Source organism: Culex pipiens, chromosome 1 (genome assembly GCF_016801865.2).
Source record: "Culex pipiens pallens isolate TS chromosome 1, TS_CPP_V2, whole genome shotgun sequence".
Lineage (NCBI taxonomy): Eukaryota > Metazoa > Arthropoda > Insecta > Diptera > Culicidae > Culex > Culex pipiens.
The window spans coordinates 114,001,556-114,073,452 of record NC_068937.1 but is presented as its reverse complement, the minus strand read 5'-3'; the positions used below and the strand labels follow the sequence as shown (position 1 = coordinate 114,073,452).

General features: G+C 38.7%; 5 protein-coding genes and 1 pseudogene across 5 annotated transcripts; 2 read left to right on the top strand and 4 right to left on the bottom strand.

Moving 5' to 3' along the window:
* The first annotated feature begins 5,376 nt into the window (after window positions 1-5,376).
* Window positions 5,377-6,896, top strand: LOC120424338 (mucin-5AC-like). Its single transcript, XM_039588430.2, has one exon. It carries the CDS (start codon window positions 5,402-5,404, stop codon window positions 6,725-6,727), a length of 1,326 nt encoding a protein of 441 aa, XP_039444364.1. The 5' UTR covers window positions 5,377-5,401; the 3' UTR covers window positions 6,728-6,896.
* A 29,269-nt stretch (window positions 6,897-36,165) lies between these two features.
* Window positions 36,166-37,501, bottom strand: LOC120424336 (obscurin-like protein 1). The gene is made up of 2 exons (XM_039588428.2): window positions 37,077-37,501; window positions 36,166-36,998 (listed from the first exon to the last, which is right to left on the bottom strand). Exons 1-2 carry the CDS (start codon window positions 37,435-37,437, stop codon window positions 36,661-36,663), a joined length of 699 nt encoding a protein of 232 aa, XP_039444362.1. The 5' UTR covers window positions 37,438-37,501; the 3' UTR covers window positions 36,166-36,660.
* A 3,206-nt stretch (window positions 37,502-40,707) lies between these two features.
* Window positions 40,708-41,583, top strand: LOC128092388 (uncharacterized). The gene has a single exon (XM_052706122.1). It carries the CDS (start codon window positions 40,774-40,776, stop codon window positions 41,173-41,175), a length of 402 nt encoding a protein of 133 aa, XP_052562082.1. The 5' UTR covers window positions 40,708-40,773; the 3' UTR covers window positions 41,176-41,583.
* A 234-nt stretch (window positions 41,584-41,817) lies between these two features.
* LOC120424337 (elongation factor 1-alpha-like) lies at window positions 41,818-43,790 on the bottom strand (annotated as a pseudogene).
* A 2,022-nt stretch (window positions 43,791-45,812) lies between these two features.
* Window positions 45,813-47,963, bottom strand: LOC120424339 (probable cytochrome P450 9f2). The gene is made up of 3 exons (XM_039588431.2): window positions 47,628-47,963; window positions 46,082-47,247; window positions 45,813-46,020 (listed from the first exon to the last, which is right to left on the bottom strand). The coding sequence occupies exons 1-3, from the start codon at window positions 47,846-47,848 to the stop codon at window positions 45,857-45,859; spliced, it is 1,551 nt and encodes a 516-aa protein (XP_039444365.1). The 5' UTR covers window positions 47,849-47,963; the 3' UTR covers window positions 45,813-45,856.
* A 328-nt stretch (window positions 47,964-48,291) lies between these two features.
* On the bottom strand, window positions 48,292-51,412 carry LOC120424333 (uncharacterized). The gene is made up of 3 exons (XM_039588424.2): window positions 50,774-51,412; window positions 50,537-50,717; window positions 48,292-50,481 (listed from the first exon to the last, which is right to left on the bottom strand). Exons 1-3 carry the CDS (start codon window positions 51,252-51,254, stop codon window positions 48,312-48,314), a joined length of 2,832 nt encoding a protein of 943 aa, XP_039444358.1. The 5' UTR covers window positions 51,255-51,412; the 3' UTR covers window positions 48,292-48,311.
* Between the last annotated feature and the right edge of the window lie 20,485 nt (window positions 51,413-71,897).

The window sequence follows — 71,897 nt, the reverse complement described above, 5'->3', positions numbered from 1 at the left end:
GGGGTTAAAACAACTGTCCATTCCATTCCCTCCATTTTCTCTTCTCTTAAGACACGTCCACTTTTGAAGCCGATTTTGTTGCATAGTTTTTAAATATATTTTTTTCTTTTTTTAAGGCACTTCAGCTGAAAAAAACAAATGTTATTAATAAGTCGACGAAAAACGAGATTCCTGCTTGTTTTTATGGTACAAACCCACAAAACCACAGAATTTGCGCTTGATCAGAAAAGATTAATTTCGAGTTCTGTGTATGTTTGAGGTAAAATGACTAAAGTTAATCAAATGTTGTACAACGTTTCAATCATGTACAGTATTCTCAGCGTTTTGTCTTATTTCTAGTTGTTAATACCGCAGGCTCTACTCAATCACCAGAGATCTCACCACATATCCTATGGTACACACAGCTGCAAGTGAGGCTTTAGTTCCCAGTAAGACCTATATCCATTGGAAATTTGCTCTCATTAACACTGGAACCACCACCATCATTTCATGAAAGTAATGGTATTAGCCATGCAAAAGCACACCCACAACATCATCTTAGGATCCACAAGCTGGCCACGAACACGTGGCAAGGACAATTTCCACGCATCGGCTTGTCTTCAGAAATGGAAATGAACACAGTTGCAAAACTGGGAAGAAATGCTTCTGCTTCTGCACAAATTTTCTTTAAACATATTCAACTTTTGTTACAGTGTTTTAAAGATCATGTCATTTTACTCATTTCATTTAAAACAGCACAGCTTCCTGTTAATATATGCACAAATAGGTACAAACCATCGCACTGGTTATGGAGAATACATCATCCCTCATAGGGGCCATCCATAAACCACGTGGACATTTTTGTTCGACCCCCTACCCACGCTCCATTTGAGGGAGGATAAGGGAGGTTTGAAATTTCCAAAGTTTTCCGCATGGTTTGTGGATGGCCCCTTAGCAAAGCTGTCAATTTGTAGAATTAGAGTAGATGAACGTATCTTCTCCGACAGCACTTTAATTCCAATCATGGCGAATACCTTTTCCATCATTACAACCCACCACCCTCCAGTCTACCATAGGCAAGCATCTGTAATTTAATGAATATATCAAACGTGGGGTTGAACAAAACACCGCCTCTGAAGTGGGGGAAGTGGGAGGGTTGGTGCTTGGAATGCGTAAGATTTTCCCACGTGTCGCCACGCGCTCAATAACAATTTCTACGAAAGCGTACACACACAAACTTTCCCGAACCCAAGCTAAAATTGCCCGGTTGTTGAAACAGCTATGGGAAGTTCCATCATTGATTGGCTGGAAGCACGTTCGGCGTCGGATTGTTGTTCCAAGTGAAACACATCTGCATTCATCAGACTTGATTTGTTTTTGTATGTTAAAGTTAACAAAATTTGACGTTGTTGTGGATTGTACTTAAAAGATTCAAGCTAAATTTAAACGGATTTTGCCTTCCTCTCTGAGGAAAGGCTATAGAATCACTCGGAAATGAACTTTTTAATTTGATCTCCTAGACCCACCTTCATCGATTCAGAATCAAATTCTGAACAAATGTGCTGGTGTGGATCAAAAATATGCACTTGATTTTCTCGGCTTAGGCTGAATGAATTATGTCCGGATTTGGTCCATTCGGTTCACTTTTAGGTCCTACAGATTGGTATTGAAAATTGAACAGTTTCAACTAGTCGTTTAAAAGTTATGATAAAAAAAGCTAATTAGACGTCTTCAAAAAAGAGTGATTTCAACATAACCTCAAATGGCCGGGTCTGGTCGCCACGAAAAAGCCGTGTAGAGGGATGCCATTCTCTTCATAGGCGGAGTCTGTATGTTCTAGACAAAAAGTCTGTAGGTAGTTTTTTTTTTAATTATAACTTATTTTTATTAGGACCTCTTAGGTGCTGTTCACGTAAGGGCCATCCATAAACCATGTGGACACATTAAGGAGTGGGGTGGAAGGAGGAAGGGGTGGGGTGTATGAATTACTCCATAAATGAGAAGGCACCAAACACTTAAAGGTGGATCACGTTACGTTTTTTAAATGAATTTACTTTTGGGAAAAATGGCATTATCAAATTATCAGAATAAACGAATGAACTGCAAAACAAAGTTTTTAGTTTCATTTTAAAAGAAAGCATAAAAATAATATATTTTCAAATCAACTCTAGTCCAATCTAATCTAACCTTAATCAACCGTTACCTTGCGAATTTCCTACAATATTTTGATAATCTTTAATAATAACAGAATTCTTAGAATAGTTAAAAGTATAACTAATAGAGCAAAAATGAATCTATGACATTTCCCCGAAACCCATATTACCGAAGGGACATTTCCCCGAATGCCACTTCCCCGAAAAGACACTTCCCCTAATAGTCATTTCCCCGAATTCCATTTACCCGAATTTCCCATTTCCCCTAATCGTCCACATCCCCGAATGCCATTTTCCCGAATGGGCCACAATCCCGAATGCCACTTACCCGATTAGTCATATCCCTGAATAGTCATTTCCCTGAATGCCATTTTCGCTTGACCGCGTTCGGGGAAATGGCATTTTAAAATAAAAAAAATGATGGCAATTTTTATCACATCAAACAACATATTTAAAGGTTCGTGTTGGCCTTGAATGATCAACTTTCTTTTTGGCCTCATTCAGAACAGACGTAGCATTTTAGGGGGGATTCAATACAAATTCAAATACAATGAATATTGTTACAGACCTTTTTTTATACATATATTCTCAAAACAAATACTTTTTTCTTATAGACATGATAATAATAATGCAATAGAAGTTTTGTTATTTTTTATGATTCAAAAAACATACCCTGCGATTTTCGTAGTACAGAACCCCGTACACACTGATCATTTTATTCACATTGCTGGTTTGGGATTTGGCGAAAAGTATAATCAACAAAAACTTTAAATAAAATTTGAACCAGCCTTATGTACCTATTTGTCCGATTTTTGGGTTCTTTGACAAAATTCGAAAAAAACAAATTTCCTTGCAAATTTCTCAAAAACAACATCTAATTATGCGGTTGAATACAAATGTTAATTGAACAAAAAAAATCTAGTACAGTCCAGACTTGATTATCCGAAGGCTTCGGAAAAATTTCACTTCGGATAATCGAAACTTCGGATAATCGAATCACGAAAAAAAATTGTTATGCCTATTTTTTATTGTCGAGCGTATGTCCCCTAAACTACGTTAAAGTGATTTAGAACTTTTAAATCCAAGGCCAATATGGCGGTGTTGGTATAATGAAAAAAAAAAGCATTTTATTATTTAATAGGCAATCAACTATTCAAATTTGACTAAAATGGGGTTGCAGAACTCAAATTTGATGTTTAAAACAAGAAAAAGAAGAAAAAAAACGAAAACAAAATTTTGTTTTTGATTCGATTATTCGAAGTCCCATACAAACCTTCGGATAATCGAACTTCGGATAATCGAAACTTCGGATAATCGAGTCTGGACTGTAATTGGGTCCTAAAATTAAGCTTAAATTTGTTGTGGTTTGGTTGAGCGTTTTAGCAGAATGCATTACTATGAATGCAAAGAGACGAGTTGTTCCTTTTAATTCCGCTATAATTTGTGATATTATTGTTCCAACGATAAGGCTTATATTTCTAAGTACAATGACCCTTTGAACGACCGCAAAGGATTTAAAATGGATTTTTAATTCAATTTTTAAAAAATCACTTCACGGCCCTTCTTGGCATAAAAGCTTCTACTTGACAGCTCGTTCCAAGGGGACCATAGTTGATCCATCGAAAAAATGTTGTCTTGTCAATAACTTTTTATTTGCATAAAAATGAAAAAAAAAGTTATCAGAAATGGTTTTTAATTTTGTTTTTTACCGTTGTTCATAAAAATTGACAAAGAGCTTTACTACCCAATTTACAACGTTTAATCAACAGCATACCCAAAAAGCTGATTGTTCGGTAAAATTGAGAAAGAAAATAACTATTAGTCATGGAAAAGCCTTTAGCGAAAATGATGATTAGGGGATATGAAAATTTAAATTTAAATAAACGGCAATTGGCGTAAGTGTCACTTCGGGGAAATGGCATTCGGGAAAATGGCCGATTAGGGGAAATGATCTTCGGGGATATAGCCGATTAGGGGAAATGGTATTCGGGGAAATGGCATTCGGGGATGTAGCTGATTAGGGGAAGTGGTATTCGGGGATGTGGCCATTTAGGGGAAATGATTTTCGGGGAAATGGCATTCGGGGAAATGTCATTCGGGGAAATGAGCTAGACCCAGCAAAAATGAATGTGAAACAAAAACCAAAACTGAATCGATTTAACTAAACTGGCTCATCCAGTTCAATAGAAGTACCGGTTGTACATTTCTAGCACAACATGAATCTCACATCTTATTTAACATCTTAAGGTGGTTCAAATAAGCTTTCTGTTGCAAAATTGAACCGATTCAACTTAATCGGTTCATTCAACCGACGTGAGCTGTCACTAGAGCAAAAGGGATACACCGTTTATTTACTTACTTAACCTGATAAAAAGTTGTAAACTAACAGGCTCTTGTCACAAATAAACAATCAATTACTTACAAGGTTTCGCAACATTGAAATGTGACTACGAAATTTTCTGAATAGTCATTCTGCTTCCAAAGTGAACCAATTCAATGGAGCACCCGATTCGAGTGGTAGAAATGACAGTTCTCCCATAAGGAATACATTGTAGAAAAAAGCAAAAACTGCTCGAATGGAAATGCTCCATTAAACCAGTCAACATAAACCCTGTCATACGTCATTTCTGGAGTTTTTTTTTTGAAAAGGTCCAATAAACCATATTTTCAGTTTTTGCTTTTTGGTGTTTTGAAATACCCCTGGCTACAGACGGTTTCAAAAACACCCAAAAAGAAAAAAATGAAGTTTGGTTTATTGAACCTTTTCAAAAAAAACTCCAGATTTGCAACTTCTTCAAAATTGACAAGAAGTTATTCTGCATCGAAATTCAGCTGATTCAGCAAAGCCGATTCAACCGATCAGATACCCCGACTCCGAGTTCTGGGGCTCGAGCGACTCCGACTTTAACTCCAGCTTCATGGAGCCAATGAGCTTTTTGTTTTTTTTTTTTTTTTTTTTTTTTTTTTTTAATGCGATTTATTTAGGGGAGGCCCTCCGTGCAGTGTATCAAATTCTACAACACTACCAGTCAGCACCACCAACCAGCTAGTGGCATGTTTACGTCCACTTGAAGTCAGCCAAACTCACGCAGTTTTATCAATTGCATGTCAACTGCCGCTCCATTTCCTTCGCAGAATCAATCGATCCATCTCACTTCGCTGACATTGGACATGATACCTGGCGATGTACAAAGTAGTCTTGCTGACCATTCATGGGGGGTAACCTTCAGTACTATCTAGAACTTTGAGTCGCGTGGACAGTAAATGAAATGTTGGGGTGGTTTTTGCTTTTGGGGGTCGTTTTTGGGTCGCGTGTTGCGGCCTTGGACGCGATTTGCGAACGGATTGATTTTAACGACTTTAGCCAGAGTCGGATTACGGAATGCACTGGGACGAACAGGGAGATCTTTCGGTTGGCTTCGTACGCTTCGTCGGCACTGTTCAAGCCGTACCGGGACAACGTTCAGTATTACCTGGCAAACGATGTGGTGGGGATCAGCTGCGGTGAAACCTTGGAGAGTTTCTACATGCACGAGTTTACCGAGATTCGGCTGATCTACCAGCTGGTGTACCGGACGCCGTCTACGTTGACCCTGCGGATACTTGATATGGATCAGCCGGACGCGGCCGGATTACCGGTGGTAGCTCAGCGTTGGAGCTCTCGAGAGATGACCAATACGTGGAGTTTGTTCACCGGACGCGTTGAGAAGGAAATTCGCCGGGCAAAGCTACAGATTGAAGTGGAAGCTACGGTGGGAGCGAGCATTGCTATTGAATACGTTACGGTGTTCAACTCACTGGTTCAGGAACAGTTTTGCAAGGAACTGGATGAGTTTTACTCGTCTCCCGCGCCAATCGTTACGACGACGACGACGACGGTTAGACCAAGTACGACAACAACACGCAGGACTACGACAACTACGGTTCGTCCAACAACCACGACTTCTTCGAGTACTACGTCTACAACAACTACCACAACGGTTCGTCCAACTATCAGCACAACGACAACTTCGACAACTCCACAACCTACGACCGCTACGCCGAGCTTCCGCCCTACAAGAACGCGAACGACGGTTACATCTACGGAAGCCTCTACAACTTCAACTACCCCAGAGCCACCGACTGAACCTTCGGAGACCTTCCCCGACCCAACCAACTCCGTCCCGCTGATCCAACGCCGCTCGTCAGCCCTGTGGATCGCCCTAACCGGAGTCTTTCTCACCTTATCCCTACTGACCCTGGCGTCTGGCCTGTTCATCTATTGCAACAGCCGCTCGATCGAAGCCCAGTTTGGAACAACTCCAGCATCCATACCCAAGAACACCAACCACCACGCCAACAACCACCTTCCGGTACCGTTGGAGAACCGCACCATCCACCGGAAGCTCCAACAGCAGCTTAAGAATCGACTCCAGCAGCAAGCGAAAGCGGACGGGATGGAGCACTCGTCCTCCCGTCGGGACAGCTCACCTTTCCGGGAAGTTCGCAAGTACCCGCGGCCGTCGATCGATGTGAATCTGAACCAACGCGGGGACCATGACTTCCGGGACGACATCAGTGAGATCAAGTTTAAGAATCGTGTGAATAAGTTTTGAGAAAAAGCTGACGGAGGTCAGTTATCAGTTACTCATATTTGATAAGACTTTTTAGTTGTTAAGGGGTCTGTTGGTTTTGTTGTTTTGTGTTTGGGAAGCCTCTCTCGTGTCCACGTTGACGCCGTGTTGAGACGCCGAGATAACGGTTGGAATATGAAATGTGAAGTTGCGCAGCAAAGTGATAGTACGAAGTGCGTTATTTTTGTACAAACATAGATGACAGCCTGATAGCTTGGTTTCCAGAAACTTCACTCTTTAAAAAAACACAGAGTTCACCCTGCTCATTTTATTTAGTTGTTTAAATTAATTCCTCAAAACAACTATAAAAGAAATTTTGCTCATTATTTGAGCTTTTTCGCTGCCAAAACTACTACAAACTGCACTTATATGCGAAAGTGCCTTTTCATTGCACATTCCTTTCCAATCAAGCTCACCGCCAATACCTTCCACCACCAGTCACCACCCATTTTCAGCTGTCAATTTAGCAGTTTTCGATTTGTTTGAGTTTTTTCTTCTGGTATCGCAGCATTTCCAACCCAACCCCGTTACAATTCACAACCGTTTTTGATTGCATTGCTCACAGATTGGTACAACAGTAGATAGAAAAGGTTTTTGAGAGAAAAAAAAAACGAAATCTGACCGTGAACGAAACGAAACAAGTAAAAACCTCTTTCAAAAAAAAAAAACTCTCCACTTTTGCTGCAGTCAGCCAACCAAATAGTCGTCAGTCACAGCTAGCAGTCACCGAATTCTGTGGCACAAGTTTCAATTAGTTGCACATTTTCCAGCACTACCTTTTGTGATGGGACCCTTGTCCTGTCTGCGCTGCCGTCAGGTTCTGACGGGAAGTTTTAGATTGATTGTGGAAACTGTCCGCTAGCATCGGGGTTAACAGTTGGATTTTTTTTCATATTTATATATTTATTCATTTGATTTTTTTTTCGTGCCAATTTTTGTCACTAATCTTATTGCAATAAAGAAGAATGTTTTCACTTTTTTTGTATAAATTTGTTAACTTACATACATAAACAATATTCAAAATTAATGTTACAGAAAATTTATCTGAGGTAGCACGAATATATTGGGGTGTTAAAAAAAATCAAATCTTGACATTCATTTGCAGAAGCTATGAGAAAAGTGTAACCAATCCCGAATTTTGCAGTACATTTTTAATGTGCTTCAGAAGACCATTCATGTTCCAAGAAAATAAGAATTTTAAAATTTTTACAAAAAAGCTTTGCAGCGATGGAGAATTTTACTTTTTTTTTAATTGCAAACAACAGGGCAGTCAAATGTTACTATCATGACTTGTAATTTTAATTTTTATATATTTTTTTATTTTGTTGCTTCCCCTTCCCCCCGCTTCCCTCGACATTGGCCTGAGTCGAGGGAAATAAACTTCAAAAAATTATTGCAACGGTCTAATTGAAAAAAACAAATCACTCGTGCAATTTTGTCATCTCTGACATTTTTTAATATTAAATTCAAGACATACGTTTTAAAAAGGCCAATAAGTAAAAATAGTTACAATAGTTCGAGCCAAACATTTCATTAGAGCACAAACCAAAACGTAAACATTGGGGATTATTCCACTATTCCATTCATTAGTACACTCCCTGCATGCCCTCCAAGAATCAGATTGATAGCAAACAATGTTCTATTGAAAAAATCAAAAACATAAAAGGGCACATAACAATGTTCACTCCAAACCAGAAAAAAGTTCAATTCGTGCTTTCCATTTCATTAGGGCACAAAAGTGTATCCCTCTCACACCTTATGCAAACTGTCATTCGAGTGAAAGGGATACACTATTGTTTACAAAAGTTTTGTGCCCTTTTGAAATGTTAGGCTCCAATTGTGCCCTTTTCTTTTTCGTTAGTTTTTCGTGGATAAGGAACTTTCTATGCTATAAAGTTAATATTCTATACATTCATAACAATAATTCACTTGAAAACTAAGTTTGGTTTACGTTTCACCAAGGATTTCTGCAGAAAAAAAACTTCATAGAAATACAATATTTAATACGGCCCCGTGGCTGCTGTTCAGTACACTTTTGAAGAATTTTTATGTTTCACATACCTTATCTACACCATTCGGTCACAATACTTCACCAATTATCAAAATTTCCGCTGAATTCCTCATTATTTCTAACTAAACAAAAGGGCCCATAAACATCATCAAAAACAACAATCAGGTGACAGCCTTTTCAGTTCTTTTCGAAATTGCATTTAGAAAGGGCCCATTATGAACAACAGTTGGGTTAAAAGGGCCCAATAACGAGATTTTTTTTTAAATTATGAATTTTATTGCGAAAATCAACATAAATTAAGAAGCATTAAAGCAGAGTTGAGGATAATGATGTGTCTTATCGTATCATTAGTAAAAATACCACCAGTCAAGCTTTCTTTTTAAATAGGAATTGAAACAAGTTGTCCACTTTTTGCCAAAGATTTTCTCGAATCGCGGTTTTTGGTTTTGTGCTCTGAAATGTTTGGCTCGAGTTCTGAATTTTAAAATATTTTTCGAGGACATCACAAAATTTTACGATTGACTGATTTTTTGACATTGAAGATTGGACCATCAATTTCTGTGATATCGGTATTTGAACATTTTGTGCTGTTTTGTTTACACTTAGAAAACATCAATTTTATTGTTTAAGATAAAAGTGGCTTTACCATAAATCGAAATTTTATCATATTTTTTTAGGTTTTATTTAAATTGTATTTAATCCGTTTTTGCAATAACTTTAAGCAAAATGTGCACCCAAGGGTTAACCTCGGATCCGCTAAAAGCTGCAAAAAGGACACTACTTCCATAGTCAGCTTTTACCACGCTTTCAATGGGTTTAGCCCGAGGGGGGACCAACGTGGGATCACAGCATCCGGGTCCAGGTTCCACATCCAGCTACTGAATAAGATTGATGAGATGGTTGGCTGGTCTGTCTGCCTGACTGTCTGTACATAGCATCGCCATCTTCTTCTAGCCTTGACCTTTTGGCATAGTTGCAGGGGCAGAAAAAAAATACTATCATCTAGGATGTTTTAAAACTAGGGCTTCTAAAGATTATGTGACCCCAACTCGATCTCCAGCTCTCGAAAAAGAGTCGACTCCGACTACAACTTTCACATAAAGTTACTGAAATTAGTTGACTCTAACTACCCACTCCTTTTAAAAAAAGCTCAAATTAGGATGCATTTCCTGCTTTTCCATGGTTTACGTTTGCATCCCTTCCTGATTGTTACCCTTCGTGGGAAGCGGGCTATGAAAACAATTTGGAACTCTGGGTGATCTACACACACACACACACCCGTGGTGACACAATCACAAAACTGTCATAGCGACCGTTCTCCTCTAGCAGTGAGTTGGGACAATTTTTAAAGGGTTTCCCTGGAGCAGTCACCATTTTGAAACACAATTGTGATTGTGATTTTTTTTGTGAGCTCCTCCTGACGTAAGGGATTTTCCGGTGCAACGGCTCCGAATCTGCTGACCTGGTCCCTGTTGAATGATGGCGATGTAAGGTCAACCCGAGTCTGACTGGCTGACGGGGATTAAATGTTTTGTTTTTTTGTAAGACTGATTTTTTTTTGTGGACTTCTGAACGATGAGGATTGTGCAATATGGGGCTATTCTTGGGAAAAATGGTTGCAAAGATGGATTCTTGAATTCAGTGATGTAAAAATTACCAAACAGATTGGGCAACATGTACACTTTCCAGTTTATAAGTTGAGATCAATGAATCAATTCAAAAGTCCTGTTAAGATATCACTGTCATTTAAAAAAATTATCACAATTAGATTACTTCAGTGGACTCTCTGGCTGTCGATCTTCTTGATATCAATATTGCTCCAGCTGTCAATAAATTTTTCAGTCCCTTCAAATAGATTGCTTTGATTTTCCGTTCTATAATTTGATTACTCCCGCTCTCGACGGTCCCTTCAATATCGACAACGGGAGAGTCCACTGTAGTTGAATAGAAGCTTATGTAACAAGTTGCAAAATGTGGATTTTAAAGCTTTTTCGTACAATTATCCAACAAGACTTGTTTTTGATGATGAGGTTACATCATTGTAAATAATTGCCTTCTATCGGTTGGGAAGTAAAACGTTGATCCATTTGCGTAAAAGAAGTTTGTGTAAAAGAAGTTAGGGTGACAAGAAAAATTGAAAATTTCAGAAAATCGCAAGAGTTACCCTTCTGGATCGATTCTTTAGGCAAAAACAAGTAACTGTGCCAATTTTGAGCCAAATCGGTTAAGGCTAAGGGGTCGCTTTTCATCGTTGAAGGTTATATGGGGAAAAACATCGTTTCATGATTTTTGCAGCAGGTGGCGCAGGTCTCGCCCAAAATTGTCCAAGTGTGAGATTCTTGTAGGAAATTTAATTACCTACAACTTTGTAGAAGGAAAAAGATGAAAAGAAATCGGCTTATATACTTGAAAGTATACAAGGGGTATATAGGAAGTATATAAGAAAATATTTTTTTCTATAAAAATCATCAAAAATCAGAATCAACTCGGATCGTTTTGCACTCTTCGACAAAATGTAGGGAATTAAATTTCCTACAAGAATCTCATACTTGGACAATTTTGGGCGCCACCTAGCAGAAAATTACTGAAACGATGTTTTTCCCCATACATTTTCGTGATTTTCCCCATATAAACTTCAACGATGAAAAGCGACCCCTTAGCCTTTACCGATTTGGCTCAAAATTGGCACAGATACTTATTTTTGCATTAGGAATCGAGTCAGAGGGTATTTCTGATGTCGATTTTTTTTTATTGTCACCCTACTCACCACACACAACCATCGGACGCCTAGAAATGAGCAGAAACTTGCAACAGAGACCACAAAAAAAGACCCAGGGCTCGTTAAAGTGGATTGCTTCGCTTTATTATTGTAAATCGGCTTAAATGTTAAGGGTTGGTTTGAGTAACACTTAAATTTTTTTAAATTTGTTTGCTGGATTTATTTTTTTTTTATTATTGAGTAACACCTAAACTTTTTTTGAATTTTTTTCTGGATATTGAAATTAAAATTTTCATCTATTAAGAAACGTTTTTATTTCATCAAGAACACAAAGATTTAACATTTATAGTTTTTCTTTTGAATTTAACAAAAATATTTAAATTCTCATAAGTAAGCTTTCAATCATCACGATGAATCGTGATTTTAAGAGGAATAGGTTTTGTTCATCTTTTGTTTTACATGTATTGTTATCTGACGAAAATTGTGACAGCTTTTCCTTGATTTGTTTTGCGCAATTTTTTGATTTTTTGATTGGTGTGGGTAAGATACTTCTAGAGACGGATTAAAACCTCGATTTCTCTTAAATTATACAATATTTTTGCATGCTTCCAAAAGCTTTTTGTAGATCCAAACAAAACCAAAAAATCACTTTTAAAAAATTGCAAAAATGTTGCGTTGTTCCAAAGAAATCGACAAATAACAAAAACGTAACGCATCGCGTTAAAGAGGTTTCTTAACTAAGGCACAATATCGAAAAAGGGCCCATTTTCTTGTGTCTAACGGCAAATCATGTAACAGGCCAGGTTTTTGATGGAACGGAATCGACCTAACACCTTATAATGTGGCCCTCTTAAACCTTGCGGTTTCGTCAACGGATCCACAGGCGTGTATCGTTCTTTTTGCGACAAGACTCCGCCTCCCGGGTCTCCTAAGTGTGAAGGTATGGCACGGCTAGAGGGCACCGAATACCTATATTTACATTTAGATTCGAACCACCTCTGGATTGTAAGTCCAGTGCGCGGTCCGATTGATCCACACAGGCAGACAAGGTTTGGCAGGCAGGTTTTGATGGATCTAGACTAAATCGACTCCGCTAAGTCCGAATATCGCGTCACGAAGCCGGATTCCTCAAGGGAAGCGAGATATTCAAGATGGCGACCAATATGGCAGCTATATAGAAAAGTCAACAATATCACAGTATGAAAATTGTCGACGTGTCAATTTTAACTAATTTCGGGCCGCTGAACCCGAATATGACCATGAAAATTGGTCACGGCGATCCAAGAACATGTAATCCAAGATGGCCAAAACTTGAAGATTCTCTCTACGCCATATTGGACGCCATCATGGATAACACGCTCCTGGGTCGCCGCGACCGATTTTCATGGTCATATTCGTGTTCAGCGGCCCGAAATTAGTTAAAATCGACACATCGACAACCTTCATACTGTGATATTGTTGACTTCTCTATATAGTCGCCATATTGGGCGCCATCTTAAATATCTCGCTTCCCTTAAGGAATCCGGCTTCGTGACGCGATATTCGGACTTAGCAGGGTCGATTTAGTCTAGATCCGTCAAAACCTGGCCTGTTACATGCTTTGCCGTTAGACATGCTATTTTTGGGTATTTAGCCTTGACTATCTCTGAGTGCTCTAAAACTGCTGAACATATTCAGACTGTTATTTCTTTTTGCTCCAGTTGGCGGTACTCGTGGTCCACTACATTTCAAAGTTTGTTGCACTATTTAATTTGAGATACTGTTATGATTCATTGTATGAGCAATTCTCTACCAAAACCGGAAATGTATTTTATTTGTATTTTTTTATTTGACTCAAACTTTGTGGAGGCCTTCCCTATGACCAAATATGCTATTTTGTGTCATTGGTTCACCCATACAAGTCTCCATACAATTTTGGCAGCTGTCCATACAAAAATGGTATGTAAATATTCAAACAGCTGTAACTTTTGAGTGAATTTTCTGATCAATTTGGTGTCTTCGGCAAAGTTGTAGGTATTGTTGAGGACTTTTGAGAAAAAATAGGTACACGGAAAAAAAAATTTGCCGATTTTTTTATCAATTTTTCTTTTCACTAAAACTCAATTTCCCAAAATATGTATTTTTTGATTTTCGAGATTTTATGATATGTTTTAGAGGACAAAAATCCGCAACTTTTGAGCCATAGAGAAACATGGTCAAAAAAACTGCCACCGAGTTATGATTTTTTGAAAAAATAGTGATTTTTGGAAAAAATCGAAGTTTTATGCAAAAACAAGTTTGACATTACTTTTTAATGCAAAATTGAATTTGCAATCGAAAAGTATTTCACAGATTTTTTGATAAAGGGCTCCGTTTTCAAGATATAGCCACCCAAAGTTTGATTTTAGCGAAATATTTGCAGTTTTTCAATTTTTAAAAATAGTGACCATGAGTGACCATTTCTAAACATTTTTTTTTTTTGAAAAGTTCAGAAAATTTGCAATAAAATTTTCAAAGAGACATTGAAGATTGGACTTCTGGTTGCTGAAATATAGCGGCTTAAAAAAAAAGAAACGCGAAAATTGAAGTTTTCTAAGTCTCACCCAATCAGCCCACCATTTTCTAATGACGATATCTCAGCAATTAATGGTCCGATTTTCAATGTTAATATATGAAACATTCGTGAAATTTTCCGATCTCTTCGAAAAAAATACTTTGAAAATTTTTAAATCTAGGCTAGCATTTTAAATGGGCGTAATATTCAATATTTAGCCCTTTTAAAATGTTAGTCTTGATTTAAAAATTTTCATAATATTTTTTTCGAAAAGATCGGAAAATTTCACGAATGTTTCATATATTAACATTGAAAATCGGACCATTAATTGCTGAGATATCGTCATTAGAAAAAGGTGGGTTGTTTTGGTAAGATTTAGAAAACTTCAATTTTCGTGTCTTTTTCTTAAAGCGGCCCTATCTCAGCAACCCGAGGTCCAATCCTCAATGTCTCTTAGAAAATTTTATAGCAAATTTTCTGAACCTTTCAAAAAAATATTTTTAGAAATGGTCACTCATGGTCACTATTTTTAAAAATTGAAAAACTGCAAATATTTCGCTAAAATCAAACTTTCGGTGGCTATATCTTGAAAACGGAGCCCTTTATCAAAAAATCTGTAAAGTACTATTCGATTGCAAATTCAATTTTGCATTAAAAAGTAATGTCAAACTTGTTTTTGCATGAAACTTCATTTTTTCCAAAAATCACTATTTTTTCAAAAAATCATAACTCGGCGGCAGATTTTTTGACCATGTTTCTCTATGGCTCAAAAGTTGCGGATTTTTGTCCCCTAAAACATATCAAAAAATCTCGAAAATCAAAAAATACATATTTTGGGAAATTGAGTTTTAGTAAAAAAAAAGTTGATAAAAAATTCTGCAAATTTTTTTTCCGCGTACCTATTTTTTTCTCAAAAGTCCTCAACAATACCTACAACTTTGCGCAAGTCACCAAATTGATCAGAAAATTCACTCTAAAGTTACAGCTGTTTGAATATTTACATACCATTTTTTTATGGACAGCAGCCAAAATTGTATGGAGACTTGTATGGGTGAACCAATGACGCAAAATAGCTTATTTGGTCATAGGGAAGGCCCCCACAAAGTTTGAGTCAAATAAAAAAAAATACAAAAAATAAAAATGGTCGAAATCGGCCGATTTCGTAGAGAGTTGCTCGTATGATATTAGTGATATTAGAAAACTTATTTTTTATTAAAATTCATAAAGGCAAAGAAAGGTTGTATTCTTTTAAGGGTTCGAGAAGCAAGACCAATTTTTTTTCAGTCAACAATCACGCCATTCTGCTTATAAAACAAGCATAAAGCATATTTGTTTGCTAAAAACAACCTATCAAACCCCCCAAATTCCACTCACCAGGGCACCATTATCAACCCTGTTTACTGGTTCAAATCTTGTAGTTCCTATCCATGACTACCCTTTCCCTCCTGCAGCAGCATCTCCCACTGCTCTTCACCAAAACACGACTCATAAAAACAGACCAAAAGCGTCAAACAACCACTACCACAACATCAACAACAACAAAAACAGTGGCAGGCAGCAGCAGCGTGTTCTTATCACCAAATTATCCCCCGATGACCCATTTCGAAACAACGAACAGTGTTGCCAGACTTGACCTCCTCCTTCGATGTTCCAACTACGGCTGACGATGGTCGTAAATGCAAAAAAAAAGGGAAAAATCAGCCGACCAAAACAAAAATAAAACTAAAAGCTCGGCCAACAGGTACGGAACGAACCGTTGGGGGATTCTGGCCATCGCCAAACATAATAATATTCAGATTCTGAGCCAAAAAGGAGGGGTGAAACGTTCCGGACGAGGACATCAAGAAGGAAACCCATTACTTCCGGTCGGTTAGAGCCGACTTTGAAGCATCTCTCTGTGCCACACAGTAGAACTAAACCCCTTCCACCCTCCGCAGTCATGTCCCTAACCGTACAAAAGTGCACCTTCCCCCGCAATCGGGTTTCCTTTTGTTCCGAGCAACGGAACAAACCAAGAGTCTAAAAATAGGTGCAAACATTGTGGCCTCCTCCCCCACCGTGTTTGGTTTTCCACGAAGAGATTGGGAGCTCTGTTTTACTTTTTCGCGCGAAAAATGGTCGGTGTTGGTGACGGAAAGGGCTCTCGGTAACACAAAAAAAACGCACCTGTGCAGGGCTTACAAATGCGTTCAATCGCGAAGGAGAGGTCCTTCCGCGGGGAAAGCTCTACCGGTACTGGTCGAGGAAGGCTTTCGGTTTTCGGGAAAAGCTGGTCTGGGCTTTGTAATTTTATTTCTCTTTTTCTCTTTGAACCACTGAATGGAGATGAATCTGATGAGAGAGATCGTGCTCTCAAAGATCTGATAGAAATGGTAACTCAGAGAAAGGTTCATTTCTTTATATTGTTCTTGAAGGGAATGCAACAGATAGCCATTTTTTTTTATTATTTTCGCACGTCAGTTTTTGAGATTTCCAGGAAAAAGTATATTTTTTAACTTCTATTTTTTTAAGTCAGATTTTCGTTTTCATATACAAATGCCATCTCGTTTATGGCAGCATGATTTTTCCGCACACTCTCGTCAAAAATGACCGATGCATTTTCCACAATCAAAAATTGTAAATTTCACGAAACGTGAAAAGAAGCAGAGCAGTTCTCTCAGATTTTGGTTATTAGATTTTTTTTTTTGTATTTTTTAATCCGCCTGAAACTTTTTTTGGTGCCTTCGGTGTGCCCAAAGAAGGCATTTTGCATCATTAGTTTGTCCATATAATTTTCCATACAAATTTGGCAGCTGTCCATACAAAAATAATACATAAAAATTCAAAAATCTGTATCCTTTGAAGGAATTTTTTGATCGATTTGGCGTCTCCGGCAAAGTTGTAGGTATGGATAAGGACTACACTGAAAAAATGATACACGGTTAAAAAAAATTTGGTGATTTTTTAATTATTCTTTTTTCATTCAAACTTGATTTGCAAAAAATACTATTTTTAATTTTTTTTTATATGTTTTAGAGGACATCAATGCCAACTTTTCAGAAATTTCCAGGTTGTGCAAAAAAACATTGACCGAGTTATGAATTTTTGAATCAGCACTGATTTTTTCAAAAAATCGAAAAATTGGTCGCAAAAATTTTTCAACTTTATTTTTTGATGTAAAATCAAATTTGCAACCAAAAAGTACTTCATTGAAATTTTGATAAAATGCACCGTTTTCAAGTTAACCCCATCTTCAGGAGACTTTTTTGAAAATAGCCGAAGTTTTTCATTTTTTTAATTAGTGCCCATGTTTGCCCCCTTTAAAAAAAAAAAAGTTTGAAAAGCTGAGAAAATTCTCTATATTTTGCACTTTTGAAATTTGTTAATACGACCCTTAGTTGCTGAGATATTGCCATGCAAAGGTTTAAAAACAGTAAAATTGATGTTTTCTAAGTCCCAACCAAACAACACACCATTTTCTAATGTCGATATCTCAGCAACTTATGGTCCGATTTTCAATGTTAAAATTTGAAATATTCGTGAAATTTTCCGATCTTTTCGAAAAAAATATTTTCAAAATTTTTAAACCAAGACAAGAATTTCAAAAGGGCCAAACATTCAATATAACGCCCTTTTAAAATGTTTAAAAAATCGGACCATTAGTTGCTGAGATATCGACATTAGAAAATGGTGTGTTGTTTGGGTGGGACTTAGAAAACATCAATTTTCCTGTTTTTAATCCTTTGCATGGCAATATCTCAGGAACTAAGGGTCGTATCAACAAAGTTCAAAAATGCAAAATATAGAGAATTTTCTCAGCTATTCAAAAATATGTTTTTCAAAAGTGGGCAAACATGTGCACTATTTCAAAAAAAAAATAAAAACTGCGACTATTTTCAAAAAAGTCACTTATAAATGGATTTAACTTGAAAACGGTGCACTTTATCAAAATTTCAATTAAGTTCTTTTTGATTACAATTTTAATTTTACATCGGAAAACAAAGTTGAAAATTTTTTGCGACCAATTTTTCGATTTTTTGAAAAAATCAGTATCATAACTCGGTCAACGCTTTTTTGCACAACCTGGAAATTTCTGAAAAGTTGGCTTTTGATGTTCCCTTAATTAATTAAAAAAATTAAAAATGTTTTTTTTTTGCAAATCAAGTTTTAGTAACAAAAGTTAAATAAGAAATCACCAATTTTTTTTACCGTGTATAATTTTTTTCAGTGTAGTCTTTATCTATACCTACAACTTTGCCAAAGACATCAAATCGATCAAAAACATACCTTCAAAAGATACAGATTTTTGAATTTTCATACATCATTTTTGTATGGCCAGCTGCCAAATTTGTATGGAAAATTATATGGACAAACTAATGATGCAAAATGGCTTCTTTGGGCATACCGAAGGCACCAGAAAAGTTTTAGTCAGATTGAAAAATACAAAAATTAAATTTTAAGAAAAAAAGACAGATTTCGTAGATAATTGCTCAGCAGTTTTGCATCATTAGTTTAGTGGACTCGTTGGAAAGGGTTTTCGATTACCTAACCAACAATGGGTCAGATGATGAAACCAAACATCGTTTATATACATTTAAGTGAGATCTGGCTTCAAAAAAGTACGTAAATATCACTTAAGTGGTCATAACTCGAGACAGGGTTGCCAGATCTTCAATGTTGTGGACTCGTTGGAAAAATCTTTTGATTATCTAACCAACGATTGGTTGGATGATGGAACTGGACAACATTTACATGCATATAAATGAGATCCAGATATATGTGAAAACACATTTTTATACATGAACTAGTTATTGAAACTTCAAACATTCAAAAGCGATGTATGGGACCCTAAACCAAGTCGAATGCAACCAGTTTAATCTAAATCGGTCCAGCCAGTGCTGAGAAAACTTGGTAAGAATTTTGGGCAATTACATACATACACACACAGAAATTTGTTCAGTTTTCGTTTCTGAGTCGATAAGTATACATGAAGGTGTGTCTCTAAGCTCTCAATATAAAGTTCATTTTTAGAGCAGGATTATAGCCTCACCTCAGTGAGGAAGGCAAAACTATGAACTATAAATTACATGCCCGGATTTAAAGATTTCAATCAAAAGTGTTTGGAAAATGTACACTAGTACAGTTAGTTTGCAATTATTCATTTTCATAAAATCTAAGTTGAACAAAAATATATATATTTTTTTGCAAAAGTAACTCATTGCTGTCCTGTACATCAAAAATTTACTAAAATTGAATTACATATTTTCAAGCAAACTTAAACATGTTAAGAAGGATTTTAAGGGCAAGGAAATGCAATTCTGAATTGTTTACAGCTTTCGTTGAAATAAAAGTATTTTGAAAACATATTTTTATGCCCCATGATTCTTGGCCTGGTTGGAAGTGGGGGGGGGGGGGGGGACAAAAACTTTGATAAATATTTGCAACAACCTGCTTTTTCCACAGAAAAAAAATCAATGCTCGTAATCGTGAATTAAGTTCACGAATGTGAGAACCACGAATGATTTTATTCATGAGTATGGTGCATTTGCATTATAAACATTAATATTTTCCTTCGTGGTTCTCGCATTCGTGAATTTTATTCACGATTTCGAGAATTGTTTTTTTCCGTGTTTTATTTTAGAAAAGATAATTTAATTTTTTTAAGCTGATGAAAAAATCCTATCAATTTTAATTCTTAGAAAAATCCGCTTTTTTATGTTTGGATGTCAATAGACTTTACACTCATCTTTCCTTTAAAACCTTTTGCGCATCAATTTTAGATTTTGCAGCATAATTTTGCACGATAATTGCCAATCAATCACCTTTCCATCATTTTATACAAAACGGCCGATTAAAGCTCAAATCGTTCCCATCAACGAGCTTTCTATCGCTCTAACCTAAACCACAAATTGCTACCAGTTCAAATCACGATCATCACGTAAACGATTAAATTATCTTTTCCCAATTTTATACTGCTGAAACTCGCACGCACCTTGAAGCAGCCACCTTCTTCGGAGTATCCTTTACCAGGGAGGCCTATCTTGTCGTGCTATCTTCATCGTTCACCGCAAAAGGTTTGCTGATGAAAATCACTTCAAGTGAAAAATTACTCCAAACATAGCGCGGCCAACAGCATCCCCAGCAACATCAACAACGACAACATCCACTTCAGAGCCTGTTCCATCCCCCAGCCTCTCCGCCCTCTCATTTGGTCCTCATAAAAGTAAACGATTTCGTTTTGACAAATTATTTCACGGTTCAATTCATTCCCGAAAAAGCGTGCTCTTGCGAGAGTGGGACCCCTTCTATGGGCTTGTTTTGATGAGGTTTCAGCCGAAACTGAACGCAATTTGGACGCGCTGGATTTTCCCCTCGCCCCCTCTTCCCTCGGGAAAAGCTATTTATGGGCAGTGCCACGTGGCTTCCGGAAAACTGGATTTGGAGATGGGCAAATTTGTGAGTTTCTAGGTTGAGTTCATGGAGTCTGACTGGACAAAATTGGAGGTTACTGGTTTTGATTGGTTAGTGTAAATTCTAGGAACTTTATTCGCTCCCGTTTTGCATGCAGTTGGTGGTCATTGTTTGTGTTGTGATTTGGAAAGCCCTTCCTGTATCATCGTTGATCGGAGGGCACAACGGCCGTTTATTTGTGTATTCATTTTTTGAATTGTGTGTAAGGTTTTCACGGTGAAAGGGTTATTTTTATACAATCGTTGATCAAAAGACACGCTGATTTTTGTGAAAATTTGAGTTAATATATGACTAAAACGTGGTTTAAATTTAAAACCTGATTTATATTATTTGTAACTCAACTACCTGTTTTGAGGAACTTAAAACTGTACTTCAGCTGAATCTTATTAAACGGTACATTTCGTCAAAAGTCCCTCGGACATCCAACGAACTTCGTTCAGTAAGGCACCATGCCAGCACCAAGTGTCAAAATTAATTAATTGCTACGTTGCAAACACAGTAAGGGCACTCTCTCTCTCTCTTCACTGTCTAACATGAAACAAGCTGCACTATATGTTGCAAATCCTTGCCCAGGACTCCCAGGAATGGCACAATCCCAGCCCAATGAGCGTACCTTCAAGGGGCACTCCAATGCAACGTGCCTTAATTAGAGCAAATTGACATTCGAACGATTGTGAGTGATGTTGGATTGTTCCGAATAGATGGTTGAAACGTTGTTTTAATCTTCGGAAGCTTCGAAGGACCCCTTCCCATGAGCTCTTGGAGCGTACCGACTTCATCAACAGCTGAAGCAGACGCATATACCTACCGTGCTTTCCGAAGATAATCTTGAAAACGTTGTCGTCAGCAGCTGGTGCTACTGCTGAAACACGTCATTGTTTTTTGAACTCATGGGTCTAGGGAAGCTTTGATAGTTTTCACACACCCAGTACAATTGAACCTGTTTTTAGCTGTGAGATGTAATTTAAACATTTCTTAGGAGGGTTAAAGTTTACAAATTGACGTTTTCCCCTGTCATTCTAACCCACAGAACAATCCTGAGATATGCAAAGCCACAACAATGATATGATGTTCGTATAATTCGAGAGAGTGAAATCTTCTCCTGAAGCGCCAAATCGACGTGGTGGTGTTATCTTGTCACACGTGCATTTTGGGCCTAATTGAGTTTAGAACAACATTTTGTGGAGCTCTTTTGACCTCCGCAAATCCCCAAAACTCGATTTCAATCCTGAGATATTCAATACAACCGAAAAATTACCGTGTATTGTTGTCACTCTTCATATGAAACGCATTTGACATACGTACAAGTCCGACTGCCGTAAACATTTGTAAAAATAACTTGAGACTCCGGCAACCAAATTCAACCAAACTTAAAGAAAATGCACCAAATGGTCAACCAAACAAAACATGTTTGTTATTGTTTACGTTACGTACTCTATTTCTTGTTTATTCAAAATCAAACAATAAAACGCGTTTTCTCGGAACGTCAAAAACGCAACGCAACCGTGCAACAAGAAAGCACAACAGCGTCGAATTGCAGCTTCTGCATTCATTCATAGTATTAGGAAGTGTGTTACACAGCGAGTCACTGCTCCCGGGGAACACGACGACGGCACATTGCTAACCGACACAATGGTGAACAAGACTGACTTGACTATATTTTAATTAAGTAACAGAGTGCAGCACATACTACCATGCTAGAAATGTAATTATGCGAAATTCGTAGAACTGCCGTTGACAAGGAATGCCATTTAGAATATTCCAATAACACACTTTGCCTAAGAGTATTGTGGCTGAGGTAAAACTCAATCACGCTTTAGTCTCAATTTGAATGCCATAATTATTTGTGACGTTCCCAACTTACTCACGGTTTTTCAAGCATGTAGCAATATTCGGTACAAACAAAGATTGATTAATGATCAAACTTATCAAATCAAACCCAAAGTTGAACCTCATATTGCTAGACGCCAGCTTTGGAAAATTCCCAATTTAGAACGTTGCATATATTCAAAACTTTTACTCGTAAAACTGTGCGTTCAAATCCACGCGAATCTCATGCACCTGCACCCAGCTTCGACAACCCGTCACGGCAGATGAAGTTTCGACCGATTTGATTAATCTGTTTTGCGAATTGAGAAAGTTGTGGAAAATTTCTAGTGTTAGAGCACATAAAGTCTGACGCGAAACTATGCCAAAAACATTTCGTTTGCATATGTATTGCAAATTCCTGAATGCTCTTAAAAACTATTCATTTTTTAAAAGAGATCACGTTTTTTTCAGATAAGATCTATATTAACATTTTCGATTATAAAAACAAAACGTTACTTAATCCACCCTTAGGTGTTTGGTGCCTTCCTCACAATTAAGGGGTGCTATCCAAAATGGCGGTGTTTTTCAGTGTTAGATCATTTTGACTCATTATTCATACCACTAGATTGGGTAGTCAGATCTTTATATTGCAGGGCATTTATGTGCTTACATTACAACTTATGATAGAGTAGTCAGACAACGTTTTCATCAAAATATTTGAGATTCGACCCCCAAAAAGTGTATAAATAACACTTAAGTGCTTATAACTTTTGATAGGGTTGTCAGATCTTCAATATCTTGAACGTGTTGGAATGGTTTTTTAAATACCTTTTTAAAAATGTATAGCACGATGATTTTTGAAGCACTTATCTAAACTCCATAATTTTTAACAGCGACTTATGGGACCCCAAGACGGATCGAATGAGGTCAAAACGGACAAAATCGGTTAAGCCAGTCTCGAGAAAATCGAGTGACAATTTTTTGATCAACATCCCACCACACACACAGACATTTGCTCAGAATTTGATTCTGAGTCGATAGGTATACATGAAGGTGGGTTTAGGAGGTCTAATTGAGAAGTTCATTTTTTGAGTGATTGTATAGCCTTTCCTCAGTAAGGTGAGAAAGACAAAACTATTCAGTGGTTATGCCGTGTATGGACAAAAAGTTTATTTTCAATAAAACTATCTTCGAGGTATATATGTTTAATCTATCTAATATTTTATTGGATTCGAATTAGATATTGCATATTCATCAAAATTTCCTTTTTTACAATTTTCTTTAGTTTGTGTTGTTATAGAGCAGGGGTGCCCAACCTTTTGGCCCTGCGGGCCAGATCTGATTTTTTTAAAGCAGAGGCGGGCCGGAACTAATGTTGGTGAAAGTAAAAAACAGTAAACATTTTTTTTTCATAATAGTAGTTTATGCAACAAGTTGCAAAAAGAGGTTTTTTTCAGCACGAGTCGTACATTTATCCAACGAGGTGCTGAAAAAATCAAGTTTTGCAACGAGTTCCATACAAATTTTTTTGCAATTCCAAAAAACACACACTGAGTGAAATTATAAGTCGTTGTTCATGTATTTTGTTCATGTATTTTGTCAATAAATCGTTAAAATCAAAAAAATGTTGAAAAGTATTACTTTTCAAAACAAGTGCTGAAAAGTTCAACTTTTCAGCATCCATTTCAGTGCTGAAAAGTAGAACTTTTCAGCATTTGTTTTGAAATGTGTTTCTATTCGATTCTGTTATTTTTAGTGGATAAAAGTAGGCTGTTTCATCACGCGAGAATGACAGGAAAAGTAGGAACTTTCAAGACGGAATTGCAAAAAAAAAATTAATAGGTCAATTCAAGTTAACAAATACATAAACTAGTGTTGCAAATAAGATTCAAATAAATTGTTTTGAAGAAAGAAATACAAAGATTACGTTCAAAGGTGTGTTTATTTGATTTACTTTTATTTTGTTTTGGACAAAATTGTATTGTAATTGTTTTTGTCGATTGAAATTGAATTCCCTGACATCATTAACTTAAAATAAATATCAAAATTTCGTCGTTGCAAGTTTTTATTCAAGTTTGAAAAATCAACGAGACAAGATTAATTTTACTAAAACGAAGTTTGGATTCAAATCTTCTCTACGAAAAAACAATTTTTGCGTTGTTGTGAACCTATATTCAAATATTTTACAAAACATTTCAATGTTTTTAAAGACATGAAATTTAAAAAAAGTTCATGCAAGTATATATCTGATTCGTCATTCTTCAAATTTCTTAGAATTATTGAAGATTATGAAAAAAAGTGCTATCTGATTTTTCAACTTCTTGAGATTGTTTTTTATTTAATTTTTTAATATTTGCAGCGACCTTTATTTACAATATGATTAATTTGCTTTTTTTAAGCTTTTTCCCAGCAAAACTTTATCATTGAAAAGTTGCTCTGAAAAAAAAATGAAAATCCTCAAAAAAGAAACAATTGAATAAGAAATAAAAACAGCCAAAACATTAAGAAATTAGAATTCAGTGTCTTTTGAAATCTTTTTGCATATTTTTCAAGTTTAATAATTATTTCTGATAACATCAATATTGAAATGATAAGAATTAAATTCAAACATAAAACAAGTTTAGATGTGTAATTAAATCATTTAAAAAAATACAATGACATAATCCTAACAAACGTTGAATTAGCAACATTGTATGTCAAAAGCAAAATAAACAAATAAATGTTTTGTTATAATAATTGAAAAAATGATCTCAAGATATTTATTTTATTTAGACACCTAATTTATTTATTGAATATTTTATGAAGGGCCGGTCATAGAACTATTTTGAAAAGCCGTCGCGGGCCGCATGAAATGGGTTCACGGGCCGGATCCGGCCCGCGGGCCAGACGTTGGGCAGACCTGTTATAGAGCAATTCCAGCTCAAATCAGGATTTTTTCTGGTACTTTTGTACCCGACCCTCTCCGAATTCAATGAAACTTTGGAGACATGTTATCCTAGGCCTATATAAGCAATTTTTGTGTATATGGAGCCAATAGTACTCGAAAATAACATTTGAGTAGGGCGTAAGATATTTGAGTATTTTTGTATTTTGTAATTTAAAAAATACTGTATCTCGAAGCCGTTGCGTCGTATCAAAAAGTGGTCAAAGACAAACTTGTAGGAAATTGGACGGGCTTTCTGAAAAAAATACACTGAAACAAAAATACACGCCACATCTATGAGATTTTTTGGTTTTTAAGTCTAAAACTTAAATTAAAAGGTGATGTCACGGTTGTTTTTCGTTCAAAATTTTTGAGGAAATAGCCTAAGATGTTACTAAAAGACTGACGAAAAATGCTGGATGGTATGTCTCTCCTAAAAAATTACAAAAATCATTTACTAAAACTGTTTTTTGAAAAGTGGTCTAAACATCAAAATTTTTGAAAACCGGTAGTGGGAATCGATTTTCAAGACAATTTTACATAAAAGTCTCCATATTGACCACTGTCCTTTGTCCAATCCTTGGGAAGATACAGTGGTTTTAAAAATGAAAATGTTGAAAAAACGGGTTTTTTTGTGTTTTTTGGCAATTTCTATATGACAGACTTGGTTTTTCAGTCTCGTAAATATTTTTACCGAAAAGCTCGTTCCATTTCCCATAAGTTTTTGCCTTTGACAGCTTTTTGATTTATATCTTTTTTACATTTACGTAATCAAATTTACTATCCTGGTTTCTACCACACTGAAAAAAATATTCTATTTTCAGTTATAAGCAATGTAATTAAGCTTATATCTGTAAACTCTTACATCCAATTGAAATGCTGTAATAGGCAAACTTATGGGAAATGGGACGAGCTTTCCGTAAAAAATATTTACGAGACTGAAAAACCAAGTCTGTCGTATAGAAATTGTCAAAAACCACAAAAAACCCGTTTTTTCAACATTTTTATTTTCAAAACCACTTATCTTCCCAAGGATTGGACATAGGATAATGGTCAATATGGAGACTTTTATGTAAAATTGTCTGGAAAATCGATTCCCACTACCGGTTTTCAAAAATTTTGACGTTTAGACCACTTTTCAAAAAAAACAGTTTTAGTAAACGATTTTTGTTTTTTTAGGAGAGACATACCATCTTGCATTTTTCGTCAGTCTTTTGGTAATTTTTTAGGCTATTTCCTCAAAAATTTTGAACGAAAAAAAATCGTCATGACGATTTTTTACTCAATTTCGCACTATGGAAAACTAATTTTAGAGAATCGGTTCAGATTACCTGGAAGATTTTTTAATTTTATTTTTTTTTTTGTTTTTATTCACATTATTTACAAAAGACATCAAATCAACATTTTTTGAACCTGTTTTAAACGATAACAATACAGAGAAGCAAACTCACTAAACTTTACTTCCCTGTACTGTTCGCATAAATGTCCCATATAGAGCGTCCAATTTCCCGGGGTTACAAAATTCCCGGGAAACGGGAAATTTTCAACAAATTTCCCGGGAAATCCCGGGAATTCCCGGGAAATTTGAAATTTGAGGAAAATTATTCTGATCCTGCTTCTGATCAATATTTTGCTACCAAATTGTACAGAACAGCAACTTTAATGGTCAAAATGAGTGTAAGGATCAATTAATGGCTTGACTGATTGTTTTTATCGATATTTTTTAATCATACAACTTTAAGAAAATATATAATTTTTCTAATTTTAAATTCCGGCCTTTAAATCGTACCAAATCAAAAAAATATCATGAGTATTTTTTTGTTGAGAAATATTACTTTTTAAATCAAAATGTTTGGACAGTGAGTAAAATCCATCCTCCTCAACCATAAAATTGCTCTTAAATTTTCGCAGTGAAAAATTCGAGGGCAGATGTTCAAGAGTAATATTGACAGATAAAGCTGACATAAAAAAAAAAAAACATGCAAAATGATGTTTTTCAAGGCCAATAAGACAAACTTTTAATATATAAGAATGTAATATAAGAAAAAATAAACATGAGGGTTAAATCTCTTCCGCCCTTAATTTCTCGAATACTTTTAAACAAATATTTTTCAGAACCCTCTTTGAAATTTTTTATTAAATCAATTCAATTTTTATCCAATTTGATCACGGTAAACCAAACACGTTTATAAAATCTCATATTTAATCTTAACCTAACATCTTTTTTTATTAAAAAAAATGCTATCCACAAGATGGTAGCTTTTGTTGTCCAACAAATATGCAAGATCTATCCGCAGTTCTGAATGCTTCAGAAATAAAATTTATCTTAAATACACCTTGAAATGAAATTTACAGAGCTGATTAATGCACTATGAACAGTAGATTGAATAGAATAATATCAAGTTAGGTTCTCACATTATTATTTTTTGCAAATTTTCTAAACATTGTTGCAAAAAAGTCAGGAAAATGTATACTTTCACTTGAATTTCGGGAATTCCCGGGAAATTTACAAATTTCCCGGGAAACGGGAAATATTATTTTTCGGGAAATCCCGGGAATTCCCGGGATTTTTTTTCCCGGGACGGGAAATTGGACGCTCTAGTCCCATATGCAAAAAACACGATTTTGAACCAAACGGCAACAATAACTCAAAACCGATCAAAATGCGTATCGAGGAAAATGTGAGTAAGAATACTGTGAGAAATTCCGGTGGTTAAGTCCCCCTTGCCATGGGGTTGACTAATGGACTCGCTTTGTCCATATCGGTTTGAAACATTTCGAGCTTGAAAATCCAATCCACTTGGGAGCTGAAAGTGCTTTGAATAAATTGACAGAAATGTTAAATTGACTCACGTTTGCAATGAAACGAGATTACCATAGCATTTTTTTTTTTTTTTTTTTTTTTTTTTTGAATTAAATATACTTTATTGAATTTTTCTTATAATAATTACATTTGGTTTACATAATAAGTGGTCAGCTGTGGCTCTTCAGCTTTAGTTTGCTTTTCGTGATTTAAACACTGTTCGTTTTCATAACTTTAAAAGTATATGATTTATCATTTTTGTAACACTAGGTACAATGAGGAAAAAAAAAATGTTAAGAAAACATAACCTAACCTAAAACTAACTTAAACTTACAATAAACTAAACCAATCCTTGAATCAAGGGGTATTCAGAAATTGCACATTTTTCCCTGAATTTCAAACATTTCTCTTGAATCTTCTGATCCAACATTTTTACTTCTGCTAATTCATGAACCTCACTTGATCTTGTCCAGCCAGGAATATTCAAAACCATTTTGAGTACCTTGTTTTGGACACGCTGGAGCTTCAATTTATGAGTTCTAGCGCAACACTCCCAAACAGGTACTGCATACTCAATAACGGGGTAAATTATTTGTTTGTAAACTGCTAGCTTATTTTTCAAAGAAAGCTTTGATTTTCTGTTAATTAAAGGGTACAAGCACCTGATGAGAATGCTGCACTTGTTCAATATTTTGTCTACATGCTGCCGAAACAAAAGTTTCGAGTCAAGTATGAGACCTAAGTAGACAACTTCCTTTGACCAGGGTATCGAAACATCATTCATTTTAATCAAAACATCATCCTTTGGGGCAAATCTGGCCGATTTGGAAAGAGGAAAAATGATGGTTTGAGTTTTTGCTGCATTTATACGAATTTTCCAGTCGCCAAAGTATTCGGAAAGAACGTCAAGACCCTTCTGAAGACGGCCAACTAAATATCTGGTTATTTTACCCTTATAAATAACGGCAGTGTCATCAGCAAAAAGCGACAACACACCATTACCAGGAAGAGTAGGCAAATCAGATGTAAAAATATTGTACAGAAGTGGGCCAAGAATACTTCCTTGGGGAACCCCAGCATCAATGTTGAATAATCCAGAAGCAATCCCATTCAGAAAAACCCTGAACGATCTCTCCGAAAGATAGTGCTGGATAATTTTGATAAGATACATTGGAAAACCGTACAAATACAGTTTATGTATCAAACCATCATGCCAAACATTGTCAAAAGCCTTCTCAACATCCAACAAAGCCATAGCAGATGATTTAGACTCAAGCTTGTTCTGCTTGATGATTTTAGTTACTCTCGTAAGCTGATGAGCAGTATTATGTCCCTTACGGAAGCCAAACTGCTCATTCAAAATTATATTATTATCGTTGGTAAAATCCAAAAGCCTTGAATAGATGACCTTCTCAAAGAGTTTGGACAGACTACTCAAAAGACTAATGGGACGATAACTTGTTGGCGATGTTGGATCTTTTTGAGGCTTCAAAATTGGTATGACTTTGCCCAGTTTCCAATTGGTGGGGAAGTAACCAAGTTGCAAACATTTATTGAAAATATTGGCTAGATGTTGAAAGAACTGATCACTCTGTTTTTTCAACACTAGATTAAAAATGTTATCAAAGCCAGGAGCTTTCATATTTTTCATTTGTTTTACTGCAACTTTGACTTCCTCACCAGAAACATGGGAATCTGCAGGAAATTCAAAGGTAGAGTTATTGATTGTTGAAATACTATTGGCAACTGATGTTTCTTTACGACTGGTCATGGAAGCGCCAAGATTATGAGAACTAACAAAATGAAGCCCAAGTGCATTTGCCTTTTCCTCGGATGTAATCAAGGGAGAGTCCTCAACAATAAGAGGAGGAATAGGCTTTGGTTTGTTTTTAAGAACTTTTGAAAGTTTCCAAAATGGTTTTGAATAATTCCCAAGCTGGCTTACATGTTTTGAAAATTCTTGATTTCTGATATTGTCAAGTCGGTCTTGAATGATTTTGTTCAAATTGTTCACTGAAATCTTTTTGTCATAGTCCCCAGTCCGTTGATATTGTCTCCTATAAACATTCCTAAGTCTAATCAAGTGTTTAGTATCTACGTCAATATCAGTTACCTTAAAATTAACAGGAACCTCCCGAACGTTGGCAGCCTCTGCTTGGTTGATAGCCTGCTGGATCACCTCCAGCGAACGATCAATATCAGCAGAAGTTTCAGGGTGTTGATCATAGTCGATGTTGCTGTCGACCACTTGCTGAAACTGCTGCCAGTCAACGTTGTGGTAATCTTTCCGGGTTGGTTGCCGCTGCGGAGTAACGGAAGCTCCAACCTCCACAACCACCGGATAGTGATCAGAACTCAACTCTTCAAACACCTCAGGATGAGCCACGTTCTCAGCCATATTTGTGATGAAGAAGTCGATGATTGAGTGATTACCAGACCGAGCCACCCTCGTAGGTCGATCAGGACTCACAACATTGTAGTATCCGTTTTGCAGATCGTTGTGCAGAATCACTCCGTTCCGATTCCTCCTGCTGTTGCCCCAAACTTCATGCTTCGCGTTGAGGTCACCAGCAATGATGTACTTTGCACTCCGCCGTGTCAGCTTCTGGATATCGCTCTTCAGTTTTGCTGCTGAACCATCTCTGGCATTCACCTGACGTGGGCAGTATGCAGCAATGAAGAGTACTGGGCCAACAGAAGTGGAAATTTCCACCCCAACGGCCTCGATGATGTCCAGCTTGAAGTGTGGCAGCCGGCGTGGCTTGAGATCACGATGAACAGCGACAAGCACACCTCCTCCTCCAGAAGTGGTCCTGTCAAGCTGCGTCGCGATCTTGTAGTTTTGCAGATAAACTTTTTCACCGGGCTTCAGATGAGATTCCGTGATGGCAGCTACGTCGATCTCCTTCTCGCGAAGAAAATCCACCAGCTCTAAGTTCTTCCTCCTAATGGAGCAAGCGTTCCAATTCAGTAGCTTGAGGGACCTACGATCCATACTGGATGACGAACGAGGTCAGCACTTCAATCTGCTGGGTCTTGGTTTTGCATCCACGCAGTGCAGCGGACATCTGTTGGAAAATATTGAGGAGTTCGGTTGAGGTGTAAAGATCATTACCATTTTCCTCAACTGCTGGTTCTTGGGTTGGTCTTGGCTCCTGGCTGAAGCCCGGTGGTGGCGGTCTCGGCTCCTGGCTGGAACCCGGCCGTGGATGATTCATCTCAGCTCTCTTCCTGGGATCCAACGGCAACGGTGCCAAGTTCGGGACCTGGCGTCGCGGTTGAAGAGGTGGAAAGTTTTGCTCCACCAGGGCTGGAGGAGTTCTACGACGCTGAGGCTGATTCTTCGTCGATGCTTGCTGCCGAATTTTCACGAACTCAGCTCTCTTGGGGCACTTCCGGTCGGTTGACGAGTGCTCACCGTTGCAGTTGAGGCACTTTACCAGCGAATCTTGGATGCACTGGGATGTGATGTGCGCATCGGTACCACATTTGGCGCAACGACGCTTCAGGTGGCAGTTCTTACCTCCGTGCCCGAAACCCAGGCAGTTGAAGCATTGTGTGACGTCACGGTGCACTGGTCGGTATCGCTCCCACGACACGATAATGTTGAAAACCGCTCGGATTGCCTTCAGCTCAGGAAGCGTCGTCGATCCCTTAGCCAAATGCAGCAGGTAGAGCTGGTCACGGTACTTGATGTCTTTGTTGCGTCGGCTCATTTTGTGCACGGCCAACACATCCAGTTTCAAAACTTTTAGCTCGGCAGCTAATTCCTCCACTGGCATGTCGTACAGACCTCTGACGACGATTTTGTACGGCTTATCCATGGCGACATCATGGGTAAAGTACTCCGCCTCGTTTTCGGTCAAGTAATCCTTGACCAGTTGATAGTGCTGCCTGGATTGCACCAGCACCTTAAATCCGTCCTGACACAGACGAATGTTGGCTTGGACTTTCCCAGACTTGATGAGTCCAACCAGCCCCGCTCGAAAGTCGATCGTTGCTGCTGATTGCCGTACATAAAAAGGAGGCAGTTTCTCCTTTCGCTGTTTCACTTCATTCTCCTTTGCTTCCGCTACCTGGTCCTCGTCAGGCAGTCCAGCGAACTTGTTGTTCTTCAATAGCTGCTCCTCGTGCGATGAAGAGTTCTCCTCCTCCTCCTCATCCATGGGTACAGTACCGTCGCTCTTTTTCGTCTTTTTGCTGTTCGATGTCACTTCCAAAAGCACCTTCCTCTTGGAAATCCCCGGTTTTTGACCATCAGTTGAGGCCTCAACCTTCCTTTTGGAAATTCCCACTTTTTTGCCTGCTTGAGCCGCAGGTAGGGCGATATGGCCGGCGTTTTGCGCCGGGACGCGACGAGTCATGTTGAATCAGACAACCTTCTCCAACGAATGCTCGATGAACAATCAGATTACCATAGCATTTTTCTCAAGTCGATCAAAATTAACAATTTTGCTGACAGCGCTAACTCAAATAAATTATTCATCCCACACCACCCCTTCAAACAAACAATTTTGAAACAAACTATCCAACTAGCCTTGTGGCAGCCAATAAATTAATCCAACCGGCACACTTCACATCATCTCACCTTCCTGGAGTGCGGGCGAGCAAGGGATTGAATCAATTCAGAAAAAAAAAAACAATTCAATTTCCCACCCTGGTTTATGACAAGCACCATGCACCCTGACATTGTTGGTTTTGTCGGGGTGCGATCGCTTTCAGATCAGGTCACGTAAAGTGGGGTGGAGGTGATGATTTTAATTAAATTTTACACCGAAATAAATCACGCTACTCCCGTTCCCGCGGAATACAAAATTAACGCCCGGCGATGATTGGCGTTTGGCGAATGGGATTGATCGGGGTAAAAGTGCCAGTTGTTGCACGAGGTATCAAAAAGCTGGGCAAGAGCGTGGACTCGAAGTAGTGTTGAAGGCATAGTTTTTTTTAAATTACAGTAATTGATCTTCCATATTTTTTAAATACTGAGCAGTTCTCTAAGAAATCGATCTTTTTATTGAATTTTAATTTTTATATTTTTAAATCGGGCTGAAACTTTATTGGCGCCTTCCGTATGCCCAAAGAAGCCATTTTTCATCATGAGCTGTCCATATAATTTGTCATACAAATGAAAAAAAAAATGAAAAAGGTACAACAAATATGAGATCATTGTTTGAGGTTAAAGCAAATCTGTTATCAAAAAACTAACAAAATTTTGATTTTTCAACATTGAAAATCAGACCATTGGCATCCAAGTTATCTTTTAAAAAAAAACGTAAATCTGGATACACTGAGAAAATCTAATTTTTAATTTTTAGTGGGAGGGAGTGGGTGTTTAGCGATTGTCATTAAGCAATTCTCTACGAAATCGGATTTTTTTTAAGATTTTTAATATTTGTATTTTTAAATCCAGCTGAAACTTTGGTGGTGCTTTCGGTATGCCCAAAGAAGCCATTTTGCATCATTAGTTTGTCCATTTAATTTTCTATACAAAGTTGGCAGCTGTCCAAACAAAAATGATATATGAAAATTCAATAATCTGTATCTTTTGAAGGAATTTTTTGATCGATTTGGTGTCTTCGGCAAAGTTGTAGATGGATAAAAACTACACTGAAAAAAATGACACACGGTTAAAAAAAATTGGTGATTTTAAATTTAACTTTTTGTTACTAAAACTTGATTTGCAAAAAAACACTATTTTTATTTTTTTTATATGTTTTATGGGACATAAAATGCCAACTTTTCAGAAATTTCCAGTTTGTGCAAAAAATCTTTGACCGAGTTATGAATTTTCAAGTCAACACTAAATTTTTCAAAAAATCGAAATATTGGCCGCAAAAAATTTTCAACTTCATTTTTAGATGTAAAATCAAATTTGCAATCAAAAAGAACTTCAGTGAAATTTTCATAAAGTGCACCGTTTTCAAGATATAGCCATATTTAGAATTTTTTAAAAATAGTCGCAGTTTTCCATTTTTTTTTAATTAGTGCACACGTTTGCCCACTTTTAAAAAAAATATTTTTTAAAAGCTTAGAAAATTCTCTATATTTTGCTTTTTAACTTTGTTGATACGACCTATAATTGCTTAGATATTGCCATGCAAAGGTTTAAAAAGCAGGAAAATTGATGTTTTCTAAGTCCCACCCAAACAACCCACCATTTTCTAACGTCGAACTTCATTCATAACTCGGTCAAAGATTTTTTGCACAACCTGGAAATTTCTGAAAAGTTGGCATTTTACCCAAGTAGCACACTTTGTTCGCCAAAAGATTTCCGAACTTGTTGTTGAACTCATTTACTATGTTTTCCCAACGTCCCTGAGAACTCTTGAATGCTGGAAAAAGCGCACGTTTTTCTGTTGTTGAACATCTCTTAACCTGTTAGAAATGTGCGTGGCTTAATTAAGTTTTACCAGCGCACGTCCTACTTGCATAGAGATCGTTTGTTGAACATGTCATAAGAACTCTTGACTATAAGATTCTGAACCGGGTTTGATAACGTCGTTAGAATCGTTTAACAACATTCTGTCTTTAATATTCAGGAGGGAGTTAGGCAAACGTTTTTATAACTGTTCAAGAACATATCGTGGCAGACAAGAATGTTAAACAGGCTTTTCATAATATACGATCAAGGTGTTCGCTCAAAAGTTTTTTTTTCTTAATTTAATCCAATCCATTATTTGTGAGTGATGTCGCTTTACGATACTTTAACTACTAGTTTTTTTGTAATTTATCAGTCTGGACAGGGATACGCCATTTATGAATGATAATAATATGAATGAATGATGAATAATAAAAAAATATCAACCATAAAAAATCATTCAACTTCCTAATTATGCCTTTGGGGATTTTTTTTAATTATGTTTGAGTGAGTGAGTGATTTAAGTCAGAATAAACTTCAAAATGAACTATTCGTAATCTGTTGCTAGATTTGGCATTTGTGTTACACAACCATGTTGAACAATGGTTTTTTGATCAAAATGAGAACAATGGACCAAATTTTATGACACTTGTTCAATAATTAACGTATAAAAACACTTGTGCAGCAATTAATCAACAAAAAAATAAAAAGCGATGTTTAGCTTGTTACTTGGGTATGTCCCCTAAAACATATCAAAAAATTAAAAAAATAAAAATAGTGTTTTTTACAAATCAAGTTTTAGTGACAAAAAGTGAAATTAAAAATCACCAATCTCTTTTTTACTGTGTATCATTTTTTTCAGTGTAGTCCATATCCATTCCTACAACTTTGCCGAAGACACCAAATCGATCAAACAATTCCTTCAAAAGATACAGATTTTTGAATTTCCACATATCGTTTTTGTATGGACGGCTGCCAAATTTGTATGGAAAATTATATGGACAAACTAATAATGCAAAATGGCTTCTTTGGGCATACCGAAGGCACCAAAAAAGTTTCGGCCGGATTAAAAAATACAAAAATTAAAATTCCAAAAAAAAGATCGATTTCGTAGAGAACTGCTCTATTTTGTCATCCTGGACCGGTTTCCAGGTTCTCCTGTGGCAAATCTAAAACCATATTTGCCAAACACGCGAAATCACTCATGTGTCATGTAAACATTATGATTTTAATAAAGAAAGTTTTACTGAAGTGAACTTTTTATCCTTAGGACCAGTTCCCTGGCTCTACAGGAACTATTTTTGAAAAATACGGTACAAAAACGAAGCTTTTTGATGCATAATAATCGATGATTTGCACGAAACCATGTCTCGGAAATTTCTTGGGCCATTTTCCCACAATAAATTATACATCAGTTCAGTTTTGGAGTTTTTTTGTGAAGGTTCAATAAACCAAATTTTTAGTTTTGATTTTTGGGTGCATTTTAATACCCCTGACGCAAGGCGGTTTCAAAAACAACCAAAAAGCAAAAACTGAATTTGGTTTATTAGACCTTTTCAACAAAAAACTCCAGAGTCTTTGTTTTAATGATAAAAAAAAAACTTGTCCAGTAGTGTACTCTGGAATTTCATTTATTTTCAAAACATTTTTAAATTAATCTAAAAACACTAATAACGATTATACTCTCAGGAAGTATCATTTTCATTGATATTTTTGAAGAATTGTTCACTATATTACCAACTTTATTCTACTTTTCTTAGCATCGTAATTGAAGGTGAAAACCGCTTTTTATTGTTTATATTCAAAACTAAGATTTGAAAAAAAAAGTTTGATCGAGGCACTTTAGGAAATTATACAATTTTGTAAAAAAAAGTGTACTTGTTAGGCTAAGTTGAAGCCTTAATTTTGAAGCTGATAAATCGCAGATAAGTAGTTAATAACTAAAAATTTACAAGTGGGTGTGATACCACTCAAAAAAATCAAACACTACATTGAAATTTGTTTAAATGCTTTATCATTTTATATTGTTTAAAAGTTTTTTGAAATAAGTTGAAATGACAATCAAACATGAATTCGATCCAACTGGTTGGGGCCGAATGTACTTAAATTATTGTGGAGATCTCAGTCGTATTATCAAAAATATGTTGATTCCTCACAATTATTTACTAATCAATGTCATATTTTTTTTAGAAAAAAGCCACCTGAATGGGTAAAACAAAGTGTTACAGCTTTTTGGGTTTGTTCGTAATTTATTATTCTCTAGAAAATCTTCAAAATTGGCTTGACAACTTTAAACCTTAACATGCACTTCAAAACCCAAACCCTGCCAAACCTCCATAGTTGTTATCCTGTACAACGAACGACCTCATGGCCATCGCCGCTCCGTGCCGGTTCGAGGCCCGGCACACGTACTTCTTGAACGAATCCGATGGCTGTGCGCTGGAAACGATCAACCGATGGTTGATCCCACCATCATCCTCAATGCGTATTCTGCCTCCAGAGGACGTCAACGGCAGACCGTTCTCGGTCCAAACGACCGCCGGTCGGGGCTGTCCTTGGACAATGCACAGCAGCGTGGCGGCTCCACCGGCAGGGACGTGCGTCGGCCCTTGCAGATCCACCGTCGGACTTTGGCCGGCAACGCCACCTGCAAGATTCATACCATATTGGTGGGTGTCTTTGCTAAAGTGAACGAGTCCAGACATGAACCAGAGAGTACCCTTACCCGCCAACCCATCCGAAACAACGGCAAACGACCGCACGGCCATAGCTCCGCCATTCTCGTTCCGGGCGTGGCACTCAAACTTCCGGTGACTGTCCGTATGCTGAACGTTGGAAATCACCAGCAAGTGGAACTCGCCGTGATCTTCGAAGGCGATTCGATCGGTGGCCAGCAGGGGTTGTCCATTCTCCTTCCACGTGGTCACCGGCCGGGGGACGCCTTGGACGTTGCAGCGGATCTTCACGACACTACCCGGCGATACGAAGGGGTCCGCCTCGAGCTGGACCGTTGGACGCTGCTGGGAGAGGCAACTTGGGATGGCTGCGAGCAGGCAGATTACTAGAAGGTTAAGGAAGGACTGCATTGTCGATTTTATAGTTCTGGTCGCTGCTACGGACGTAACGCTACTGAGCTTAGAGATTGAGTCAGAGTTCGGAACGGTGAACAGCTACGTCAGCGAGAGTTCAACAATCGACACTTTCCCACGATCGTTGATAGTGAAGCGGAGGTTGATCTTCGATATGCTAAGCATGCGGATCTGGTTTAAATTCTATTGAGTCATTAACCGATTAATGAAGTCTGAATAACTCGAAATCTTCTAAAACTTTAAGTTGTGCAATTTGCTTCAAATTTACCCCTGCTAAAAATCACGCTAAAGTATGATGAATGAACAATGGGATTTGTGCACTCTCCACGCGAGGAGATTCGCTAAACTAAGCTGGGAATGATGGTCAAGCGGCGGCCGCAGACAAGCTGGAACCGCCATCCATCAGAACCAGTAGTGGAACCTGGTGGTGTTTCGGTGTGCCGAATCAAATATCAGAAACAGCATTTGTAGGGGAAATTGATTGATTAAAGGTACTTCTTCAATATTTGTATGATGTTGTCCAGAAAATTCAAGTGACTTAGGTCTCTTTCTAGAAATTTGATAAATAAAATAATTGTCAGCTACTAATTAACCCCAACTCACCATAACTTCACCTGCATTTGATAGTGCGGCTATTCAAAAATCCTGTGCAGGAAAAGTGAAGAGCAGCACTCTAGCGGTGGCCAGTCAGCCTTGAAATGCAATTTAATTTTGGATCGATTGGGTGCGAAATGAATCGTAATTGAACTTTGATGGAAAATTAGTTGTTGTAGGAAGATATGTTTGAACGCTGGAAGGGTTGGAACATTGGCTGGAGAAATTACCCTTCATTGCATGGTAATCGTACAGTAATAAAGCAGATACGTACTTGTTGCTGTATCGAAAATGGTTTTACTATTTTTCGTTCATTTCACACAATAAAAATACAAAAAAGACTGCTCAAGAAAAGGGAACGAGATTTTTTTTGATAATTACACAAAAATACTAATGCCAAAGATTATTTACCGTGCAAAAATATGCACTGCCTTTGAGAGCCATCTGGTGGTTACTAATCTAATCGATCTAACCCTAACGCAGCCAACCTTTTGGCAGCATCCTGGAGAATGACGGGGTGATTACTTCCAACATTCTTCTTTTTTAAACGGCCAGGCCAACTGCCTAAAGTTTACCGCGAAGATGATTCGTTGAAATGGAGATCCCCGCATACGTTCCTGTTTGTTTATGCAAATTAGTTGTTTGAGAACCTTCCACAGCAATGCTGCTATGGCTGAGAAATCACAGCTTTCTCCACAGGGGGTGCATATTCCTTTATTCCTTTTTACCACGTAGGAGAAATCAGGGAAAATATACCCATTTTAAGCCCAATGAGCAGTCGTGTTTGAATGATGCTTGGTAATTATGGAGTGTTCCTTGAAATTTACTAAAACCATGTACACCAACCAGAAGAGCAACTTTTTGTGAACATTTCTGTTTAGTTTGATTTTTATCAAAAGTTATTCTAATCCATATGCAAACATTTCAAAAAGAAAATTCCAATCCAATCTGACGAGAATGCACTTGGCTCCGCTTATTTTTCTATCGGCTTAGTAATTTTTTGCTGGTAAGTTTATGGCCTAATATGAATAATCAAGATATTGTCAACCGCATTTGGTAGCGCATGATTGGCATAATTTATTGATGCGACGGCGATGCTGAAAAATAACCTCTGAAATAAGCAAAAATCCCGAAGACAAGACTCTAAGATATAAACTGACAGCACAAAAAAGAAAAGTTGCAACACAGGTTTGTGGGGGCCAAAGGAATTCTTCAGAAAGAAGATACCGATAGTAGCATGGCACACAGTTACATTGTAAGATTATCACCTCATGAAGGATGTAGCTACCCCATGGATCAACAGGGCCAACTGCTCCGTGGTAACCAAACAAAAAAGTCGAGATGTACGCGACACTCACGAGGAAAGGGATATCGCATTGTATAGAAACATGCCGGTCAGCAAGAGATATCACAAACTTTGCGGTTGGAAATGGCTTTAGAATAAAACCACAAACGTTTTTCAGGCAATTTCAACGTTGCATTACCGTTATCCTGTGGAAGCAAGGGGTAGGACAGTGAGTGATTTTGAGAAAATTTGAATAGAATTGAGTAACATTGAGCCACGCACGTTTTTCAGAATTTCTCAATCTTCACCTTGATATTCACAAACGACGTAACAACTTTGACATTGACATTTCAACACTAAAAAAATACAAAAACAGCGGGAGCGTAATTTTTTCCAAGACACACAAATTTGACGGAATAAACTCCTGGTCCTCGGCGTCGATTCCGTGCCATGAGGTAGGGGAAATCTACCCATTTTAATCCTAATAAGCGGTCGTGTATGAATGATGCTGGATAATCTAGAGTCTCCCTTGAATTTTACTAAAACCAAGTACACCAACGAGTAGAGCAAGTTTTTGTGAACATTTCTGTTTATTTTCACTTTCACTAAAAGTTATTCTATTTCTTTACCAAGCATTTAACAAAAAAAAATTCCAAGGGTATTCTAATCGAGGCGAATGCATTGGGCCACGCCCATTTTTCTAATATCGGCTTAGTTCTTTTTTCTTCCAACACTCTGTCGAGTGTTGCCATTTGCGCTGACAGTTCAAACGAACACTCACGAAAAGTGGCATTTATAGGGAAAGTTTCCTGGCATCGCTGGCTGTGCTGCTGGTGGTGTTGACGGCCAGCCTTTGTTCTTTTTTGCCTTCGTCTCTCGCTCGGTTTTCTTCAGCCTTCGATTTTAATGCAAAGTGAAAATTGAAACGTCAAACGACTTGGCGCGTTTGTTTTTTTTTTATGGCGCTTGCTAATTTATTACATTTTTCGGGATTATTCTTCAAGTGAGTGCCTTACTAATGATCAAAAGAACATGTTGCCGGTAGTTGGAAGCAATTTCATATCTTAAGCGCCGTGAAAAAGTAAGCGAAAGTGAAAAGTTAATTTTGGCGATATTCATTAAGCGTTTGAGGGATTCTCGTGTGTGTCAGTGTGTGTGCCAACAAAATGATGAGAAGTGGTCTCGCAAAATACAAATTATGATCAAAAGTGCATTAAATGTGATCTTTTTGGCCAGTAAGTGGCATACATTTGCGTGCTTACTCGAGGCGGTGCTGTTGCTGGTAAGTTTATAGCCCAAATAGTATTTTTGGAGCTTTAATCGAGCATCAAACTCTCCATATGACGAAGATAGGTTTTTGATTGGAAAGGGTAGATTTCCCCTAGGTTGTTTCGGGAGAAGGGCAACCTTCAAAGAACTGAATTGAATAAAATTGGTTTTATTTTCAGATTGCAATGGCAAATACTGGAAGAGATTCATCCAACCCTTTTCCGAAACCGTCTAAAAAGCCCGCGGGCAACCGGCCGAAAAGAAGAAGAAGTAGCCAGCTGCTGCTTCCGGCTCGGGTGAGAAGAAACTGGCCGCCACTGAGAGGAAGTCAGTTTAAGGTGACGTCCGTCAAGGCCAAGAACACTGCGGCCGCCGCCAAGAAGCCAGCCCGAAAAAGACCGCTTCCAGAAAGAGTGCCGCCGGTGCTGATGGATTCGACTAGGGACAATACACAAATGTTGATCAATGCCGTTTGTGAACTCCTAACGGAGCGGGACGAGGAAGCCGTTGGCGCAAATATGCATGTCCGGAGACAGTTCTACCCCGTGCCCGGAGCCCCTGCGCCGAAGCCGCTCACATTTTTTTAAAAAATCGGTAAAGCAAAGGGTATCAAGTAGCGAGCCCGTGTCAAAGGTACGACAAAGTGTTGGACAAATCGGCTACCAGCGGTTCAAGGCCGAAAAGGAGAAGGTTGTGGTGGTAGAGGTGCCTCAGAATGCGGGTAAGCCAAGAACGAAATCGCCCGGATGCGGAACATTGCCCAAGTGAAAACGATCCAAACTCTGCGAACGGGCTTTCCCGGACCGGATGCCGTTTCAACCAGAGAGCTGATAAATGCTGCCAAGGCGTCGACGTCGTCGGTCGGAGATTTCTAGAAGAAGCTGACCAACGAAAAGCAGGTCCGCGGAATCGGCGTGAAGCGAAAGCGCGCAAGGTTAGCAAGGTGCTGAAAAAGAAGCCGCCGGTGACACTGGGGCTGCTGTCCACAAGAAGAAGAGAACTTCCGGAGCAACGTAGGCTGCCGCAAAGAAGGTCGTCGCCACCGTGGGTGAGAAGAAGGCCATCGAGGTCAAGGTGCAGAAGTGTACCGCTAAGATTCGTGTCGTCACTCTGCCAAGGGTCTAGGTATGATTTTGGAGCAAAATAAATAAGTAAACAAAAAAAACACACAAAAAACGCATTATTCGCTTAGTCTCTGGTAAAAATAAGAAAAAATCGGAGCGACTGCTTCAGATGTCTCCATCCTTCTTCTTGGTCTCGCTGAATTCGCAAGTATTGTGAGCGATGTGGCAATCCAGCACTGGGGTGTATCCGTTGGAGATCTGACCGGGATGGTTCAGCACGATGACCTGGGCGGTGAGTTCACAGTTCCACGACGCAGTTCCTTGACGGACACGTTCTTCGTGCATTTCGACGGACTTGACTTCAGCGGTCAGGTTGGCCGGGACGAAGACGATGGCGATACCGGGCTTGTTCACACCGTTTCCCGCTCCCGGGGGCAGATGCAGGGGCTTGTCGGTGGGGCACTTGCTGTCAGCCTTGCCCTCTTACGCTTGATGGCCCATGCTTGAAACAAGTACATCTTGGTGGACGGTTCCAGCATGTTATCTCCGTGCCATCCGGAGATGGGCACGATAGCGACGACGGCTGGGTTGTAGCCGATCTTTTAGACTTCCTTCTTGATTCCCCAAAACGGGCCTCGTACAACGGGGGCTTGGCTCGACGATCAGCTGTTTGATACCGAGAGTGAAGGCGACAAGGAATTCTCTCGAGAGTGTCCGTTTTTGGAGAAATTTTTGAAATAATACCAGTCTCAAATTCACCGGTACCGGCGGCGACGATCAACACTACACAATCCGTAACAGGCGGAATAGTTTGTTCCGGGTTTCGTTGACTCACTGAACTTTAACATCAGCATCGTGGCGTGAAAATGGTGAAAACATTTCTAATTTATTTGTAAACACGCTCTTCTGTCAAAAGCTGGTTATTTCACAGATTCCGTAACCCGGTGAAAAAAGAATCATGAGGAAGATTGAGTAACTTTGAGCCACATTGAGTAATTTTGTAAAATTGAGTCACTCAGTAACTCTGTGTCCTACCCCTTGTGTGGAAGTTACGCTTTCTGAGGATGGAACCAGAATTATGCAGAAAATTGTATGACTCCTGAGCTAATTAAACATCGGACTCTAGACAACAAAGTGAAGTTGTCGCCAGAAAAATGTGCACTAGCAAATACTGCATACGTCCAACTAGCAACTCCCTTGATCTCAAACGCAACGCCTTATGTGCCTTTTCACATGGTCAACGGCAATAAGTTCAAAAATTTCCAAGATTTCAAGCGATGTTCGCATTTAAGTTAAAGTCAAAGTAAGCATTACATGCACGTTGTTGAACGGCGTATAGTTCAGAAGTTCATGCATTCTAGTTACATGAAGTTTACATCCGTGTTCGGGAAGCCACTTTTATGCATTCTAGGTTCTACCTTTCCGTTGGTTTTAAGGAAGCTCTTATTTTGCTGGCAAATTCCACGCAAATTTGAAAACCTTTAGATATTTTGAATTGTTCAAATAGTATCACTATTTTTCCAATGTTGAACGTTTATTAGAAAATTTCTGGATAATTTAGAATGGATTGGTACTATTTCGTTTCATCTGATGAAAGATATAAGCGTTTGAAATTTAACATAAATATCTGCACAATTCCTTCACAAAATAAGAAATTTCGGGTAATAAAGACAGAGGGGTTAATTTGAGCATCTTTTTACTGATAAGAAGTGAAAGTGGCATTGTGTGTAAATTGGTCAGTGTAAGTCCAGCTAAAAAAGCTGGAATAGGTCAAATAGGGGAAATTCTCGTATGTTTGGCAGGTTAAGAATTCGCTCCTAACTCCATCCAATTTGTTGATTTTCACTATTGAAACAACTAATTTTGCAAAACTTTTGATAGAAACTTGCTTGCTCACTTCTTATTGAGCTATTTATCACTGGATTTTAGTTGAAAACGCTTTTATTTAGCTTTAATTGAATATCAAAGTTCTGACTTGCCAACATTAGAGGCACGCTGGAATTAGATGCTATTCCCCTAGTTTTGGTTAAATAGTGTAATATTTCATTTCATTGAGGTTAGAGAAATAAAACTATCATGTATGTTAAAAAAAACTCTGAAAATAAAATTTACTCACCCAAAATGTGTTTACTCTTCATATCGTCAGATGTGTGCTATTTTGTGACATAGACCATTTTGGTCGAAAATGAGTTAATGATGACGTTTTGTTATACTTAACAAACACTACAAGGTGCTTTAACCCGATTTTGGAAACTCGCTTTCGTTTCCCGGATATCGCAATACACACTTGTGACATAGACCAATTTATCATCAAAATGATCGTGCACACTTGTGAAACGTCATACATGTTGTTGGAAAATGTGGAAAATTTGTCTCGTTTCCGAAATTTTTTTGTTGATACACATTTTCTAAAGGTAATGCAACCTTTTGTTTAAAAAAATCTACTGATTAAGTCGATTTAACCATTGATTTGAACTTATTTTAGTTTGTATGGGAATTCTGTGCACACTTGTGACACGTAGTACAATTTTACTTTTGAAACACAGTTGTGACACGTGCTTTTCAGATTTTTGTTTACATTATTTACTGTATCTTTTAACTGGTGTAACCAAATTAGTTGAAACTTGGAGCGTTTGTTAAGCGATAGTATACGAACCGATTGCTTCAAAAAGTTTGGCTCTATCATTCATAATTTTGAAATTATTTACCAACAAACTTTAAAAATCGATTTCCTCGAAAAGTACTAAATGGTCGTTGTCACAAGATAGAACACAACTGACGATATGTCTAAAATACCTAATAAAAGGTGTCCAATTTACCCGATAAGCTAAGCTTAATTTACCCCGTAGGTTTTATCGAAATTTACCGAAATGATTGGCATTTTTGCATGTACAATCATCCCACATATTCGGAACGGTTTCCAGATCGGCCAATGTTCAAAAAATCATAGCAAATCGATAATTGAACTTAATGACTCGTTTTTACCTTAATTTGAAAGCTTTTCTTGTGATCTTTCGAATGCTGTATCGAACATCTACAAATTTTAACTTTTATATGAAGTTTTTGAAGAATTACTTTGACCCTTGAAATCCACAAATTCGGAACACTTTTTTCTTACGAATGTAAACAAACTTTGGATCTCTCCAGGAGTACATATTTATTATCAAATAATGACTTCACACACTAAAACCAATGAAACTTAGGCTTAGTGATGTTTTATACATGGTTTGATAACTTTTTTTGTGAAAATATCAGTTAAATTCAGGTGTTTTACAATTGTGGGAGGCACAATAACATCCCACAATTATGAAATAGGCCATTTGGAGGCAGTGTTTTGCAGCTCTGTATATGACTGTATATTCGACAATATTCTCTACACAGCAAAGAAAGTAGTAATCCAGCTGCATGTAAAAGGCCCGGGTGTAAAATAAATGTTGCATTATTTTATGAAATTCTATGTAATATTACATCCTGAAATGTGTAGCTCATCAGTATGGGAAACATACTTGACCGAAATGTCAAGCTCATATATGCGATTATCCTTTCCATTCTTCATCGGTCTGTTGGCCGAGCGGGCTAAGGCGCCAGCCCTTAGTGTGGGTGCTGGGTTTGAATCCCATCGGTTGCAACTTTTTTTTGTGTTAACAAAAATTGTACATGCAGTGTGTAATATTAAGTGTCTTTTTTGACGAGGGTGATGTGCATGCTTTTGCTTGCGATTTTACCATCGGATTTTTTGCTGTGTAGTGCCATTCAAATTCTTATACACTCAACCCCCGGTGGTTAGTCACTTTTTCGTTTGACACTTTTTTAGTTGGTACCCCGTTGGTTGATCAAAGTCAAACTAAAAAGTGACGAACTGTCACTTTTTACACGGCGCTCACGCACACTATCAAAACAAACGTTTGGTAGTGTGTGTGAACTCCGTGTAAAAGGGGTGTCAAACTAAAACGTGACTCCGTTCGTTTGACAACAGTTGGTGTCAAACCATCGGGGTTTGAGTGTAACTTGCCTTTGTAGCCTGTGGCAGAGAAATTTTCTTAGTGTGTCAAATAACCCTCTAACTCCTCTAAGGGTGCATCGTGTATCAAGACCAACTTGCAACGTTACACGAGAATTAAGCCTGGCAACCGAAAAATGTGATTTTTTTTAAATCAAAGACAAATCGAACCTTTATTGTAATATCCTACGAATAATGAACACACTACCGTTGCTGGATCTGCAGCCAAAATCCTCCCTCCGGTTCCATCCCGTTCGATACCTTGGACAGCTGGATCGGTTGCACCAGCTTCGAGCCGGGACTGAGCTCGAAGTTGCGGATCAAATCCACCAGAGTTATTTTGGCCACCAGCAAGGCGAAGCGGTTTCCTGCATAACAGAGTGTAGGTTGTAACGCCATATGATATTCTAAAAGCCAAATCTCACTTACCGATACAACTCCTCGGTCCAACGCCAAACGGCATGTAAGTAAACGGCCGAATCGTCTGCTTATTTCCTTCGGCAAACCTCTCCGGATCGAACCGCTCCGGCTCGGGGAAGTTCCGCTCGTCCCGGTGCAGCGCCCAGACCGATACCCACACGGAATCACCCTTGCGGAAGTTCAACCGCAACCCGTCCTGGTTAAGTTGATAGTCCTTGGAACATTCTCGATCGCTGGACGGGAAGGCGGGCCATTTTCGTAGTGTTTCACTGACCACCATGTCCAGGTAGGTCATTTGACTGATCGTTTCGTACGTGAGAGGGCCTTGTTCGAGAGTTTGTTCAATCTCTGCTAGTAGTTTGTTCTGAACGTCTTGGTTTGCGGCCAGTTCTAGGGTTGCGAACGATAACAGGTTGACCAACCCTTCAAAGCCGGTTCCGAAAAAGGAAACACACTGCGCTACCAACTCTTCATCCGACCATTTTCGCTTGGAAAAATCCTTCATCTGCAGATAACCAGGATCATCGTCCTTTTCCGGCTTCAGTTCACCTTTGTTCACCCGATTCAGCAGCTGAATCACATCCGGACGGTTGACGTTCGTCTTTTCCCGTTCGCTAATCGTGTTCCTCAAAAGGTTCAAAAAGTACGTCGATTGCTCGGCATCCATCAGCTGAACCCCCATCCGAGTCATCAATTTAGGGAACAAATAAAAGCACATCGTCTTGAGCGTCTGCACCGGGCTGTTACCGTAAACCAGCGAACTCCCAACCTGGCAGAACCTGTCCGACTCGTCCCGAAACGTGTTCAAGTCCAGCCCGAAAGCACACCCAGAGATCACGTTGAACACGTGTTTCAGCGTAACGCCCTTGAACTCCAGCTCCGGATCCACCGAGCCCTTCAAATGGTCCACCAAATCCAGCGAGTTGGTCTGGATCAACGACGCCATCAGTGCCACGTTGCGGCTGGCAAACACCGGACTCAGCGTCGCCCGCATTTGGTGCCACTTGTCGCCCTTGAGCAGGTGCAGCTGGTTGCCCAGGATGCGGTCCTTGGACTCGTCCAGGAAGTAACCATGGTTGGCGAAGTGGTCGAACTGCTGGACCCAAAGGCGTCGGATCAGCTCCGGGTCACGGATGTAGAACACCGGACTGAGGTAGTTGTAGAAGCCGAATATTCTGGGAAAAGTTCAATAAAATATTATTTGTACTACAGAGAAACCTCTTTTTGCGCGATGCGTAACGTTTTTCTAATTTTCAATCTTTAAAAAGAGAATTGTAGGTTTTGTTCAGATCTAAAAAGCTTGCAAAAATATTGTATGGTTTAAGAAAAATCGCCACCACGTAAAAAAAGGTTTCTCTGTATACATTTAGCGTGTAACGGTGCTCCGGTCTTTGATTTGAAATTAAATTGATGAGCAAATTTTGGAATATGAAACACTGAAGTTTTGGGCACACTGAATGCAAAGGCCTTCAATGTTTGGCAAATTTGAAAAATTAATCTTAGAAGAAGGCGCCAGATTTTTAAGATTTTATTTAACAAGTTAAATTACACTCACCTCTCCCCGTCAAACTTCCGGTAAAAGTCCTGCACATGTTCCAGCGGGGACACCTTCCCACTCAGCACCGCGTTCAGATTGCCGTACAAAAAGTGTGGCTTCTCGTGCGGCACGCCCCGTGCCGTGAAGAACCGGCGATGCCTCGTCAGCAGCTTGAACGTGAAAAAGCTCACAATCGTGACCACGGTGAACGCAAACCAGTACAGGTCCTCCACGTTCATAGTGACACAATTTTGCGTGTCTCCAGATTTCAGAAAATTACACAACTTTCGTCGGGTTTTGACGATATTCCAGCAAACAGTGAAAAGTAGGGTGTCACGCGAGCAGCTGACTACAAATTCGAGGGCACGTTCCGAGATAAAATGAGAATTCTCTCTATTTTTGTCGTCGAACGTCAGCCCATGCATGACTTCCTCAAAGTGGGGCTTTAGCTTTACACGCAAACACGTGATTCTTGGTGTTTCTCAACGGGAGAGAAGAGTAAGCGACGCCGTTGCCAGGTAACCGATGCCGGTTGCTCACATGATGCAAACGCTTAGGAGAGATGGAGAGAGCGTCGCTCTCAGTGAGAGAACAGTGAAGTGTTTGAATAGGGTTCTTAAATTGTAAATGAATTTCGGAAGAAAAAAGCATTCATTTTTAACAGATTTTCTTTATTAACCCCTAATCACTCAACCCTAATCACTACTCCTTTGCCGTCTTTGGAAACCAATGAGAGAAAACCCGGTGAAACTCCGTGGACATTCCCTTGATAAAGTTCGTCACCGATCGGAGCATCACAACGCCAGGCCTTCCCTTGTCATCAACCGTTTCGACATCATCGTACCGCGTCCTCTTCAGCGTGGTCAGCGGTTCCGTCGGAACCATGTTCTCCTGCGACTCGCCGGAAGCTCGCTGCTGGCGGAGGATGTTCGACCGCTCCCGGGACTCCCACGACTGCGAGTGATGCAACAGAACGTTCCGTTTACGCCTCTCCAGCTGCTGCAGCTGCTGGTCCGCTTCGGTTGTCGTTTCCAGCTCCTCTCGCGCAGTGTTTTCCACTTCGGAATCCCCACAACAGTTGAACGATTCCAGCAGCATGTCGAACATCTCGGCAAACTTTTGCTGCAGCTGTGTGTTGTTCATGAAGAACGCCTCGATGCGATCGAGCTCTCCTGAAGCGTTGTCGATCGAGCGCTTCCTTCGGGTCAGTTCTTCGACGTGAGCATGCTCTTCCGACTCTTCGTCACCCATCATCGAGAGATTAAGCTCCGGATGATCCGTGAAGAGATCCACCTCATCCTCCACCAGCTCCACACTATCCAGAATCGGCTCAACCTCGGCCTTTACCACAGAGGTCTGTTTTTTAGGCGAATCCGTTTGCGGTTCGTGGTAGAAGCTTTCCGGGTCGATGATATCCGGTTCAGGTGCAGGTGTGGTCGATCCTTCTTCCCGAACTGATACCGGACCACCCTCTTTTACCTTGATGTTCCTAACCTCAATCAGCTCGCGGTCAATTTTTAGTTTTTTCGATGCAGCTCCTTCGAGTGGCAGGTATCGATCGGAATTCATCGACGCCGATGCTTCCAGCTCGGCAGAGAGCCGCTTCCTTGGTGCTCTCGAGTCCTTGAACATCAACATCTCCGGTACGACAAACCGCAAGTCCTTCTGGGAAGGTGTCCTCGGTGCCGATGTTTTCCTCTTGCGAGACTTTTTCGGTCGTTCCTGCTTTACCGGAGCTTCCTCGATCGACAGGAAGCTCTCATCTTCGGGTCCTTTCGAGATCAGCAGGTGGACGTCACCCTGCGGGAAGCTCGACCGGTTGTTTTCTTCTTCGCGACTGTTTCCAAACATAGGTGGATGATCGACGGCTTCCGCGGCGAATGATCGCTTCGTCTTTCGGCTGGTGAAGAGTGCTCCCAGTCGGTTCAGGTTCTTCCTGCGCAGTTGACGCTTGCCACGTTCCCGAAGGGGACGCTTCTGCTTGTGCAGATTCCGTCGCTCGGTCCGTTTCTCCTTCTGCCGCACGACACGCTGCTGGCGACGGTAGTTCTTGGTTTGTCGAGTGCGTCTGGATTTCAACAGGTTGTCCTCTAAAACGTCAGCAAGCTCATCGCCAACCGAGCGCTTTCTCCGGCTGAGCTGAGTAACATCTTGCTGTGATCGTTCGGCGATAAGTTCCTGAAGAAGTCGATGGACAGAGCTCTCGTGGTCCGCTTTGACGAGTCCCGCGCGCAGATCTTGGTAGTCGTCGTAGCAGTCCCGAGCGTTGTAGCTCGGGATGACCCAGAAGCCGACGGAGAATGCTGGCATGGTGAGGTGGAGTCCCTTGAGTAGGGGATGAATTTTAGCAAACGGTTGAAGTGGTTTTCTGAAGTCGTGTGTCTGATCGTTAAGCAGGATTTGTCCGTTACGAACGGTTGCGATGAAGTGGTGAACTTCCACTGAATGCTGCATGCTGGTGAGCTTGATCTCCAACTCGACATCTTCCGGGCGATGGTTGATCGCAAGCAAAGTTAGTGATCCGTTACCATTGGAGCTGCAATACGCATGCAGCTGAACGTTTTCTGGGGTGTTCTGGGTGGCATCGAACACCTTTGTTCCCACGGATGCCCGATGTAACAGGGCGACAAGGTAGTTGAAGCTGTACGACTGGATCTCCTGACGTGATAGAGATTTGAAGATCGCGCTGAATCCGTTGCGAGCGCCGTCTCCCAAAAGGGTAGCATAGCGTAGACCTTCCAGCAGGCACATTTGATCGCAACCGACAGTTGACCGTCTTTCTGGAAGCTTGACATCCAACCAAACTGGAAGACTTGACGATTCGCGCTGCACTACAAACTGCTGCAGTCGAGAAGTCCCTTCGATCGGTTCACTGTTGGAAGAATTTGAGTTACAACAAAGTTTTCAGGTGTAATCGATCAACTTACTAGCTAACAGCAATCGCGTTGGCGATGTCATCTACGTGGTAGTTGAAGTAGCGAGCTTGCTCCACTCCAGCGTATGCAGGATTTACGTCGCAAGCGACGATCCCTCTGAAGTTTAGTGCCTTCACAATCGCTTTGAACGCTCGAAGATCTTCAACGTACTGCACCGCATCGGTTATGTTCCCTAGAAAACATGGTCGTGAACTCTCTCAAATCTTTCAACCAACTCAAACTACTCACCACTTCCCAGCTGCCACAGACAGTTTCGAATGCCCAGTTTGTTCGCTACCGTCAACATCCGAAGCGCGGACTTGGGTTTCCAACCACCGTTAACCTCGTAGTCGATCACGAAGATCGGCAACACGCCTGCCTGCTTGACCCACTCGTTGAACGCTCGCCAACCCTTTGGAGTTATCTGCACCAGCGTCGGATCATCCGCACCACCAACCCCATCAATCTGCAGCTCCAGCTGGCTCGAGTCACAGTACACCTTCATGTACATCGGTCCCAAACTGCGGGTCATCTGGAAACTCTGCTCATTCACCGGATTGATCGAATCGGCAAACACTGCTTTCGGCTCCGCCAAAAACGACACAAACTCCTTGTCGATGTAGTTCACCACATTTTTCGTGTTGATCGTAACTTCAAATACGGTTGCTTCGCTACTAGAGACACGTAAAACGGTCACCAGCACCGACACCAACACCATTCCCAACCACATCTTGATTCGTGTCCTGTTCAGCTCAACTGTCGCCAACAACTGACCGCTGGAGGGTTCCCCGAGCCACCCGAGTAACCTTTTCAACGCCCCGCTGAACTGAACTCAGCCCTAGCCGATGTTGTCGTTCTGGCCACGGTCACCGCAGTGAACTGCGCGCGTTGGACGAAGGACGCGAATCAGCAAAACTGAACTGCAGAGTTTTGCTGAGTTTGCTGAAAACGTACCAAAGACCTGCGACGGGCTTTGGTTGAGAAAGTTCTGGCCTGTGTTGTGGGGCGATGGAATTTCGTCATGCGTGAGTTTTAAAGGGACAAGTTGGAGCATCAGCTTTGAAGACAAGGTGAGTGCGATGTTATGTCACCGGAGTTGGTGCGGGTTTAAGGACGTTGGAAGATTAGCTTAGACTGAAGTTGTATGACATGTTTTAGAGACAGTTCTTTGGAGATTGGCAGATTTTAATCCATTTCAATTGGAAAATTTGTTCAGATATAATATTTACACCACAATCCATTTGTATTATTCAAGTTTTGGTAATGAAATGCTAAAGTTTCCATGTTTTGGGCCGTCAAATTACTCCAAATTGTTTCAAATTGCGCTGAAAATATGTATCCTAAGATACACTAAAAAATCTCGTAGTCGTGAATTGTTTTGAATGAATGTGAAATTTTTTAAGTGTTAGATGCGTATTGAAAATGGGGTCGAAAAGCTGTACCGTTTTCAAATGACAAAGTAGAACCATTTTTCTTTTCGCCAGAGGATGCAAGTACTGTTATCGATCATTCCAAATTTTATTTTACTGTTTGTCGGTTATTTTTCAGGGATGCAAAAAGTCGGTGTTGTGAGCACTTTTACGAGACCCGGAGATAAAGCAGACGAATTTTCAGGAGATCTGGTTGCAGAAGATGCCATCTTTTCCAGAGAGATTGTTTGGAACTGCTTATATTGAACAAAAAGTTGTTCTTCTCAACATAATATTTGACTTTAATATTTAAACACCAAATCTTAGAGCATTCGTTCACATGCTGTCTTTAACCAACATCGCAGAATGACACTCACTTCCGACGCAATTCAACCGTAAAAAACCCTCTAAACGGATCGAAACCGATCAGAAAACAATGTCAAACCTAGACAATATAAACACATACAACATCCTCATATTCGTCGCCATCATGCTAACTTGTCGTACGTGCATTTTGGGCCAAATTGAGTTAAGAACGCCATTTTGTGCAGCTCACAATGCCTCACCTTTTGACCTTCACAGATTCCCAAAATTCGATTTCAATCCTGAGATATTATATTCAACAAAAACTGAAAAAACTCCGTGCATTTTTGTCACTTTACATATGAAAGTAATTTCAATCTTGTCGTGCTATCTTGTCACTCCATGAAAATTGATGTAAGTGCGACAAAAGGCCAAAGGGATTTCAGGCCAGGAAAGTCAGGATGCGTTTGACGCACGTACAAGTCAGACTACCGTAAACATTTGTAATTATAACTCGGGACTCCAGCAACCAACTTCAACCAAACTTTGGGACAATGCAAAGAATGGTCAGCCAAACAAAACGTATTTGTTATTGTTTACATTGCGTGCTCTCGTTTTAGAATATTCAAGGTCAAACATTAAAACGCGTTTTTCTCGGAACGTCAAAATGGCGGGTGCGACAAGATAGTACGACGACGTCGATATTTGTTATTTGTAAACAAAGTGGGAACATTCGAAAATCACGTTACGCATTCTTTTTTTTTATCACCCAAATACCTAAAACATTGCCCAATACAACAAATGGATTAGAAAATTTCTCAAAATGATATAGACACATTCCGCCGTGACGTTGCAACGCTTTGACTTTTCTTTTTTCAGTATTTTGGCTGTAACTCAAAAATTTCATTAAAAAGGTGCATATGTTATTACAGATTCGGAAAGTACATTAAATTTCCTATAAGAAGCAATGTTGAAACATTATTTTAAGCGAATATTCTATTTTTGAGAGAGGAATATGTAGCGTGACGTTGCAACGCATGACTTTTTCTCAATCCTGACCCAATTCATGTTTCGCCATTAACTCTGCTCTGTTAATCGGCAAATTTGGAATTCTTCCTCCATTTTTCGTGTAAAATTGGCCAACAAATCGAATGCAATCATTAGTTTTTCGAAAAAATTAAACCTCGATTTTTGAAGACCACTTACATTTCGTGACGTTGCAACGCTCTGTTTTTGAAAACAGGGTTTTTCATTGCGTTGCAACGTCACGAAATTTTAGTTTCAAAATAAATCATCGTTTTTGTTAGGCTGAACAACTGTAGGTTACGATTTGATTATAAGAAATGAATAGACAGTACAAGGACATGTGAATTGATTGGCCCACCCATGTTAGACCCCCCCCCCCCTCCCCCTATAATGCTTTCACAGTAGCAGTACGATTTACAAAGTTTTCCAAAGCGTTTTCAATTTTTTTTGTATTATTCCATTATCACGAAAGATAACTACCACCCCCCCCCCCCCCCCCTCTCCCGTCCTATATCCATGGAACGGGACGTTCATGCATAACGTAACGGCGTAATATCAAGGGGGAGGGGGAGGGTTCGAGGATTTAATACAATAAAAGTGTATCGGAAATGTATTACCACAGGGTGGAGGGGGTCTCAAAATATAAATGTTTTGTTACGTAATGCAAGCACACTCCCTTAATATTTTAATGGTTTTTGGGCAATTTACAAAACACGTGGAAGTTTTAGAAAGGAAGTAAGGAGCTTCAAGTTTTTAGGAGGGCTGAAATTTATAAATAAAGTGCCCATATCGTTTGTTCATGGCCCTAAGGGGTGATCTGCAAACAACGTAACTTATATTGTTGACTTTTGAGCTTTTTAAATTAAATTTGAGGAAATAATAAAACTGTTTACCTGCGCAACATAACATTTTTAATTGCGAACAACTAAACGTTGCATACAACTTATTTAAGTAACAAAACACCCAAAACTGGGCAGCGGTTGTCCGAGAGAATAATGGCCTCGAGACGAAAGAATAGTGGTACCATTTACGGACACAGAGAACACAGCTCGAGATGGGCGATAGAATTATCCTCTCGAGGTTCATTTGCAGAAAAAAAGTTCATCCGTCAAAACAAAAAACCAAAAGTGTCAACTACGGGAATCGAACCGTAGACCTTTGACATACTAACCCAAGGACTTTACTGCCTCGGCCACCACAGCTTGGTGGCTAAGGAGTGGTCAGATGTCGATGTATGACACTTGTTGGAGATTTATTGTATCAATTAACGAATGAACTCATTTGTTATGGTGGTGTGAGTTGATAGAATTATTCTCTCGATTTTGGCTCTGAGCCCTCAATAAATTTCGAGGGAACGATTCTCTCGACTCGGAATTTTGGGTGAAGAGTGACAAAAGTTTGTAAAAAAAAACAATCGAATCACGTGATTTTTATTGTTTAATGAATTTCACTGTAATTTGACTTACATAAGGGTGTGGGATAAAAAATCGTTGTGTTTGATTAGAATGAATCCTCACGAAATCAGTTTATCATAAAGGGGCCATCCATGAACCACGTGATTACTTTTTTGAAAGTTTTAGAATTTTTCCCCCTTGTGAACATCGGTCTATTTTGATTTGTTCAACAAGTTTCATAAAATACTCTTTTTTTCGAGTTGCATACAAACTTAAGTGACGGAATTTGTGAAAGACCCATGTACGATTCTTCTGTAAATATGCTCGGAAACATTATATAAAAAAAAAATATAATATTTAGTACCCTTTTATCTTCAACAACCAACTACGCATATACCTTTTTTGCCATGTGACCAATATGATTTGAAATTTCGTGACGTTGCAACGCAAACTTAAACCTGTTGTAACTTTGGATCTAGACAACCAATTAAGTCGCTCTAGGTTGCATTTGAAGGCTCTTTCCAAGTACAAAGAGCATCCGAAATATCAAAATGATTGAATGTTTAGTTTTTTGTTGACATAAACAAATGTCCCTTTTTCGTGACGTTGCAACGCAATAAAATGGTAAACTTACACTATTTTGAAAAAATACTTAACTTAAGATAAACTGCAAACCCATGACATTTCCGTTTAGTACAACTAAAAACCTACAAAATGCAATCAAAAGCATAATTTTTGGATTTTATCTCGCTGAAAACCAGGACTTTTTAGAAAAATGTTTTAAAATGATGATTTTATCACGAATTGATGCATAACTTATCCAACTTGTACAAAATGATATTCAAATGATCAATTAATGAAAACCATGATTTTTGAAGCTTCAAGTAGTCTAGAATCGAGGAAAAATATCCAAATAGCTCATACACGCTTTTCAAAATTTCATCCTAAGGTGTACATTGCCGGAGAATGTGTCTATAGATTTTCTAATATTTTCATACCATTTTTGTGTGAGAAGTTGTAAAAATAGCATGGTCTTTTTGCCTTCCTCACTGAGGTAAGGCTATAATCCTGCTCCAAAATTGAACTTTTTATTTAAAGCTCGAAAACCCACCTTGATGTATACATATCGACTCAGAATCGAAAACTGAACAAATGTCTGTGTGTATGTGTGTGTGTATGTGTGTGTGTATGTGTGTGTATGTGTGTGTGTATGTGTGTGTATGTGACCAATAATGTCACGCAGTTATCTCAGCACTGGCTGAACCGATTTTGACCAAACCGGTCGCATTCGACTTGGTTTAGGGTCCCATACGGTGCTATTGAATTGTTTGATGTTTCGATAAGTAGTTCAAAAGTTATGTATAAAAATGTGTTTTCGCATATTTTCAGAAGTTGAATAAATGGCAGTAAACTGAACCAAACATCATCATGCTGTACATTGTTAGTTAGGTAATTGAAAGACCTTTCCAACGAGTCCAAAACATTGATAATCTGGCAACCCTGTCTCGAGTTATAACCACTTAGGTGATAATTATGTACTTTTTTGTAGCCGGATCTCACTTAAATGTATGTAAACAATGTCCGGATGGAAGGTTCCTTGGAGTAAAAATAGGTTTGGGTGCTCTGTCTATGCAAGCATTTGGACTCCTAGGTCCAAGCAGAAACATGCAATAGAGACTACAAAAGACCCGGGGGTGCTGAAAGTGGATGGTTTGATTTTTTTTTTATTTTTTTTTTCGACAATTTAAAAAATGTCAGTGAATTTTTAAAGATTTTTTATGAAGCATTTTTTCATATTTCATAAATGATGCTTGAATTAAAAAATATTAGTTATTGCATTTTTTAACATGTCATCCGCTAAACTTTTTTTAAGTTACTTACAAAAAGCAATGAATTTCAAGAAGTGAATTACCAGCTTACCTGTGTCATTTCAGACGCAAACCACCTTTCCGGTTGGAGTAGGAGGGGTTGTGTCTTGGATTATGAAACGACGCTTACCTTTCTCTCAGCCGGGTTTCTGTACCCTGTGAAATGCTGTCTTGCGTGGTAATGCGTGTGTCTCAGATTTGAGAAAAATAAATATAAAACAATAAGTAGTTTTTTTTTACAAATATATTTGTAAATATAAATATATAAATAATAATTCAATCGTTGTCCTTAATATGCTGTGGTTGCTTGCTATAAACTCCATCAATCTTATGCTCATAAATTATTCCACTAAAATTTCCCTTTTATCATCGATTTTCTCTTACTCTTTATGGAAGTTAAAAGAAAAGGAGATGTTTTATTTTTATTTTTGTGCTCTCAACGTGTAATGGCAGTATTGATTATTTTGTATTCGGACCATTCATAAACCACGAAACACAGTAAAGGTGAGGGCGGCGATTGTCCACGCTCCATACAAAAACGATTTTTTTGTATAGACAATTGTCCACGGAGGGGGAGGGGGTGAGATTGCCAAAAAAGTGTCCACGTGGTTTATGGTTGTCCCATTCGAGAATTTTGATTAAAGAATTCAAGTTGTCAAATCGTCATGGCTTCATATTTGCAGTAGGTAATCTATAATATACCTTCTAAAAGATGATTGAAAATTTTATATTTCATAAGCAATAAACCAAAACGACTCCCACAGCCCCACAATCACGATAAAGAATCCTGACCTACGTTTACAGCCAAGCATGCAGACTTTCCCCCTAATGTCTTCATAAATCGTGCCCAGGACCACGTGCGGTCGTCGTTCGCCCTTCCCAAGACCCTTAAACAAAAGAGCCATTTTGTCGACAGCGGATGATGTCCCGTGTCAACGGCAGCAAATTAGCATTTCTTGCTCCCGAAGGGCCTAGTAGTCTTGAGTGCACAGTGGTGTTGTCATCTTCTTGTTGGATTTCCAACTTCTCATGGCACGCGCCTAAATGGCCAAGATGGTGAACAATAGGTTGGCTTGCTGGTTTGACACAAGCCAACCAAGGTTAATTTAACATTGCAAAGCCATGAACCAGGAGCAACTGACTGCAAAATGAAATTGTTCCAACCTAAACCTCGACCACCTAGGCCAAACGAAGTCATGCAGTCTCCTGGTCCTCAAGCCTGCATTTATGGAGGGCATGTTGTAACACCGTGAGTTATGTTTCGCCTGTAAGTATACAGTCCGATGCACGCTGGCACGAAATCGAACAGAATGAAAAGGTTATGCAAAGGGGTGATTTACAGCGGATATCTCGCCATCGAGCACCGTCTGGGTCTGGCACGTGTATTATCACATTTGGTCCCACGTGGGCGGGGGTCCATGTCGGACGTCACCTAGGACAAGTCAAGGAAGTTGAAGGAGAAATTCGATTTATGTCCGACGTGTAAGGAAAGGTTTTTCTTGTTGCCTCTTCCAGGAGCTGTTTTTCAAAGGTCAGGAATTATGGCAATGGGAAGGGGCACATAATGGCACAATGAATAGGCCGGAAGTGCGTCCCTGGAGTCGGTTTGTCCTTGCCATCGCGCTGGTTGATGGTGATGAACGGGGAAAGGTTGAAGGTCTTATGGAGCATGAGAAAGGACGGATTTGGGTGCAGGCATGGCATACGTTTGCACGACGTATGTTATGTCTGTATTCTCCAGTAAACGGTTAAGGTTCTCGTTACATTGTAGTGTGACACGTGTAAGATTAGAGACCTTTTTATGGGATTTGGACTGTGAGCAAAGAGCAGGGTTGTTCTGAGATTGTTGAAAAGTTTTTTTATTAACTTGGTAACTATCATTGCTTCTTCATTGTACGTATGAGAAATTGAAATTAACATCCAAAGCCAAAGTTATTAATAGATAAAAACATTACTTAATCCACTATTTGGTGTTTGATGCCTTCATTTATATAGTTATTTCGTCTAAAATGGAAATTTTCATTTCCGGAGAAATTGAAGACTTTTTATCAAAAAAATACAGACACCTGCTTTGAAGGAAATGACAACCATCTGCACAGCGAGCCTTTCGAAGCGATGAATTCCGATGAAGTTATGTTGAAAATCACCCTTTTTTGTAGTCGTCTAAAAAGTTTTGTGATCATAACTTTTAAACAACTAAATGAAACTTTACGATTTTCAATAGCAACCTACACAGAAAAAAAATGATGGTAATATTCATCAGGAAATGGTGACAGATTTTGTGGCTAAAAAAATGATGAATTTTCATCAGTTTTTGATGAATATTCATCAGGTTCACATTTTTACACATTTTTTATATAATATTACTAAAAAAAAAGAGGTAATATTCAGCCTACCAAATTTTCAACATTCCAAAATTCAACGTTTTTTTCTGTGTATTGCACTAGAAATTGGTTAGTAGTAGACCACATCCGGACCAAAGTAGTTTAACCAAAGCCGAGAATTACAATTGCATATTTTTGATCAAGATCCCCACACACGCACAGACATATCTCAATTTTATTTCTTTGCCAGCAATTGTTTGTTCGATTGTCAAAGACTAAAAATGAATTTGGAATAAATTTTCATAGCAGCATCCCAAGCAACACACTTTGTCAGATAAACGTATTTCCTAACTGGTTGTATAACCGAACGGCCTCGTTACCACAACTTGTTCTACAACTCCTGTGCATTGGAAAAAGCGCACTTTTTTCTGTTGTATAACTTGCCAGAATAGGATGCAAGTTATCAGAGCAAGTTGTACAAATGTATCTGACAACACTGTTCTAGCTAACAAGAGATTCAACGAAAAAAGGGGGCGTGGTTAACGGCTGTGCTGTCAAATCAAAGCGCACACTGAAAAGGAAAGATAGATTGAAAACAGTTGTCTAACCGTTACCCAACTTACATGTAAACAAACAGTTCTTATCAGAATTTCAATCAACGACGAAGCCAATATGAATAGTATCCCTGACTATTTTGGTACCCTTGTTTCTGCCCGATTTATTTAGAAAAAAAAATTAAATTGTATGAAAAAAAATAAAATATTATTTTGGCGCTCTCTAACTGTTATTAATGTAAAACCCTCTTCATGGCGAACTTTTAGATTTTAATTTTTTTGATGAACTTCGTCTTTCCCAAGATTCGATCCGATGACTTTGACGGTTTGTTGTTATCTCCACGGCAGGTCCTGGCGCGCTTCCACATCTCTCCACGAGGCTTCATAGTAAACAAGCTGGCCTAAACGTCAATAAGAAGGCTGCTGTCAGCTTTGTTATACTGCAGTGAGCTATACAACTTAACTCCAGAAAAGGCTGTCATTGGAAATAAAGTTATATAAGTTTGTTTCAAGTCAGTTTTTATAACTCCATTATGTAACTTTGTTATAACAAACCGTTTCAACTGTCATTTCGATTACCGTACCACGGAGTAACATTGAAAATTGGTGTGATTTTAATTTGTTGTTTTCTCTTTCATGAATTCCGTAAGCTGATATTTTTTGTAGCTTTTACCGGCGATATTTTTATAAATAATCGGTCAACAATTATAATTATTGCAATCTTCGATAAATAAACATTATTGAAACTCTTAATACCTCACGTACAAATTTACACCACCTAACAACACGCAATGTCAAGTTGAATATGTTTGTTGAATATCAGTTATATAACCTATTCTCCGATAACATTTGTGTAACCAAGCGAGAAAACCTAAGGTTATTTATAGAATGGTTGGCCACGCCCATTTTTTCAGAAGATGCCGTCACATGACAATGTTAGATAAGCAGTGAAACAAACAGTGCAATATTATTCTTATTCAACAAACTGTTTTTGAGGAAAACAATGCAGATGAGGGAACAGCATCATGGCATATCAGGATTTTGACGTTTAATTACAGCTCATAAAAAGCGTTTTCGACTGAAATCAAGTGATAAATACCTCAAACGGAAGTGAGCAAGCAAGTTTCTATCGAAGGTGTTCCAAAATAAGTTGTTTAAACAGTGTAAATTAGAAAATTGGATGGAACCCTCCAAATAGGTGAGAATTTTTCCTATGTTGTGTTTTGTTGGAAAAGAGTGAAGTTGACTGTGTTTTAACACTTTTGTGACACAAAACACGATAGTTACACAAGTCAGTTATACAAGCAGTGAAACAAACTGTTATTTAAGTTATGTTCAGATTTTTTCTCGTATGTTTATCAAAAACAATTGTCTTACTATTATTCAACAGTCGACAAGTTATGAGTGCTACTTGGGATATCAATAAAGATTTTTTAACATTTTTTTTTTGGAAAAAATGGCCGTTGCAAATGTTGAGGGGCCCTCATCTGGAAGCAAAATAAATTTCCTATTGCAACAAAAAAATGGATTTTAGAGACACCCTCGGATCGATTCCTTAAGCAAAATTGAGACTCTGGAAGGCATCATTCCCGATCAGCCATTTGGCCGCCATGTTTGTTTTAGAAAAATAATCAAATCTTGATTCAGAATGTTTCAATTAAAAAAAGGTTATCTTTTTTTTTCTTAACTTATTTTTATTAGGTCCTTTTAGGTGCTGTGACCAGGTTGGGACCGAGGATCAGTAAAACAATAACAAAAAATAAAAAAAATCTCATTACACTCCATACTTGGGAATCATGTAACTGACGAGGGTTACTTGGTCCAAGCGGGTCTTGCAGGTCTTGAACCTGCCGATGTACTCGGAGAAAATCCCCCACAGCTCAGCTGAACTGTAGAGTACCTCCCCGGCTTACTTCTCCGTGGCTCCACCGTCTCTTGGGCCACCTTGGCTGCTTCCTGCGGGACGAGGGCGATCCTTGGATTTTCCGTCCGGAACTGCGCCCGGCAGCGGAGGGAACTCCGCCGGCGTAAACGCCGGAACTGCTGGACTCTGCTTCTCCGCCTTCCTTGCCGGCGGTTTCGGTTTCGACGCCTGCTAGCGCCTCCGGATGAAGTCCGCACGCTTAGGGCAGCTGCGGTCCGTGGCTTCGTGGGCTCCAGAGCAGTTGGCACACCGCTTCGGCTCGGCTTCTTGAACTTTGCACTCGTCCGTCTTGTGGGGACCCCCACAGTTGTTGCACCTGCCTTTCAGGTGACCGTTCCTGGTTCCATGACCCAGCTGCAAGCAGTTCCTGCACTGGGTCACGTTCGGCCGCTTGTTCCGGTAGGCCTCCCACCGGATGATAGTGCTTGCCACAACTTTCATTGCAGAGAGCTTTTTCAGATTGGTGTATCCCACGGTGGACTTTTCCTTCCGCTTGATGATATGCACCTCCCGCGTCCAGCTTGAGATCCCTCTTCAGAAGGTACTTGACCTCGTCCGGTTTCAGTTCATCAGGAAAACCACGAAGAACCACCCGATGATTTCGTTCGCTCCGCCGTTTGTGGGTGTAGAATTCCACTTTCTTCTTCTTGAGTAGCTCTTGCAACTTGTCAAAATCTTTGACAGAGAAGCAGGTCACCTTGGTTCCAAATCGGGTTAGTTTGTAAATCATTTTGAAACAAAGTTTACAACTTTCCACTATCGCCACGAGCTTGTAAAAATCCGTGGTGTTCTTCACCACCAAAGGTGGTTGCTTTTGTTTACCGGCCGACTGGCCGGGTGGTGGAACCGCCGGGGCGTCCCCTCCTCCTGCTGGGCTGGCATTGTTGTTGTTTTTGTTATCCGTTAGCGGGCTGAACTTGTTGTTGTTGAGCAGGGTCTTCTCAACTTTTTCTCCTTCGATGCCGATTCCAGTGACCTCGCTGGACTTCTTCCGCTTCCGATTCCCGCGGACGGGACGAAAATCTTCCTCCTCGGAGGATTCTTCCACTGTCAAAAACTTCCAAGCACGCGAGATGACAACACGAGCAAAACACGTCTTAACTTGTCGCTGGCTGGCGACTGAGTGATGGTTTTCTTTGTGTTGTTTGTAGAAGCATTTTACATATGATGTTTATTTTTTCCTTTCAACTTACTATTTCTGGACCCAGAATTCAGAACCATCATTGACCGTCATTGCTTCATAAGTGAAGGACACCATCTACCACCTTAAGCACCTGTGCCAATTTTGATCCAAATCGATTGAGGTTTAAGGGTGCTGTAGAACGTTAAAGCTGGTGACACAAATACGTTTTTTCGCTAAATCCGCTAATAACTTTTCAGGATCAGTTTGGAACGGTTTGCACTACTCAACAAATTTGTAGAGTGGTAAATTTCATATTTCACTCTTGACAATCACACCACATTAGATTTTTCAACTCTTAAACAATACAAATTAATTAAAATCGAGAAAAAGACAATCAAAAATCCACCTAAAATATTTTGAACTATTGAAATGTATTGAATCAATTTATTAAGTTAAACTGAATTTTTTTTTATAATCACATGATTTTTGAGACCAAATGAATGATTCAGGCCAAAAAATTTATTATAATTTGTAATGGACTGCTTATTACTTTTTATTCTGAAACTCAATATTATCAAATTTAAGTTATTTGCCTACATTTGATTTCATGCTCCTTTAAAAACTTTTTAGGGATTACATTAATTTTAAACTGAAATTGGTTACATTATTTTTTTTTAAAATCAGTTTTAAATACACATTGCACATCAATATTATAACCAAAACAGCAAATTCTGAGCAAATACAATACAAAACATGACTTGCTTACAGTTCGTTCTTTAAAGTATAAATAAACATACAACCCCATAAACTCAACCCACCCACCAAAAGCAGCTGATGCTTTCATTTGTCGATCCTCGGTCGCGCCCTTTTGCGAGAAAACTTTTTGCTTACTCACAACACAACAAAGCCCAATGCCAAGGCACTCTCAACGGTGAAAACTGGAAAATGTAAACCCTCTTTCCTCTTTGCCCAACGCGATACAATGGGCCCCGATTGGATTGGAGGACGAATTCCGGCAATATTTCACCTGCCAGTAACTGTTGCAGTACGTAGGGAAAATTTGAGTAAATTCAAATTTATTTAGAAAAAAATTCACAGGGCTTACCTCAAGACTGCAATAAGAGTAGTGTTTCTGTTCATAACACAAAAATAATTATTTAAAAAATCCAAAACCTTAGATCTCAAGAAGAAATTGATCACAATAGCTCCCTCTACCTTATCAAATCGACAGCGGAAGGCATCCATCCACCGATTGCTGGATGAAGTTTCCCATCAGCAGCAATCCATCAAAGTCTAAATGGCCGGAAGAGGAGTTTAAGAGCTATGAGCCAGGGCTATAGGTTGAACCGTTTGTACCTATAAAAAAACGTGTTGCCAATTGAAAGGATACGTCTGGGTTGATATTATCAACAACAGGTTAGCAGCATCAATGTCACAAGAAGTCAAAGTGATTGATACTCTCAGGAAAGGTGAATAAGTGAACATTTTTCGTCAAATTTAAATATATAAAATAGAGTCATGTCATTAATTGAGGAAAAGCTCAAATTGCAACTATTTCAAGAATACAATACAAGCCTCTCCCAGTAGATCTGAACCTGAATTTGGAATTCCAATCGACAAGTTTACACCTTGTACCCTATGCTTACCAGTTGAGGATTTCGTCAAACTTATATTTTGCATATTATAAGCAATTTTGTCAAATTTATTAAATTCGTCAAAGAGAGATTGCGAGTATCCCTTCTTTGGAACCCCTTTTAGAATGTTTGTCTTGAACAACTTGGCTCGTGCAAACATCTTTCATATTAAAAGCACACATACATACACACATACACATTCCTTTAATGCCATTTTCTTGTACTTCCGTAGGTGTACGTTGTAAACATTGAGTCCAGCAGCACTGGCAAACTCACATGTTTTGGTGTAAACAGAGCAGGAAGCGTTGAAGTGGCGGCCTCTTTTGAGGGTTTTAGAAATCGGAAATGTGTATCCCCAGGATGGTACCGGATTACTTGATTATTTTTGGATTTTGCAAGGAGGAACGATTTGGAATCTCGGCTTGGACAAATTCGTTTATCGTTTTCATATGTTTTCAATTCACCTATTAATTTTTTTTTCTAAATATCAAACAAATTTTAAGAGATTTAAAATAAATTATTGATTTCAATTTTATTTGTTTCAATAAAATTAAACTTAACTAATTTTCTTAAGTATTTTTTATTTCTTCACAAATATACTTTTTTCAGTGTTTTACTTGTCTGTTTTGTAAATTGTCCCTATAAAAATAAATTTTCAAAATCTTCTGGCTAAATCGTGCGCACGTTCCCCACCACGAAGTCATTTTCACCTCCCACCGTGTTGTTCAACCGCAAAATACCGTTCGGCGGCACATCCTTCGTAGCAGCTACCACTAATAATTAATTCCAAATGAACCCTTTGGGTCGTAAAACTGTCATCCCTGGAAACATTGTAGCGATGGTAGGGGGGCAAAACTCTTGAGACCTAATTGCAACTTGTCTTAGCGAAACGTTTTCTTACTTCTTACTTCTTACTTCTTACTTCTTACTTCTTACTTCTTACTTCTTACTTCTTACTTCTTACTTCTTACTTCTTACTTCCTACTTCTTACTTCTTACTTCTTACTTCTTACTTCTTACTTCTTACTTCTTACTTCTTACTTCTTACTTTTTACTTCTTACTTCTTACTTCTTACTTCTTACTTCTTACTTCTTACTTCTTACTTCTTACTTCTTACTTCTTACTTCTTACTTCTTACTTCTTACTTCTTACTTCTTACTTCTTACTTCTTACTTCTTACTTCTTACTTATTACTTCTTACTTCTTACTTCTTACTTCTTACTTCTTACTTCTTACTTCTTACTTCTTACTTCTTACTTCTTACTTCTTACTTCTTACTTCTTACTTCTTACTTCTTACTTCTTACTTCTTACTTCTTACTTCTTACTTCTTACTTCTTACTTCTTACTTCTTACTTCTTACTTCTTACTTCTTACTTCTTACTTCTTACTTCTTACTTCTTACTTCTTACTTCTTACTTCTTACTTCTTACTTCTTACTTCTTACTTCTTACTTCTTACTTCTTACTTCTTACTTCTTACTTCTTTTGATTTTTTTCTTATTAAAAATTTACTTGTTTTGATTTTGTTAAACCAAAATTTTCCTTCCATCAAAAACCTTAAATTGCAATGTTAAGATAGACAAACAAATAGTAATCAAATGTTTATGCACACACACACACAAACGCACATTCACAAGCTGAACCAAGCTGCACTTCATATTTACTTCATTACCGCAGTAAAATTTAACTATCGCAATCCTGAACCCCAAACCACAGCCTCACCATCACCGCCCATTTGTTGCACAGTTAATGGTCTCATCCTCAGCTCCCCCTCCGGTTTTAGTAGTTTCAGCTAGTGCCAAGCGGAATGTCGTTCGCAGAACGTTCAAAGGGAAAGTAGATGTTGACACACACACACTTGCACACCCTCAACCGGGGCGCTGAAGCATATTTCGAGTGCAAATATTTACACTTCCGGTCCCTTGACTCTTGCTGTCGCTGTCGTCGCCGAGAGTGGCTCGAATCTGTTCGGGAAACGCTTCAAATTAATTAAATTTCCATTACGAATTCCACCCTGGCAAGTTAAATGTGTTGGAACGGTTGAAACGCGTTGATTTGGACATAGTTAAAATCGATGCAATTTTTTTTTTATTTATTCTTGGTTTATGCGAAAACAACTTTTTTGTATTAGTTAAAGTATTTATCTGAAATTTAATAAATCGCAATGTAATCAAGTTTTTTTAATACCTATTTAACCAAATGTGATTAGTCTTCCGCGTAAGTCTATGAGCATATTCGCAGCGCCACGCTCTAAACTGTCGTCATCGGCTCCATATGATTGCTATATTTACAGAACAGATATTTAAGGAACGCAAGTGATGACAGTGTGTTGACAAGTAGAACATCGTTTTGCGTTTTTTTTCGGGAAACTCGTGCCTCGCTTGCAGGAGCCGGCAAAAACGAAACGAAACTATTGGCACTACGCCCCCCGGGGCATGGCCTTCCTCTAACGTGGGATTTCTGCTCCAGCGCCTCTGACGAGACAGGAGAAACCGGGACCGACGTTTTACTTCACCATCCGATAGAAGCTCAGTGGATAAGGCGGGAATCGAACCCGCGTCTCATAGCATCATCGGGATCGGCAGCCGAAGCCGCTACCCCTGCGCCACGAGACCCACTGCAGGAGCAGGAGTCGGCGTTACTCATGAATAAATATCGTTTTGCATGAAAAATAAACAACTTTGTACAGAATAATGCATAACAACTCGAACAGATTTTATATTTTCAGAAATAATGGAACACACCTTCTTTTTGATTACCAAGTTTTTTTTAAATCAAATTGTTCGCTCTACAGCATTGCCTTGGCGTTCTCGATTGCGAGATTCCTACTCGAAACTAAGTGTCCGAAGGCTTGATTGTTGAGGCAATTGCAAACCTCTTTTTACACCTTAGCTTCCATTCACCCCGGGATTCGAACTGACGACCTTTGGATTGTCAGTTCAACTGCCTATCAGCGACTCTACCAAGACAGGACCCAGGGAGCGACCTGGACCTAGGGATAAGTAGTGCTGGATCTAATTTCCAATAACAAATAATTATTTCCAAATATTTCCTTTAGGTTCAAAGCAATCAATCAAACTTCGTTTCATTACCGGCCGACGAATGTTTTCACTTTTCGCCGAACTCACCGAAATAACAAATGTCAAAGCAATGTAATGAATTCTAATTTAGCATTTTTCATCAAAGTTTTCAGAACTTTCAATTAAAAAAAGAAAAAAAAATGGATGTTGTTGTGCCTCCATTTGTGGAACACCTTAATTTAACTAAAATTTTCAAAAAAAAAATCTAAGCTTGAGATTCATTGGTTTCAGTGTGTGAAGTCATAATTTTGTCATAATTTTTTACTCACAAAGTTTGTGGATTTCAATGTTTTTCCTAAAATCTTCCGAAATGTGATCCGTTCACAAAATCTGTCTCTGCGGTTAATGCAACGCAGTAGACCTGGCCGCTTTAATTTTTGCTATACATTTTCGAGGTAACTCTGATGTACTGTAATCACAAGTTCTGCCAGGATGCTTTCTTCGGATTGGCTGCGCTTGTGTTCGATTAGATTAGATTAGATTTCAATGTTTTTCCTAAAATCTTGATATAAAACGTAAAAATTCACAGTCAGTCGTTACATCAATCGAAAGATCACTAGAAATGCTTTCACACAAAGGTAAAAGCAGATCATTTTGATCAATTATCGATTTTCTATGGTTTGTTGAACATTGAGTGCATAATAGGCAAAGGGAGCGCATGGTCATAAAAAATATTCGGAGTGAAAAGTGATTTTTTTGTGATTTTCAAAGCCCTTCCTATATCAACGTTGATCGGAAGGCACGGCGTCGTGTGGATTGTGTTTAAATTTTTTGAATAAGGTTTTATTTTTTTGCGGTGAAAAAGCCATTTCTATATAATGATCGAAAGACGCACTGACAATTTGGATCGTTGAGTTAATAGTGGAGCAAAAGAACTGTGTGTGAGTGATTTTGAGTGTTAACCAGAAAGACCTTCCCATAACATCGTTGCTCGGAAGGCTCGCCGACTGGTCTGTTATGAAAGTCCTCCCCATAGCGTCGTAGCTCAGGAGGCATCGAAAAGCCAATACCTTATCCTGCTAACCCAAAAAAATATCAATCACGTGATGCTTGAAGGAGATGCTGTGGATTCAACGGTCCCAAGCGATATCAACAAGTAGGGGAGAGTGGGGAGACTTGATCCCTTTTTTTTGTATCGCACATAACTCTGTCAATTTCTCACAAAACTATGATCTTTTTGCATGAATTGAAATCTTAAACATTCAACAATGTTTGGCTGGTAAGGGTATTTCATCAGATAAGCTCTTCGAATAGTGCCAAGCGTTTTTAAAAAATATTTTAAACCGGCATTTTCAAAATGTTGGGGGTAATTTGATCCCCCTTTCAACATTTTGAAGAAATCTTAAGCAAAATGTTTCTTATTCATCCAAACTTTTAATTTTCTATAAGATACAGCAATTTTACATTAAACCTGTACGTTTGTGTTCAAAATATAATAAGTTTAGCATGTATAATATTTAAAAACTTAAAATTTTCTTTTTTAGACCAAAATTGAGCATGTTTACAAAAGCTGGTAATTTTTGTTTACTAAACTTTTGAAAAATGGTTCAAACTGCAGTAAGTTTTGTACAACTATACTGAAGGAAACTATGTACGAAAACCCACCCAAATTATTTAATTTTGAGGCTGATTCCAGTGACTGTAAAAATGCAGGGATCAAGTCTCCCTAAACGCACTTTTTTAAACAATTGATTGTAAAAATAGTATGACGATAAATTTAACATCAAATGCGTAAGGGTTTTGGAGTTGATATGTTTATCAAACAATTCATGTATAAAAAATATTTTTTTAAATAATTTTTGAGCGTTTTCTATACTTATCAAAACAAAGAAAAAAGATCTCTTGGAAGTTTTTTGCAGCACTTCTTAGAAAAATGTGTGTAACTCAATCTAAACATTTTTTAATTTTTTTCTTTGTTTTCTACAATGAGTTTTAGTCAATTTCGCACAACTTTCTAGAACAAAGCTAATTGTTTTACCCACATGCTGACGAGATACAGGCTTGGGATCAAGTCTCCCCGGGGATCAAGTCTCCCCACTCTCCCCTATATAGCGAAAAACTGTATGCTTGATGAGTCTGCAACTTCAACTATCGGACTAACATTCCTCCCTTTTGTTGAACTGCAGGCTTCTTGGGAGGGCGCCGGTATTGACTAATAAAGTAGGGATCTTCAGAGGTTAAACAGTGAACGTATGGTTGGCTCCCTCTGATCATTTTTGATTCATTGTTTAACTTCAGCTGATCTGTCAATAACGGAGTAGCAGCTCATTGGCAGTCAACCATGCTCATGCTCATGCTCATGCTGCTCTATGATTTGTTGAACATTAGCCGATTAAATTTTGTAAACTGTTCCGAATATATGGCGTGACTGAACCTATATTTCCTGAAAAGTCCGAATCATAACCTATAACTTTCCCCAAGATTTCGAATCAATTTGAAAGTGTTTTCTAATGTTACATTTTTTTTCGAAAATCGACAAATCAATTTTGTGTGAACAGCCAACAACATTGTAGTGAGACTTGTATGGAAAAAAACCTGTGCTAATTTGGCATATTTGACAAAGACAATGAATGAAAATAGCTCTGAAAAAACATAAATTTTATCATTTGTTAAACCATGACAATTTCAAGCATCAATATTTCATGGTAATTTTTTTTTGTAAATTTAGAAGGTGTAAAATTTAGAGGGTAATATTACCTCTTTTAAGATGTAATATTACCTAAATTTAGATTGAATAAGTGCCTAAACATTGGAACAGTGTACACATTTTTAGAAGTAAAATTACATATTTATTCTGACAAAATGATGCCATCCACAGATATAACAAAAACTCCTGATGTAATATTACACATTTTATTTGACACAAAATCCAAAGAAAAAACCAGATAATAAAAGTAAATATTTTTTTCATGTTTGAATTGAAAATATTCAACTACAATCCAGTGATTGAACAGCTTTTCAATCAACAATGGAGTGCTTCTTTTTGTGATGAATTTTGCAAACTAAAACTGCAAAAAAAGCTAGACAAAGTTCACTAATATCCCAACCCCGTGGAAGACACGGTAAAACGGAGCAAAATTAGCTGAATCATCGAAAAAAAAAGAAAATTAATCGTTCCAAACAGAAATTGAGATGGCAAACGAAACTACCCCACCGAAAAGATGAAGCTATCGAGAGATAGTGCTGCAGTAATGCCCGCGCGAAACGATGTGAATCAGTATGCGTAGGTGTGGTCGTAAGTAGTATTTGAGAGAGCAACAAAAAAAAAACCAAATAGAATCACAACCCATCCCGTTTTTTACGAATGGCTGGTCTTAATGACCGCCGCAAGCCGCTAACAAATTGCGTTGTCTGAAATGGCAAAAATGAAACCAAAACATCTTACTTGCATACAACAAATTGTATACAAGAAGCATCCAATGTCGCACTGCCATCTGTTGAGGAGATTAGATGTAGCAAAAAGCTAAAAATCAGTATTCTGTTGTAGTGTATGACCCCTCGAAATAAGCACATCCAAACGTGGGTTAAAAGGTAGTGAAATGCACGTGGAGTAAATACCTGGAAAAAATTGTAAAGGCTGAGTGGATGGTATTGCAGATTTCGCAAAAGAAATGTTCTGATACTTTTTCGACAAAAGAGACGAGATTAGAGCAGCTTTGAGTTTCTGAAACTTCGAATTGCCAGCAAATTGCATCTATCCTGCAAAGTGTCGTAAGTACCAATCTGGACTATTACGTCACCTTTATAATAAAAATTCTTTTTATTAAAAAAGTTTAACAAAACAGAGCTTACGTCACTTCAAATAAAAAAAACCTAGCGATGGAAAAGGCTTTCGTTGGTCTCGAACGGTCATAGTTCTGGGAAACGTGGTTTCAGAGGCACCTTCAAATGGCCCCCACCAAACCCATTACATCCAGATGGGTAAAGTTGGTAGCTATTTGCCAAAAGTGTAGAGAACCATCGTAGAGGAAGATTATAATTGCCGAAGCGAGCAATTCGCTGAATCTGGCTGCCTGTCGGAATGGCAAAAGTGTGCAAATCTGGACCTGAAAAGAGTGTTCCGTCTGCCGGTGGTTCTTGACTCATCATTGCGCTTCGTTAGAATCTGCCAGGGGTTTCATTTTAAGTGACGGCTAGCGTCACTTGGTTGCAGTACCACGTGCTCTGGCGTGACATTCTGTGCACCCTTCGTGTAACGCTGAGCTGTGAATCAGCTTCGGTATACAGTTGTGTGCTGTGAACGCGAGCAACGCGTGGTGACAAACTTAAACGAATTGGACGAGGGCCAAACATGTTTGGTGATTTTTTGGATGGTTTCGGGTTTTTGAATAATAATCAGCTGATTTGTTTTTTGCTTTTTGGTTGAGCTGGAATAGAAAAAACGTGCTGATTCTAATTGAGGATCTTTAATTACATTTCGTTTTCATTTTTCTCTTTTTTATTCAATTTATATTTGTATTTACTACATTCCTTCAGAAATACTTGATTGTTTCGGGTAGAAATCTTGCAAAAGTGATCACGAAGGCCATGCAACAAACTTCAGAGTGGACACAAACGATGTTTAGCATTCTCGTAAGTAGAACAGTTCCAATTATCTACGATAATCGCAGCAGCCTTACCATTCACCATCAGATGCGATTCTACTTTTCTCAAACTCAGTTCCTGTGAGCGCAGAAGAAATCACGGTGGGTTAAAATGTCTAATTTTCAAAAAAAAAAAAATTGTTTTGAGA

Bases quoted from the DNA above. Each gene is read 5' to 3' on its own strand.
- LOC120424333 (XM_039588424.2), bottom strand. From the start codon at position 51,254: ATGTGGTTGGGAATGGTGTTGGTGTCGGTGCTGGTGACCGTTTTACGT. The intron at 50,718-50,773 runs GTGAGTAGTTTG...CATGTTTTCTAG, and splicing joins TCTGTGGCAGCTGGGAAGTG to GGAACATAACCGATGCGGTG. The intron at 50,482-50,536 runs GTAAGTTGATCG...TTCTTCCAACAG, and splicing joins AACGCGATTGCTGTTAGCTA to TGAACCGATCGAAGGGACTT.
- LOC128092388 (XM_052706122.1), top strand. From the start codon at position 40,774: ATGGCAAATACTGGAAGAGATTCATCCAACCCTTTTCCGAAACCGTCT.
- LOC120424338 (XM_039588430.2), top strand. From the start codon at position 5,402: ATGTTGGGGTGGTTTTTGCTTTTGGGGGTCGTTTTTGGGTCGCGTGTT.
- LOC120424339 (XM_039588431.2), bottom strand. From the start codon at position 47,848: ATGAACGTGGAGGACCTGTACTGGTTTGCGTTCACCGTGGTCACGATT. The intron at 47,248-47,627 runs GTGAGTGTAATT...AACTTTTCCCAG, and splicing joins CGGAAGTTTGACGGGGAGAG to AATATTCGGCTTCTACAACT. The intron at 46,021-46,081 runs GTAAGTGAGATT...TCTGTTATGCAG, and splicing joins TGGACCGAGGAGTTGTATCG to GAAACCGCTTCGCCTTGCTG.
- LOC120424336 (XM_039588428.2), bottom strand. From the start codon at position 37,437: ATGCAGTCCTTCCTTAACCTTCTAGTAATCTGCCTGCTCGCAGCCATC. The intron at 36,999-37,076 runs GTAAGGGTACTC...TGAATCTTGCAG, and splicing joins TGTTTCGGATGGGTTGGCGG to GTGGCGTTGCCGGCCAAAGT.